This window comes from Plectropomus leopardus, chromosome 23 (genome assembly GCF_008729295.1).
Source record: "Plectropomus leopardus isolate mb chromosome 23, YSFRI_Pleo_2.0, whole genome shotgun sequence".
Classification (NCBI taxonomy): domain Eukaryota; kingdom Metazoa; phylum Chordata; class Actinopteri; order Perciformes; family Serranidae; genus Plectropomus; species Plectropomus leopardus.
In genome coordinates this window covers 21,256,920-21,329,008 of record NC_056485.1, presented here as the reverse complement: position 1 = coordinate 21,329,008, position 72,089 = coordinate 21,256,920, and the positions used below count along the sequence as shown (strand labels likewise).

At 39.7% G+C, this 72,089-nt stretch overlaps 1 protein-coding gene across 1 annotated transcript; it reads left to right on the top strand.

The window, feature by feature from the left end:
* Positions 1 to 17,322: 17,322 nt before the first annotated feature.
* On the top strand, positions 17,323 to 60,201 carry npy2rl (neuropeptide Y receptor Y2, like). Its single transcript, XM_042512580.1, has 6 exons — positions 17,323 to 17,422; positions 42,365 to 42,617; positions 43,186 to 43,318; positions 53,163 to 53,328; positions 57,513 to 57,666; positions 59,338 to 60,201. The coding sequence occupies exons 2-6, from the start codon at positions 42,423 to 42,425 to the stop codon at positions 59,929 to 59,931; spliced, it is 1,242 nt and encodes a 413-aa protein (XP_042368514.1). The 5' UTR covers positions 17,323 to 17,422; positions 42,365 to 42,422; the 3' UTR covers positions 59,932 to 60,201.
* The last annotated feature ends 11,888 nt before the right edge of the window (positions 60,202 to 72,089 follow it).

Genomic DNA, 72,089 nt, shown 5'->3' with positions numbered 1-72,089 from the left:
TCTAACACAAAAAAAGTTGCATAAAATGTGTCTTTCTCTTAACCTATTCTTTCTACTTTACTCCTTTAAAACCTGAAACAACCAAAATTAGTACAAGAAAATTACCTGGAAAAAGCAAAAAGAAAAAAATAAATAGGAAAATAAAAGGGAAAAAAGGAATGACAAAAAAACCCCAACCAAACAAAAAAAACCCAACAACATAGAAAATAGTGCATAAAAATCATTATAATTCTGTAACATTGTTTTAAATGTATAATTATGATAATTATTATTACATTTTCTGTACATTTTCTTAAAATTGAATTTTCTTAATGCACTGATTGCTTGCAATTTGCGGGACATTTCTTAACACGTTGCTCATCGCGGGTTTTTTGTATGATTTTAAAAGAAATCAAACCAGTTCGCTCAGTGTCCAAACGTTTAAATACTTGAAAAGCATTGCAGTGCAATAAAAGTGATGTCGATCCAGGTTTTTAAGGGTTAACCCTCAGAGCCTGCTTCAATATTTCACACACTCATATCACTCTGCACCAAAAATGCGCTTTTCAAAATCAAGCTTTAAAGAATATTATATATTAACATTATTTTCTATTTTCATTGATTTTTGTTGTTGTAAAAATGATAAAGTTGTAATGTCTTATGATAAAAAGCAATGTTTATCCTTACTTACAAAAGCACTGTGAGTGGTCAGAGGCAGGTGTAGATTTTGTAAAGATCAGAACCAAAATGCACATAAATTTGCTTCTGCAAAAACTTTACACACAAAGTCGTTCTGCTCACATTTCATGAATGAGACCCAACGTCCCCATACGAGGACATCTTTTTATTTTGTAGGGGAGATTGAAAATTTATACCACATGAAAGCTGTTCATCTCCTTACTGTCCTACAGCAAATCTATCAAGGGCATCGTCAGAGAGCTTCCTAATGTATGTAAATCAGTTTAAACCAGAGTCAAAGCACAACCACTGTTTCATCCATCACAGGCGGTAAGAACATGATTGGTTTTTACCGAACATAGAGGAGATGAAGATGATTAAGTTCCATTAACACCGTCATTAAACTGCTTTAATATCTGATGAAAACACCAGGGAATTTCCCCAAAAATGAGACTCTACCACTAACAGGAAACATACTTTAACTGAGTGATTAATGGCTCAAACTAATAAAAATGATCACTTATTAAAGGGAGATCTGTATGTAGTCCTTATTAGGTGACAGAATGATTTATAAGTAATCAGATTTTTTTTAATTTTAGGGGAATTAATCATTTGAAACCTGACTGATTTTTTGTGCTTTGTTCTGAGGCCTTTTACAAGCATTTAAACCTTTGAAATGTGGCTAAAATGGTTTGATTTCCTTTCAAAAACATGGGAATAAAAGGCAAACATCAAAAGGACATGTCCCACAAAAAAACCCTACCTGTACGCAATATTTTATATTTTCAGAACAAATTTGTCTTTCTGTCTATCTCCATATATACAGAACCGAGCAGGTGTCAAGAACCATAAAATACTAAATTAGATTACCAAAATAGGAAATTTAAGGGTACAAACTATTAAGAGATGTTCAAAACATTTACAAACAATAAAAAACTATCCCCTCCCCCGCCTTTGAGATTTAATTTATCCCCATATTTCCTGATTAAGTTTTGATTGGAGTGTTTTTTGTTTTCTTTTCAGCCCAACAGTTTTTCACCTCCATTTATTGTCTCATTCTGTGTTTTTGTTACGCAGCTGTTTCGTTCTGTCACTGTGATGAATGGCCAAACAAATAAAATCTGACAGACAGAATTGAGACACCAGTCCAAAGCACTCAGGGGGGAAGAAATAACTTCAACGTCTTACTGTACTTTCTGCAGAAACAAAGCTCTTCATCTAATAACTGAGTGTTGAAGTGTGAATGTAGAGCAGAGCAGGGTTCGGTTCAGTACCAGCTGCTGCGGTGTGATTCATAGTCTGGTGCAGTCTGCGGGGATCAGCCCTGCTGTTGAAGCAGAACCAGACTGATCGTATTTAACCTTGTATGAAGGTTGTAAAAGTTCGTATTTGATCCGTTCCTTATTGTGATGCACAAAGGCTCATTGACTGACTTCACAAACTCACAAGCTCAGGTTTAGTCTGCTGCAGTTTCTCCAAAAGTGGCTTTTCATATTCACATATAAGATAGAAAGATGCTGTACATTGTGATAAAGTTTTTTAGAGTGAATAGACTTAGTTTTACATTTATAATTAGGTACAATACAAAAACACATGCGTGTGTTTGAGAGATATGAGTCATTTGTTTTAGCAAAAAGTTTGTTAGTTTGTGTTTAACTAGAAATGTCAGAAATCTCAGTCATCTCAGCCCAGTCGTTAGAAGACGTTATATTTGTATGTTTCATATGTGTCATGTCGACATTCTTACACTGATGTAATACATAAGCTGATTTTGTCATCAAAAAACAACAAAAAAAAGGCATAAAAATAAAAATTAATAATCTAATAAAATTTATTTTATCAGAGACATTGCTTCTTTTCCAGCGGCGTTTTGCCATAAAAATTCATCTTCTTCATGGAGACTTTGCTACATCTCCCGCTCTAATTGTACTGCAGAAACAGTTTTTCTTCTATAGACTTTGTATTTCCAGTGGCGATTATAGCAATAAAAGTTGGTGTTTTTTATTGATACATTGCCTGCATTCAAGTAGCATTTGTGCCACAAAAAAAAAATTGAGACGTTGCATTTCCAGCCCCTGGCCATAAAGTGGGTATTTTTTCTGTTGAGACACCACTGCATTTTGAGCTACAATTGTAGTCAAGCTGATATTTTCTGTGTAGACATTGCTGCTTTTCCCAAGGCAATTACCGCAGTAAAAGTTAGTGGTTTATATGGAGTTGTAGCTGCATTTCCAGCAGCAATGGTAGCCCTAAGAGCAGGGTTTTTAGAGGAGACAGGAGAACTGCTTTTTTTCCCCTTTTTTTCTTTTTAAGGGGCGAAACATGGCAGCATTTTTCAAAACATTTCGAAACATGGCAGCATCGTTAATGTAAAAATCTATATTTTTTATGGAGACTTTATTGCATTTCTAATGACAGTTGTAGCAAACAAGAAGATAATTCTGAATGTCAACAGCTCTTTTTACTTGATAATATGCACACCAAGCGCGGTGTATCATACATCATATTAAATCAAAGTCATATTAATCTTCAGCAGAATAGAGTATAGATATAAATTCTATGTATCTATAGTCATACCTTTGAATTTTTTTGGGAAGTATTGCACTCTGCTGGGGGCAATATGGGAGAGGGGTGTTTCAGGCACACTATTGCCTCTGAAAACACAAACAGTAACCTTGCAGTGTCAGAGAAAATAAGGTTTCCATTTCACAGTTCTGTCAGTTGTGCAGATAGCTTTTATTTCTCCTCCTCTCATTTCTCAGCAGGTCAGAGTTGACATTTCACAGCCAAACTCAACTCCCTGCTGTTGCTGCTGCTGTTTTTTTGGATGATATTCTTAGACCAGCAGGGATATGACGAATACTTACACATAAAAGACTCAATTCTGCTAGAGAAAAGAAATACTCATTAACTTGAGTTAAAGATTAATATTTGTAGGAGAATTATTCTCCGCTTTTCATGATTTCATGGCTCTGAGGGGTGAGGGTAAACTGAAGGACAACCAAAGACTAAAGCCTCGCCTGAGCAACTGCAGCTGTAAAAGTCTATGCATGAGAGAAGAACAACCTGTTGGATGCATGTAAAGCATCTTTTGTACGGTGGCAATTATATGACAATATATGTTAGCATTAAGCTCTGTATGAGCCATGCATGTTAACAAGTTGGCATGTAACACTGCAGACCACTTTTTGAGATTTATAAAACCTCCACAAAAAAAAAACGGTTGTTGTTTTTAGCAACCTGTCACAGTTTTTCTAGTGTCTTTGAGAAACCTAACCCTGGCGTTTTACAATGACCCATGACTGTGTTTCTCATGGCATATTAGGCACCAAATGTGGCTGTTTTTTAGGGACCTGGCGTTGTGTTTCCAGCGGCTTCTTTGCCCCCAAAGTTGGTGTTTTTTTTGTTTTTTTTAGCAACCCTCGGCTGTTTCTTCAGAGGCTTTTTGGGCACCAAATGTGGCTTTTTTTTAGTGACCTACAGCTGTGTTTACAGCTGCTTTTTTAGCTCCAAATGTGGCTGTTTTTCAGGGATCCGTAGCTGTGTTTTAAAAGCTTTTTAGGCAAAAAAAAAGTGGCTTTTCATTTTTTTTTTTTTTTTTTAGAGATCTGTTGATCTGTTTAAGAGGCCTATTGTTGATGGGAACACTTATTAGTTTAACACTATACTAAGAATAACAACACTTCATTTCAGTCAGGACATGTGTGAAACAGTAATGTTAACATCACTAGAGTACTACAGGAATGAGCCCTAAAATATGGAAATAAATTAGCATTTCTGCAATTTGGGTGTCCTCATCTCGAAGTCAGTCCCCAGTGTTGACTCCATGGTTACAGCCTCGATAAAGTGATCATTGTGAAGCTATTGAGCGGGAAAAAAAGAATAAACAAATGACATGTCAAGTGAGAAAGTCATGAGTGCAAACTTGATAATAATCATATAAAATCGTAATTTCATTCCACTGTCCGTCAAATTTTATTTATCACATGACAGACTGACTGACAGGTTTGTTAATGAGTTTCAGAGGCTGTTGATTTTAAACTTGTATTTCATTCATCACTGGAGCCACAGAATGAAAAATTGTGATGTGTTTTTATCACTTAATGTAGTCACCTCTACCACCCTCGACACATTCCTTCACATTTGCATTACAAACCGAGTCACATCTCCTCCTTGCCGTCCTTTGTCGTTACAATCAACTCCAATCCTGCACAACCTTCAACCCACATTTCTCTACCTTCCTCAAATATGATGCACACATTCTGCATTTGTCGACTGTCTCTCTCAGTGAGAAATGGGAACTATAAAAGAAATTACCCACCTCAGCCAGGGACATTTCTTTCTGAATATGACACATAATGAGAAAAACATCAACACAGAGAATGCTGCTATAACAAACACTGTTAGAGCTCTGCATTTATATTGGTCAGCTATACTTCCCTCTGCTTGTCTTTTGTTTTTCAAAGAACTTGTGATATAAAAAATGGTCTTACCCATTTTTCAAGGCCATATCTATTAGTTAAATGTTTTACCCTATTTAACAGGAATGTCCACTTAAGATAGAGTTACATAGAGAGCAGAAAACTGCTGGAAAATGTGCAGTTTCTCTTTGGGTTAAAATCTGCTGAGGGAAAAAATCGCTCATGCTGTGGCTGAATCTTAATGAGCTGCAACATCTACTTAACAAGTTTCCAAATTTTTCAGAGACAAAACATCCCCAAATTGGGGACCTTTGACTCTGAAAAGTCAATCCATTAATGTAAGAAATACTAATCAATATTAATGCAAAGGCTGCTGGCCAAGCGGACTAAGCAGCTCCCTCCTGAATAAAAAGTGATTCATACTCTCACAGCGCTGCTGCAGAGAGGCAGTAATGTTGTTGGCAGCAACAGCAGCAGCTGTGGTTTAATTTAAAAAAAGTCTGGTTTTAAAATCAATGTCCTGCAGAGGTTATCAGGGGCAGAATGATGAGCTGAAAGAGCCTCTACTAGTACATTTATTTTGAATAGTATTAATATTAAATTGCACACGAGAAGGTGCTGAATTTGGAAACTGTAACACAAAAGTCTCTCACTTCAAAAAGCAGACAATAAGTTTTTATATAACTAGTTTTAAATGTATTCTGAATTCAAATGCAGCAACATGCTTTCCACTATGCAATTTCTTTATAACTTTATTCAAATTATACTTTATTTAATCAGGTAAAAATCTTGAGATAATATAATCTTCGCAGCATAAAAATAGTGTTACATAAACAAAACAAACAGGCACAGACAACTGCTATAAGCTATAACAGTGAACTATAAAAATATGCAGTTTAGATGCAAACAATCTGCCAGACCAGATTTTATCACTTTATTTCGACCCTGCTGTTTTCAGAAAATCAGTTTTGAGGAAAAGCTATTACACATATAAACACTTTTTTTTTGTCATTTTTGAGATGATTGAATTGAGTTGTATTAATTCCCCTGAGGTGTAGCCTAACATTAATGGTACTTGCTACATGCCTAACCCCAACCTTTATTCTAAATTCAACTTAAAACATTTCAGACAGACAACAGACATCACACAGAGATCATTGTTTGCATGATACCGGTTCGATAGATCTAACCTTCTTAAAAACACAAATAATAGAACTTCCCAAAATGTTTGGCTTTTTGGTAAAGCCTAAAATCAGGTATTTACCCTAAATTACTTGTTGAAAGTTTTCTTTCTTTTTTTTTTAGAAATGTCAGAAAATCCCAGAAACACTGTAAAATCCTAAAAACATCCTAAAATCCTAGAAATGTTCTGACATCCTGGAAATGTCCTAAAATGCTAGATATGTCCTGGAATCCCCCAAACATCTTAAAATTCTGAAAATGTCCTAAAATCCTAGAAATATCCTTAAAATCTAAGAGATGCACTTGAACCTTAGAAATGTCCCTAAATCCTAGAAATGTCCTGAAATCCTAGAAATGTATTAAAATCGCGGACTTGTCCTAAAGTCCTAAAAAAAAAAAAAGATCTTCAAATCCTAAAATCTCCCAAAATCCTTAAAACGTCCAAGAAATGTTCTAAAATGCAGAAACAAAATCTTAGAAATATCCTAAAATCCTAAAAACAATCTAAAATCATGAAATGTCCTAATATCCTAGAACCATCCAAAAATCCTTGTCATGTTACATGAACTAATAAATTCCCATCAAAACTCTGTTGACCTCCAAGCTGACTAACAGTCAGTATAACTGAAATCACCTGTTTGAGTCTTCAGAAGCATTAATCTGCTTTTTGTCCCCAGATGGGAGACGAGTCCCCACAACTCAGTGTGTTGAGAAGGTCCCCACAAAGTCTTTAAACCTGTTGGACACACTGTTAACTGTATCTCAGTTGACATTCGTAGTAAAACGTGTAAAAACAGATGATTTACTGTAATGTTGACAGACAGAGCTGCGGGGAAGGAGGCCCTATTCGCCGCCACCATCATTAGGACCGTGATTTCCTGTCACTGAACACGGCACACAACGAGAAACATGACACAATGTGCAACACACCACGGGGAGCTTTGTGGGCCTTCACCAACATCAAGCTAATCCTCCGTGTTTGTGATGTGTCGACGGCAGCAGAGAGGCGGACGAGCTCCGGCACTCACACATATGCAGCAGCTTTTGGATGTTTTGTGTGAATTTAGCTCTGATGGTGATTTTGTGGCACAGATATCGGCTTTAGAAAAGTGTGTAGGCCTTTTTTTAGTCACACATCAAAGTGTAGGCGGCTCCACATGTTTGCCTACATGCTGAGAAACAATATTAACTTTATGTATGGTTATTTTGATGCAATACATTAGGGAGGCTGTGTGTTTGTGTGTGTGTGTGTGTGTGTGTGTGTGTGTGTGTGTGTGTGTGTGTGAGCGTAAACTCACGTATCCGATGTGATCAAACACTAGAACAAGACAGCGATGCAGCTTTTCACTGATTTCAGAGAGAAATGGTTTTCGTTAAAGGCTCGCTGCTGCAGCGGAGCTCCAATGATAGCGGAAGTGATGAGTGGGATGTTTGTCCATTTTCATCAGGGACAATAAATTTGCTTTTTGGGGGGCCACTAATGCAAAAATGACAAAAATGCAGCCTTTAGGACTGCAAGAAATTAAGCAGAAAGTAAGACATTAGTAAAAAAGCATACTTTAATGTTTTAAACTATATTTTTTTAAAAAGACTAATAAATGTACCTTCTAAAAGAACTGCATTAAAATTATCAACCCCCCGAAAAAGAAATATCCTAAAATCTGAGAATCTGAGAAACATCCTGAAATTTGGGAAATGTCGTGTGATCCTAGAAATACTCTTAAACACTAGAAATGACCTAAAAACCTACAAATGTTCTAAATCATAGAAACATATGGGGCTGCTGCGACTGGCCCCCGGCCTCCTGCTTTAAGGAAAAGTGGCCCCCAAACAAAGCAGGCTGAGTCGTCCCTGTCCAATGTCTCATTACTACTGTAGTCCCTTGTGTCGGTCTCAGCAGCTGAGCGTTGTGTGTCTGCACCGTGCAGCAGGACGGACGGTGTGAAAACCGTTAACGTGAGGCGGTGGAGCATTTTTTTCTTTGTGTTTCTAGAGAACACACTCCTCTCTGCTTACAGTATGTTCAGCTTTATGGAAATGAAAGCTGCCTGTGGGCCATCTGCTTCAGACGCATCATTTTAATGGCAAATGTGCTGCTGACAAGCATAATGTTTGATACTGTACAGCTCTCACACGTCCTCCTCTGCTTCCCCTTGCAGACAGAAAAACACCCGGCACACCGAGGAGGAGCGTTCACGCTCAACAAAGCAGCTGCTGGATGAATGACACTTGTTGTGAAATGACGCTCGTTTTATCAGCCTGGAAGTAAGTGATGCAACTCAACTCACTGAAAATGTTCCCGCATAAGAAATTCAGTCTTTTGTTGAAGCAGCTCATTGGAAAATGATCCTCACAATAAAAAACATGATGGAAACAGCATTCACTGAGACAGCTGTCAGCGCGGGACGCTGGGAAATGTTTCTCTACTCCTGGTATGTGCATGAAATGGGGTTAAAATGGAGTTTGTTTACCAAAAAAAGTGCCAGTGGAGGATCCCCTGCAACCCCGACAGAGGTCCTACCTAAGAACCTAATGTCTTAAAATCCACAAAATGTCCTAAATTCCTAGAAATATCCTCAAATCTAAAAAATGTCCTAAAATCCTATGAATGTCTTTAAATCCTAAGAATTTTCTTAATTTCTAGAAATGTCTTAAAATCCTAAAAAAAAATTAAAATCTGAAAAAACATCCTAAAATCCTTGATATGTCCTTAAATCCTAGAAACGTCCTTAAATCCTAGGAACGTCCTTAAGTCTGAGAAATGTCCTTAAATCTGAGAAGGGTCCTAAAATCTGAGAAGTGTCCTAAAATCCTAGAAATATCCCAAAATCAAAGAAATGTTCTAAAGTCCTAGAAATGCCCCAAAATATGAAAAACATCCTAAAATCTTAGAAATGTCCCAAAACCCTAGACATTTCTGAAAGTGCTATAACTATCCTAAAATTTTAGGAACTTTCTTAATTTTTTGAGGTATCTTAAAATCCTGGACATTTCCTAAAAACTGAGAAATGTACTGAAATCCTAGAAATGAAATTCAAATATCATATTCCATTTCAGACCATATTCCCTCCTTTAATAAATCATTTGAAGAACAAACTTAGATTTTTTTTAAAAACCTGATACACAAACATGATGCAACTTTTTTGGTCCTAGCTTTGCAGAAAGTTTCAGGACATTACGGCGTCCTGAATCCGTCCTGCTGCAGAGCGTCCAGTCAGAAGACAGATTAGTCTTGTCAGGACCTCCAGCAGAGTGTGAACATCAGACTTCAGGCCTCATCTGTCCAACACACACTCTTTTATTATATAACAAAGGTCACACTGGGTCTTACTTCTCATCAGACTGAGAGGTTTTTGAATACTTAAACATCCATCAGTCAGGCTGAGGGAGTTTCAATTCCCACGGTTGTCATAAACCTCACACACACACACACACACACGCACACACACACACACACGCACACACGCACACACACACACACACACGCACACGCACTCTGTATCTCCGTCTGCACACACACATTTTAACAGTCACACAGAGAAAACCTCTCTGCCGGTGCTGCTGAAAACTTTGTGATGTGTTCGCGGTCTATATTTGTCACCGCGGCAGCCGATTATTTTCCTCGTCAGCGTTTGAGGCAGGGCTGTAATGAACCTGCCAGTCACACATTCTGGGATTAAAACACGGTGAAGACGCTCCACACATGATGACAGCCGCCTGAGCGCGAAGACACAGAGAGACGAGGAGACTTTTCTTTACAATGTGCAACTTAAAGCCCGCAGGCGGCGAGGTGTAAAGTCCTTCCTCCCACTCAGCCGGGAGAGCGAGGAGTCAGCCGGAGCGCTGAGAGTGAGAGCGTCCTGAGCACAAAACACAGGATATAAAGCAAAATGTGATGTCGTACACTTCTGAACTTCTGCACAGTTCGCTTCTGATACTTTAAGTCGAGTATTTCCATTTTCTACTCAGACACGAATCGATGGACTCAAATCAGGTTTCATCAAGGCATCCTCAGCCTCAGATGGACTCTGAATCTGGTGTTCAGTTACAACACAGAAAAGGGAACAAAAAACTCAGATATTCACATCTCGTCCGGTCGTTGTTGTCGTCCTTGTCGACAGCTGTGGCCAAATGGCATGTTTTCAGGACGTCAGTGTGCCATCCCATTTTCATAAACGCAATATCTCAAGATATATCTTGGATCCCCCACAACCCTTGACAGAGGTCCTAGCTGAGACCCCAATGTCCTAAAATCCTAGATACATTACAAATCCACAAAATGTACCAACATTTCTAGAAAGGTCCTGAAATCCTAAAACATCCTAAAATCCAAGAAGTGTTCTAAAATCCTTTAAATGTCCTAAAATCCTTGAGACAATCCTAGATATGCTCAAAAATACAAAATGTTTTTTAAAAATCAGGAAACAACATTAATGCACAAAATGTACCAAATTTCCTAAAAAAATTTTTTCCAAAAATCCTAGAAACATCCTTAAATCCTTGAAATGTCCTAAAATCTTAAAAATGTTCTAAATTCCCAGGAATGTATTAAAATCCCCCCAAAAACTTCTAAAATCCCAGAAACATCCTTAAATCTAAGAAATGTCCCAAATTTGATAAATGTCCTAAAATCATAGAAAAGTCCAAAATCGTAGAGGTATCCTTAAATGTGAAAAATGTCCTAAAATCTGAGAAATACTGCAAAATCATAGAGTTACCCTTATAACCGAGATTTGTCCTAAAATCCTGGAAATGTCCTAAAATCAGAGAAATGTCCAAAAATCCTACAAACCTGTGACTGGCCCTTTGCCTCCTGACGTGCTGTGGCCCCGAAGCAGAGCAGGATGAGTATCTCAGGGTTTTTTACGGTTTCGTAGGTTATCTTTATACATCTCTCCATTAACGTGCACAATTTAAAGAAGCAGTTATCTGTTAAAACCACACTGTGAATAAATTCTTTTATATACATTTACAAATGAAACCAGAGCGCAGAGACATCGTGTGCGTGAAGACAGCGGAGCAGAATAATAAGTTTCCGCTGAGCTGCAATTTAAATGCTCCATTAGATATTAGGGATTAGTGTGTGTGTGTGTGTGTGTGTGTGTGTGTGTGTGTGTGTTTGTGTGTTTGTGTGTGTGCATGTGCACATGTTGCACGGCACCATGATTAATTGAACACGGCGGCTGTTGTGTTCCACTAACCAGCGAGAGGATCGTGCTCTTTAATAGGCCTTTTAATGAGGTCGACCTACGAGCTGTTGAATAATCTATTACAGAACAAGGTACGTGACGGCGTCCTGCGCCGCCATGTTGCATGCGTGAAGGTGGCAGTACCTACTTTACTTTATTTAAGCAACTTTATTAAACAAAAGGCACTCGATTAAACTTGATTATAACTGTACTTTATTAAACTTTATTGTAATGGTACTTCATTTAACTTCAGTTTTTTTATATAACAGTACCTTCTTTAACTTCATTATAATGGTAACTGTATTTAGCTTTATTGTAACAGTGCATTATTTAACTTTATTTTAACAGTTCTTATTAGATTAACAGTAATTCATTTAATTTAATTGTAACATTACTTCATTAAATGTTATTATAACAGTACTTCTAACTTTATTGTTGCAGTACTTTCATTTTGTCAAAGTTGTATTTTCATCTGTGCCTCAGACACCTCTGAGGCATGATGGGAATCTGAGTCCACGGCGTGATTATTCTGAGCTCCTTTGGGGTTTAAATCCTCAGAGCTGTTTCTTGAAACAGGTGCTCGCACACGTCTGCGGCACGCCAACAACACGCTTTCACACTCTCAGGACGGCTTCACTGTACCGCACTCTTCACGCATCACCGAACATGTCAGCTCTGACACTCCTCATGCGTGCAACATCCTCACAACACGCAAACACATCCACGCGTGCAAACACACAACAAACACACACGTAACAGCACAGATATGAAGCAGGCTTCTTGATGACACTCACACTTGACTGCTTGATGTAAACTGTGACCCTCAGCGGCTGGTGGGACCCAGATTCTTTAAAGTGTCACTTCGACTTTCATCAGAGCGCTCTTCGGGCAATTTTATTGTGAAAGAGCAGCACAGTTCAGCTTTAATCTGCCTCATTAATATACATGACTTGGACTTTGTAGAGTTTTTCCTTTTTTTTAAACATTATGTATTCATGCTGCTTTTATTGGATTTACTTTATCTCATATTTTTTTTAATCTTACTAAATCCTAAACTGTTTTTGTTTTACTTTATTCCAATGTTACTTCTCTTTTTTGTGTTTTTCTCTTTCATTTGAAATTGATAAGGTATAAAGTTTTATTTATTAATATTTCAGCTTGACCTGTGCTTACTGGTGGATTTGTCTGAAAGCAGTTCACCCTGTGCAAAAAAAGAAGTTTAAGAAAATTACCTGAAAAATTATCACAAAATAATAATATTTAAATATATAATGAAATCAAATAATATAACTCTATAAAATGATTTCAAATATATAAATAAAATAATTATAAATGTAGAGTTTTCTGGACATTTTCTGTGAGCTGTGTTTTTTTTTTTTTTTTAATTTCTAAATCTACAATTTGACTTATTTATTTGCAGTTTGCAAGACAATCTCTTGCCAGGTTGCTCATTGCCGTCTTTTCCAATGTATTTGGGAGAAAGTGCAAACATTTGGAGCTCAAAGGTTCAAGTGCTTGTGAAAGACGTCTATAAGCAGCACGAGAATAGCGAAGGCTTCAAAGGTTAACGTTCATTTACAAATAAACATGCTGCTGATGGAAGTTTACTCAAAGTTCACACAGCTCCGAACTCTCGTCTTCACGGCAAAGTCCGGATTTTTGTTACCCACTCGCCACCCCAACCTGCCACCCTACAGACCACTCAGCATCGCTTTCTTGTTTCTTCCTGTTAGTTCAATGGTCACGTGATTGCATCCTTTAAACATATATGTGATATGTACGAATTTGGGTGCATTACTTTTTGTCAGAAAACATTGCGAACAGTTTGTGAGAACAGCCTGAACTTTGTGTGCGAATTGCAGCCTGGCGAGTGAGATGGTGATCTTTGTTTTGAGGCATCCCCAAACTCTTGGCTTCCTCCAACAAAGGTGTCCTCAATATTTCACCTGCTTTTGAAGCCGTTTTGTTCGCCTCCACATTTCACACTTGTTTTTTTTCTTTCATCAGCAAGCAAAATAACTGCATCTTCGACGCTCTGTCTCGTTACGTGAGTTTGACGTCCGTCGCCACTCTTAATATATGCGACATGCAGCAATCACCTCGTTATTTCAAAGACGCCGACACAGATACACGGATGAAAAGAAGAACGTCGTTTGGAATTATCTGAGATGCATGTCTGACACGTCTGGTGACGCGTCTGTGCTGTACATGATACTTTACACATGATGATACTTTAGCCGCAAGTACAAGACGAATGTGACCGTAAAGCCAACAGCCGAGTCTCTCACCAAACCCGAAGACTGCAGGTGTTTCCAGTGCAGCTCCCAGTCAAAGTGACTTGTTAAACATGACTGACAGCTTTTGATTTAACTTGATACTCAGCGTTTTTTGCTCAGTCTGTGATATCTTTATCCGCTGCCGTCTGTGTGAGGAATGAAAAATATTACCTTCATGCATGACTGACTTATTTTACTGCACAGAACAATTTGAGCAGTCAGGCTGAAAATGATTTATTTTGTGTCCGTGAGCTGTATTAACTGGAGTGTGCTGTACTGCACTGCTGCTGAGATACACGGGCAACTGGAGCATAAATGACATAATCATGTTTTTCTTTCTTTTATTATCGTGATTGTGACATTTTATTTGATGCACTCAAAGACACATGAAGTGAACTCTGCTATGTGGTTAGCCGCTTTGATCCAGACTGAAATATCTCGACAGCTCTCGGACGGGTTGGTTTGAACTTTGGTTCAGACCTTCGTGGTTTTTCTCTTCTTGTAGCTCCACCAACAGGTCAACTTTTCTACTTGTCCTATACTTCGGTTCATGTCAGAAAGTCCTGCAAATCAGATTTATCACCTACATCTTATGTTCTGTGGTCATCAACTACTTCATGTTGTGATCACCGTCCTCTTGTCATGATAGTCTACATCCTGTCGTGATGGCCTACATCCTGTCGTGATGGCCTACATCCTGTCGTGATGGCCTACATCCTGTCGTGATGGCCTACATCCTGTCGTGTTGGCCTACATCCTGTCGTGGCCGCCTATATCTTGTCATCATCACTGCGTCTTGTCTCGGTTGTCTAGATCTTGTCGTTATCTTCTACATCCTGTTGTGATGTCATACGTCCTGTTGTTAGTGCCTACATCTTGTCATGCTTGCTTATGCACTGTCATGATTTTCGTGCATCCTGCTATGATCACCTTTGTTCTGTTGTGACTGCCTACATCTTTACGTCATTACCTACATCCCGTAGAGATCTCCGATGTCACGTTGTCATCATCTATGTCCTGTTCTGATTTCCTACGTCCTGTCATGACCTCCTACATCTTGCCATGATCCTCTACGTCCCGCTGTGGTTGCCTTCGCCTGTCGTGATCCCCTGTGTCCTGTTCTGATCTCCTACATCCTGTCATAATCAACCACGTCATGTCCTGATTGCCTGGTTCTTGATGTGATCACCTACATCTTGTGCTGATGTTTTCATTACCTGCATCCTATTTATAATAATTATCTTAACGTGATTGCCTTTGTCCTGTCGCGATGCCCTACATCCTGTTGTGACTGCCTTTGTTTCATCATCATCACTGCATCTTCTTGTGATCTCCTACATCCTGTCGTTATCCCCTACCTCCTGTTACCATTACCTATATCTTGTCCCAAACTCCTACGTCCTGTCATGAATGCCCATGTCCTGTTGTCATCATCTATGTCCTATTGTGATGGCCTACATCCTGTCTCAATCTCCTACATCCTGTCTCAATCTCCTACATCCTGTCTTGGTCACCTAGATCTTGTCATAATCACATGCATCCTGTTGTCATTTTTCATATCTTATCATAAACACCTACGTCCTGTCGTGATTGCCTCTCTCCTGTTGTTATTACCTACATCTTTTCGTCATTACCTGTATCCTCCTACGTCCTGTTCTTATTTTCCTTCCTTATTTTCCGGTTCGACGTTCTGCCGTCATCCCCTATGTCTTTTTCTGATCTCCTATGTCCTGTCATTATCTCCTACATCCTCTGGTGATTTTATGAATCCAGTCATGATCTCTTAGGTGCTTTTGTGACCAGCTGTGTCTCGTCATCATCACTGCATCCTTTCTCGGTTGCCAACATCTTGTTGTGGTCACCTACATCCTGTCATGATCTCTTCTGTCCTGTTATGAATTCATGCGTCTTGTAACGATTACATTGTGTGATCATCTCCTACGTCTTCTCCTGACCGCTTATGTTCTGTTATGATCACCTACTTCCTGCTGTACGTGTGTTAAAAAGAGGATTTCAGTCTTTATATGCAGTCTGTCAAAATCAACACGGACATTCAGTGTGCAGTGAGAATTTGGCTCGAGGTAACATCAAGCAGTCCACTTTAACCTGATCGGTCGGGAACGCACTGCAGTTAGCGGAGCGTTTTTCGTCCGTCCATCAGTGTGTGTGGTGTTTGCGCAGCAGCAGGCTGTCAGCGGGACTCTGGATCCATGTCATGTTTGACAGAAAATTGCTCCATAATTGTTGCAGACACACCTCCTGCTTCACAGCCACAAAAAAACATTGTGACACCAACCGGAGCTCGCAGAGCAGAGTAAACATGTTTACAGATTCATCTCTCTCTCTCTTCTCACACACACACACACACACACACACACACACACACACACACACACAGGGAAGGGTTTACAGCAGCTTTACATTAAGTGGACTTTATGTTAAGAAGATATTTTTCACTCGTTCAACATCTCCCTCGTCTGCAGCTGTTATCAAATCCTCCTCCTGCTTATCTCCTCTCTGATGCCTCCTTCTCTGCCACCACACTCTTCCCTAATTTCTTTATCTCCACACTTTCCTCCTTTTCACCTCCCTCCCTTTTCTCCTCTCCTGTCACTGCCTCCCCCTCACCTTTCAACAGAAACGTAGAGCTGCCAGACCAGAAAACACCTGATCATCAGTGTCAGGTAAAAATATTATATGTTTCATGTTATAACAAGAAACTTATCTTGATATAATGTAAAAAAAAAAAAACCCATCATTTTACACACCAAAACATCTTGTACATTTCTGTATCTTTTATGTTTTCCTCATTTTTTTTTTTCTCCCTTGCTTCTTTTCCTTTCGCCTTCAGCTTCATTGCTTTGCAGCTTTGAGTCTTTTCCCTCTTGTGTCCTTCTGTCTTTTTTCCTCCCTCTTTCCATTTTTTTTTTACCTCTCCTGCATCCATCCTTCTCTCTCCTCTGTTCCCAGCCACCAAAAAAAAAAAAAAATCTCCCTCTCTAAAACCCACCACCTCCCTTCTCTCTCCCCTCGCCTCCTCCCCCCATAATGTAAACCTCTCCTCCCCTGATCCTCCACTCAGCTTTTACGCGCCGTGCGTAAAGCGCCTCACTCTCGTGTCCGTGTCCAGAGCGCACGGACTGAGAGCAGAGAGGAGAGAAGAGGAGGACACTCGCGCTCAAAACCCCGAACCAAGCGCCTCTCCTTCACTCTTCTTCTTTGGTTTTGAGGGCGGTCGGTGTGTCTGTCGGCGCCGGACAAATGGCCGAATTCACGGGCGGGTTCCGTTGATCCAAAGTGACCGGGATGTGTATGTGAGCGCAACTCCCGAGGCGGGATTGTGTGTGATTTTTTCCCTAAAATAACCGTAAAACAAACAGGAGATCTGGCATCCTGCGAGTGTGTTTAATCAGAGGGAGAGGCGCGAGGACAGAGGACCTGCTGGGACGGACGCGCGAGGATCCAGAGGATGATTGGGATTTAAACTCGGAACCTTGCAGCCACCCTCACGCACGAACTTGAGGCGCGCGTGCGTGTGTGAATTTTTAACATCTCTCTCTTTTTTTTTTTTATGGACACCGGGGAGCCGCGCGGAGGTTTGTGTCCGGGCTGCGGGGGAGCAGCCGGGATCCGCGAGCGCTGCCGGGACCAGAGCTCAGTGCTGACCGAGCCGGAGGCACGCGATTAGACAGGAGAGGTCAGTGTGTCAGTCACCCACGTGCACACACACACGCACGCACACACACACACACACACACACACACACACACACACACACACTCACTCTCTCTCTCTCTCACACACACACACGCGCACATTATAGTATGCATATTTGCACGCACGGAGGTGTGAGACAGACGCGGAGGAGAGCGCACATCAGTGCCAGCATGTCGCACGTTACATGTGCATGCATGGACGCACACGCACATGAGACGGCGGTGATGCGCAGTACTGTGGTGGGCGCGCGTGCATGTGGGGAAACCGCACGTGCACACAGAGAACGAATATACTGGATGTAAGCGCGCAGTGTTTTTACATTAGTTTTTACATTATATTTAATTAATTTTATCATGTTTTCAGATACATATGAGACAGATATACAGAAGCCACTTTACATGAATTAATCACAGTGAGAATTTTTTGTGAAGTCACACAAAGGGACCACCAGATACACAAAATAATTTAAATATTAAGTGGAAACTGAATTAACCCTTTGAAACCTCGGCAAATTACCCCAAAATTTAGCAAGAAGTGAAAATAAATCAGTAAAAAATAGTAAAAAGTAAAGTAATAATAATAATAATACATTTTTTTTTTAAAAAAAAGGGAATAATAAATAAATAACACATAAGGGTTTTCTACAGAGCCTCTCATGTGGGTTCTGGGTGGAACCTTTCACAGATGGTTTTCGGTACTGCCCCTTTTGTTTGGTTCTTGATGGATTTGTTGAAGAAGTTCCAGTTGGTACCTTCAAAGGTTCTAGAAGGAACCAAAACATAGTGAGAAACAGAGCTGTCTTCACACTATGACTGAGCCGACCACCAGGGGGCAGGATATCAGCTGCCTGTGCATGGAAAGGCAGATTTCAAACTGCTCCCAAAAAATTCAGTTTTTTAAGAAAAAAAATCTTAAATGTTACACTTGATCTACCATCACAGGACAATTTGTTTTTGTTTTTTTTTTATTAACCCTCAAGATTTATTTAGTAAGAAGTTTAAATGAATCCAAAATCTGTGTATTCGGTTTGTGTCGGACAGTCTGAAGACGTCCTGGAGCGAGTTTTTCGTCAGCTTAACAAAAAATGTGTGTTAGTTTTACAGTTTTTGATAAAAACATGAGTGATGGACTTAATTTGTACCAAAGTGAAGTGTGCAAATGTTTCTTCACAGTTCAGCAACATTTTGGTGTAAAAGCACGTATAAATGATTTGTTATGATGTTTCAAACTTTTGAAATAGACGGTCGCCGTAGCGCCACCATCAGGGCTGTTGGCTTGTGTTTTGTACCTGAGGAGGTTTGGCATTGGACTGGACCTAATGTGCAAAGTTTGGTGTATTTCTGTGTTTAGGAAGTTGGATTTTCTCGCTACCTGGACCCTAAAATCTTGTAGAAGCAGCAGTTGAGCAGCAGCTCCTGTGTTCAGTGATCTAAAATTACTGTTTTTCTCAATAGAGTCTGGCTTTGAAGAGAGAGACGTAATGGCTACATTTTTTCTGTTGGAAATGGCTGTTTGACATTAACCCTTTAGAATCTGGATTGACATGAGTTTCCTGTGCTGCATTCAGACGCTGATTTCTTTGGAAAACAAAGATAATTAGCGACTTAACAAGGACTGTCGCGCATTTCCAGCAGTAATAATCTGTCTGCTCAACTTTTCCTGAAATGATTTGTTCAACAACTGATCCTCAACTTTAAGCCTCACCGTGTGTGCATCTGTGTGTGTGTGTGTGTGTGTGTGTGTGTGTGTGTGTGTGTGTGTGTGTGTGTGTGTGTGTGTGTGGGCATCATACTGGACGACTCCCTGCAGAGTGTTTATCGAGCAGAGAGAACCTTTAAAATCTGCAGCGTTGTTTGTGTGCCTGTAATGAGGAGCAAACATCAGAGAGCAAAGAGCCTCGATTCAGTTTCAGTTTCGCAGCTCCTCCATCAGATCGGTAACGAGCTGCCGTGTTTCCTCCTGCGAGCCAACAGCTGGTGACCCACTTCTGATAACTTATCACTCGGACCAATTTTTAATATCTCTTTGAATGCCGCACTTTGTTCCCAGAAATTAAATCTGTGACTCCGAGTGTGGCGGCGATCAGCGGTCGGATGATTCCACAGTTTCTCCAGGAACTCGTCACATCTCACAGCTGTCTGCAGGCTCCAAATGAATACTTTATTTCTACTTTTCTCTCATTTAGAAGCGAGCTGCAGTGGAGGGTTTTTGTCTTGCACTGTGGTCAAAAACATTTTAAAAAGTAATTTTATGCACTGAGTTTGGTGCAAGTCATTTCTTATAAAGCTGCTCTTTAACATTTTGAAAATTGAGCAAAGTGGTGAAAGTTTGTGAACTTTGGCTGCGAGTTGTGTCTCTGTTTCCCACAGTGACGAGAGTTTTCCGCTGACTGTGTGTGTGTGTGTGTGTGTGTGTGTGTGTGTGTGTGTGTGTGTGTGTGTGTGCTTGGAGATGGAAACATGAGTTGATCGAACCTGCAGCTGTGACATGTTCAGTAAGTGGTTGCAGAGGTCAGAAAATCTATAAATGTTGTTGTGATTATGAGCATGTGTGCACTCTCCATGGGGGACCGAACCGTCATCCATGGATACAGACTCAAGCTGGTGTGATCAGTTACACGTGGTCGGATCGAGGCAGCACTGTCTACTAAGTGTGGTGTTGTTATGAACCACAGAAGAAGACGATAAAACAGTCAGGTGTTTGTACTGAACTGTACGAACGCTCTGATCGATTGCACCGAGGCCGCCGCCCATGCCTCCACCTGATCGAGCCATCGGTCTCTCTGTCAGGCGCCGAGCTGGCTGTGACCAATCCTGAACCGAGGCTTCAGTCTGTCAGCGACCTGCAGCCTCCTGATCTCCTCCTATCTCCTCCTGATCTCCTCCTGATCTCCTCCTGATCTCCTCCTGCTCTCCTCCTGCTCTCCTCCTCCTCTCCTCCTGATCTCCTCCTGATCTCCTCCTGCTCTCCTCCTCCTCTCCCCCTGCTCTCCTCCTGCTCTCCTCCTCCTCTCCTCCTCCTCCTCCTCTCCTCCTCCTCTCCCCCTGCTCTCCTCCTCCTCTCCTCCTGCTCTCCTCCTCCTCTCCTCCTGCTCTCCTCCTCCTCTCCTCTTCTCCTCCTGCTCTCCTCCTCCTCTCCTCCTGCTCTCCTCCTCCTCTCCTCTTCTCCTCCTGCTCTCCTCCAGCCCGTTTCCATTTGCCTGTTTTGTCGTTTTCACGCGAACGCCTGAATAGCTGCTAAAATGGATTTTGAGAAAAACATAATGACGCCCAAATTACATTTTTTAATAAACAGAATGAGAAAATGTTTTAAAGCCATTTTAATGAATAAATATAATTAGTTTTTACAAACCATCCACTTACAGCAGTTAAAGTATGATTAATGCTTTTATGTTTGGGGCACTCACAGCACTCAGTAAAGGTTTGGGAAAGAACCATTTGTTTTTTAACATTTAACCAAAATGTCCATCTCACTCAAACCAAAGGGCCTTTTGCCACACACATCTGTTCCTTCAAAATGAAGAATGAAAGACAAAAAAATCACCAAAGTGTTTGGTGATTTTTTTGTTGTTTCTTTTTTAATTGTCCAAATTACAAAAATAATAAGAGGTTCAACATTTTATATGACAAAATACATTGTGTGCAGATTCTCCAAACCCCTTTAAAAAAAACTATGTTTCACAATGACAAATACGTAAATTCACCTTGTACCTTGTTATACTGATTTGGCTCCAAAATGTGACCAATTAGAGGGCAGCAGAGTGTGAGCAGTGAGCGGACGCCGTGACAGCGAGCAGGACAAACCGCCGCTCTCAGCAGAGACCTAAACGCAACAAGTGTATCCGTTTACACGCATCACAAAAGCCTGCAGCTCCCCCGCTGCGCCGAGGCCTCGCCAGCAATCGCCGCTTAATGGCCCCCCACTGCGAGTGTGTGTGCTGGTATGCATCCAACACACACACACACACACACACACACATCTGCATATTGATGCAAACACACACACACACACACACACACACACACATACACACACACAGAGTCAGGCTGATCTAATGGCTGCTGGCAGCTGAGCTTCAACACGCAACTTTTCGCCTCAGGACAGAAAGCGCCCAGTTTTAGCTCCGCCCTTTGTCACGTGTCATCACCTGTCAATCATTCTGATGTCCCGCCTCCTGTCCCCAGGGGGTCAGACGCCGCCGCTGCATGTGTGAAAGAGGCAGGCGGTGACATGATATGAGGGAGAGGAGACGACAGAAGGAGGACAACAAACAGGTCCTAGCTGTGACCCAAATGTCCCAAAATCATAGAAATCCAAAAAATGCCCGAAAACTTTAGAATGTCAAAAGAACTTAGGGAATCTCCTAAATTCCAAGAAATGTCCTAAAACCATAGAAATGTCCTTAAATCCAAAAAAAAATGTCCTGAAACCCTAGTGATGTCTGAAAATAATAGAAATGTCCCGAAATCGTTGAGATGGCATGAAATCATAGAAATGTCCAAAAACCTTAGAAGCATCTTGAAGTAAGTGAAAAGTCCAGAAATGTCAAGAAACTTCTTGATGTTAAAAATCTTAATTTGTAGAAAACCATGGATGGAAAATCAATCACGAAAATTCCTAAAAGCCTCGTAGTTGAGATATTTCAGTTTGGACCAAAGTGACACGACACCAGCTGAAATCTCAGCTCATTTCTTTGACATTTATTTCTGATCTCCTCACCACATTAGCTGTTTTTTCTCTGTGCACTCTCCTTGATTTGTTCTCGGAAACCTAAAAATAGTGCGAGTTTCTGCTGAGAGTCTGACAGGCAGCTCGCTCCCCTCGTTAGTGTCGGCCGCAGGAGGACGATAGCGAGATTAAAACTTCCACCTCAGAGAGCAGCCGAGTCTGTTTACGCTGTTTTTATCTGACATTTAAACACTTTGTGTCGAGTCCTGCTTTGTCTACATTAGCAGAGAAACGAGGAGTAAATCTGATCTGAGCGCAGCTGCTTACGCTGGTAAAAGCGCTGCTCGTGTTTACAGTGAACAGATAGAGACGCTCCGGGAAGCCGTAAAGAAAAAAGCTCTCGCTCTGAAAGTTTTCACTGCTAAAGTCATTTTTTCACTGGAGAGACGTCTCTCAGGTATGTGGTGTCGTGTCATTAAGAAAAATATCTGCACTTGTGATTCCCGATCTACCATCTCTGATGGAAAAACATGGGGAGAGGGCGACGAGCAATTTCATCCCCCTAAAAAAGCAAGAAATTGGTAAAAAGGTACAAGAAAATTATGTGTAAACAAGCAAAAAAAAAAGTAAGATAAAAAAGTTCCCCCCTATTTTTTTTATCTTTTTCCATAATAATCTAATAATATCAAAAAGAAAAAAATGCAAAAACAGTGCAAAAAAATAACCTATAAAAAGGCAAAAGAGAGAGAGAAAAAAAGAAACGTAAAAGACAAAAAGAACAAAAAATCATTTCAAGAAAGATAAAAATGATAAAAAATCTTTTTGTTAGATTCTTCTCATTTTTTTATATATATATTTGCTATTTGCATTTTTGCTAATATATAAAAAAACAAATTGCTCATGAAAGAATCTGGATGATGACAAAATTTTGTAAATATGTTGTAAAAATTGTAAAATGTTGTAATTTTTTTGATATTTGCGATCATGTGTGACAGTGGACGCATTTAAGAAAAGCAAAGACCTTCTGAGTCCGGACATTTTGGAAAAGTGAGCCATTTGTGAAAAGTGGCGACATTTTTAGAGGAAGTGGGGAATTATGAGAGAAGTTTGGACGTTTGTGAGGAAACGTTTGGAAAGTGAAGCAGTGCTGGGGTAATGAGGGTGTTATTTGGGAAAAGTAAGGACAGTCGGGATAGTGAGGACATTTTAGAAAAGTCTGGACACTTTTTCCACAACAGAGGAGTTTTTTTATCAGGAAAATGTGGACATTTATGAAAACGTCTTTTCGTTAACGTCTTCTCATGAACACGTTTTTTTTGTGTTGTATGATCACTTTACGTGACAAGCGTTTTCTGTAAGGGAAATTAAAAAAATATATATATATTCATAATTGTATATTATAAATTATGCTAAAAGAAAAAAAACTTTACTTTTCCATTTTTAGCACTTTTTTGTATTTTTCTTTTTTCTAATTTTTAGGTCATTTTTTTGTATATTTTTGCAAATCTTTTTTTGACTTTTTGGGTTAGGGCTTGTTCAGTTGCCTGTTGCCTTCTCCCCGTGTTTTTGCAAAAAAAAAACCCAAACCAAATTACACAAAAAAGGGGGGAAAAGTTGAAAAAACTATATTCACGATTGACATTTATTTTTCCTATGTTAAATAATTGTTTTGTAATTTAATTAATTTAATTTATTTATTTATTTACATTTTTGTGCCATAGTCTTTTAAGTTACTCATTGCCCTCTCTCCATATTTTTGAAAAATTTATTTTGTTTTTTTTGATTTTAGTTTTTTTTAATGAATGTAATAAAACTAATTGTTCAGGTTTCAAATGGTTAACATTTCATGCTTTTATGAACCACCACTGAGACACACAGGTGTCCTCTCTGCACCTGATTACAGCTGAGCTCAGGACACAGCAGCAGCAAAGACGGACAGAGACAGCTCTGCAGCTCAGCTCGATTCAGACCCTCACTCTGACTCCCCAATTAGTTTGTCTCGGAGACGAAGACAGTGAGACAGCTGTTCGCTGTCTGGAAAGCAAACTTTCTCTTTATTGGTCACCGAGGGAGAAAATCACGAGCTGCACAACATCCAGCTCGCTGCGTCTGTGGATTCAGAAGATGAACACAAACCTCAAGGTTATGCAGGACGCGATCCATTAAAACCAAAAATAATTCTATTAAATTACATGCAAAATATACAAGCAGGTTAACCCTTAGAAACCCAAATAATTTGCCTTGATTTCTTTAAAAAAAGAGAAGGCAGTGAGCAACGAAGGGAGAAATTACCCAAAAATTAGCAAGAAATTTGTAAAAAGTACAAGAAAATAACCTTTTTTTAAAAAAATAAAAATAAATCAGCTAACGAATAAATTAAAAAATTAATTAATTAAAAAATTCTTTTCTCTAATATTTCCCCCCAGCTTTTTTTAAAAAATTTCTCAATCTTTTTTTTTTTGGAGCAATTTTTCAATGAGAAACGTGGTAATAAATATTTCAAACACTAAAACATGTATTACCCAGTTTCCCATTGACTTTTTACCCGTGATTTAAAAAGAAAGCCCAATTTGCTCAGGGGTCAAAACGTGTGAAATGCGTCAGGAAGCAGTACAAGAAGAGTGATGTTGCTCCAGGTTTCAAAGGGTTAAAAGTATCCCTTACACGCTGAAAGCAGTGTTGATCTTCTTACGACTCCTAAAATGTCAGACTGTTCCTTTAATATGTGCTTTTTTTTGTAATATTCTACAAAAAACTGGTGTAAGTGGAGCTTTTAGGTTTTGACTGCGTGTTTTTTGGTGTCTCGAGGTCGTCGTAGTACTCAGCAGCTGAACCTGAGCGCAGATTTTGGTAAAGAAGATGACTCTGCTTTTGTATATAAGTGTTTCTCTTTTCATGCATTTTGTAAAAAGCCCAAAAGTGTCTCGGTCAGTTCAGCTCAGTGTCGACTAAATCCCTCAAACGTCTGACACCCTGCGGCGTTTTCTGGCATCCTCTCGTCCACAGTCGCTCTCCTCTCTAATGCATTCTCTCATTCTCTCTCTCCATTTAGCCACGCATCGCCATGCGCTGATTTATTCATCACTCCATTTTCTCACTTCCCTGTCACTTGCAGCACCTCTATTTTTGTCCCGGTCCCAGGGAGCGCCGGCAGAACGAGGCAGAGCTGCTTCACTGAACGCTCGCTCTGTTCGGAGACACCGAGCGCCTCGTCTGCTCTCTCACTCACATCTCAAACTCCTCAGCAGAAAGTCATTTTCTCCTCAAATTACTGGAAATAATCATGACCGTCATCACCGTGTGTGCGCAGAAACCGTCTCCACAAATAAGACGATTGGTATTTTACATTCTAAACTTCATGCAGAGCGCCGTGATGAATCACCTGTTCTGCATCCATCTGCACATTTACATTAAAAAAACACCCTCTGAATACAAAATATGCTCCACACGCCCCCTCAGCGCCGCGTAACCTCACCGCAGAGTCTCCTGAGGAAGAGCAGGTGTGTGCGAAAGCTTCCCAGCATGCATCAGCGCAGATGTTTTCTGGCATACTGTAAGTCTCTTTTTCTGTGTTGGTAGTATTTTGCTTTTTTTTTTTACATTTCCATACTTGTTGATTTCAAAGTAATCAGTGTGCCTGAGTCTGTACTGTAGGATGTAAACTGTACATGAACTCTGCATACTGTTTGTTTTGAAGCTACGATTACCAAAGTCAAAAACTTTGATTTTTGGGGATGTACCTTTAGCAAAATTTTAACATTTGAGAGAATATGACTTTCACGAAATGCAACAATTTACCAGAAAACACAGTAACAACCACATTTTATAAAACACATTTCAGAAAAATTAACATTTCACAGACGTGATCGGTCACTTCGCTCATTTCGTGGGCAAAGCTATCTTGCTAACTGGCAGTTTTTGTGTTGTTTGTTGCCACAGACCTCTGGGTGATTTTTTTCAGGATGTTGGTTTAATCTACGGGGTGAAGTGTGGTTGGGCTGGACGCTCATGTCGGTTCCCAGTGATCCATCACTGTTGGATGGGATCGTTTATGGCGGCAGATATCATGTAGTCTGATCGCGCTCTCCTGTCACAGTTCGTCATCAGTCAGTTGAGTCCTGCATTTATTTTCGGCACACGTTGAAGGCCAATATAAAGAAGATTGAGCTTGAAAAGCTGCAACTGTAGATCCCTGCTGTTGATGTGGACACACTTTATACTTCAGAGAGTGAAAACAAGAGACGTTTGATAACCAGCTGTTTGAGCGATACGTGTGACTGCCTGGAGTCTTTTTGTTTCCAAACATCACGTTCATTTTTCACGAGTTTGGTTGAAATGAATTTTGTGTGAGACAGAGCAGATAAAAGAAGCTCTGGTACGCCAGACAGCAGCTTGTCTGTCCATCTGTAATCATCAGTCTTACAGTAATCCTCGGACTCTGAGGCTCAGAGGATCTCAGAAGAGTCGGAGCCGCTGGATTTTATTCTCTGGGTCTAATCACAAAGTGATATGCACCTGGATGAAAAGGTGAACCCTGTTGAACTGAAGATATCGTTCAGCCTGTTGAAGAGCTGCTGCTCCCAAATACTGTTTTTCGGTGGCAGTCTGCAGTCTGTGGGTCTAATTTCTTTCTAGTTTGTATCACTGTAGCTCAGAGAGTTTCTGCCTCTGAGCACGGCGCTCTTTAGCTGGCTGTCGCTCATTCATGAGGGATTCAAGCCCGAAATGATGAGATTGCATTTTCACCAACAATTGGAAGTCTTGCTGCCCAAGAAAACACTGTATCATCTGCAAATTATATGATCTGCAACAACTGTGCAGTTTAAAAAGTAACGTTAACATTCAAAGTGAAGTTTTTAAGGCCTCAATACTGAACCCTTTTGGACTCCAGATTTAGCCTTTCAATTTACTACTAGCAACCTGCACATATTGTCTGTTTTTGAAATAAGTACATTGTAAACTAATCCTCAAGATCCATTTGTTGTATATCAATGCGATTCATATGTTGTTGCTCATTTCTTCTTTCTCTGCTACATAATTCCTGTAAAACACATAACTTTCTTTGTGTTATTTAGGAAAGAGCTGTCAGATACTGGGGGGTTTACAGTCAGCAAATAGGAATGAATTAAGATCAGAAAAATGTTGTATCATCTGCAAACAATAAAATCTGCACCATTTTTGATGTTTAAAATGTAATGTTGAAATATATAGAGTGAATTTTTTTAGGGCCTCAATCCTGACCCCTGTGGGACTCCAGAATTAGTCCTTCAATGTACTACTAGCAACCTGTACAATTTTTTGTCTGTTATCCAATTAAATACTTTGTAAATTATCCCCTGACATTAATATGTCATGAGCTATATTATGAGTTGCAATTTTTTAGGATCAGAAACTACACCTTCCGTAATTTTATGTCTATTTCTTTCGGGATTTCTTCCATCAGTCCCATTTGTTCTTGAAGAGCTGTCAGACACCTGGGCAACAAATTAAGATCAGAAAAAAAGGTTATTTATTCATTGAGATGAAAATGTCAGAGATAATTCCTATAATTTCACCTGTGGCTGTTCAGTTTTTCTCTTGCCCCCCTGAAGCTGCATTCTGACATTTAAACAATGTTGGCATTTTAAATCACAGATTCTTAGAAAATGCTTGCAAATGTTAAAATCGGTTAATCCCAAGCCACTCCTCAGGTCATGAGACAGCAGAAAACCATAAATTAGAAAACAGAAAGTAGTAGAAACAGTAATTAATCTTTGGGCCACACAGTGATTTCTGGATTTTGCCTTTTGGTTGTGAAAGAGATTTTCTAGTTAGACGCTGTTATTCCTGCTGACAAAGTAATGAACAGTGTGAACTCTCATTCACGATCAATTCTTAATCAGCACAGTAAACTGTCACTTTTCAAAGTTTAATGGGCTGCGGGGACTTTGTTGGAAAGCTGACGGCTGCTGCTCCACTTTTTCTGCACTCTGGAAACTCGTGATTTCTTTGTCTTGTTGGTTTTCTATCCCCCTGATTCACCACCTCTTTTCTTTCTTTCCTCTTTCTCATTTCTTTTCTGTTTGTCATCTTTCTTTCTGCTGCTCTGCTCTGTTTAACTGGAGCACAAAAGTTGTGAAAGTAAATCGAACTGGAGGTGTTTGTGGTGTGACTGCACATTTTTAGTAATTGTTCGTTTGACCGTAATTTACCTTCTTTTGTCAAATCAGTGTGAATGCATTTCTCTCTTTATAAAACTTTGTGAAAAAAACACTCTAAATCCAACATTAGCCAGCAGTCTTCTTCATTTGTTAGCCTTTATAACTTATATTTATGCATCCAGAGAAACTGAACATCCTCATCTCATTTGAGTCACGTTTGTGTCAAGTATTTTCAGTCCATCCTCATTTCAAAGTTGTCAAATGCTGCCACTTTTGAATGTTTTCAGTGTAAGATCCCGACACCAACAGCCACCTTTTGATCCACTTAATACACCAGACAGACTCGTTTGCAGTCTTAAGATACTCACTGGATGCACCTGCTGCACCAGCGTGATACCTGTCTGGCCTGTTCTCACTCCAAACTCACATCCGCTGATATGTGATGACTTCATACAAATATGGCTTTTTCCAATCGCCTGAAATACCACCTCATGTGAGTTTAAAAAGCTTTTTTGTGATAAATGTGAGTGCTGTCTAAATTGACATGTTTCTATTAGGTGTAATTTATATTTGCAGTTTTATTTTGCGCAATTTGAGGGTTCATCAGAATCCGCCTTCTGACAACAAGTGTAGATACGAGGAAGTTTCTGGCCATCCACAGATCAGATTTTTGGTTTTGACAAACACAGAGCTGTTTGATTATTATTCTTTTTGGGCACACAAACTCATTTTTTGACTGACAGGAGCGATTAGAAAAATTCCTCAACTGCAGCGACCCACCTGGCCCCCGAGGATGAACTCCTTGCAGAGTAGTAAATATTTTATCTCTTTTATTCTCTCTGCTCTCTGATTTGTCTTAATAATTAAAACACTGCAGGTGAGAGAGCGGTGAAGCAGGGAAACAACATAGAAAAAAAGAGCGTTTTTAGCCTTTTTTTTCCCCATATCGATTGAACCTTCACCACCTCATCAATCAAGACAAGTGAGGGTTTAGTTAATATTTTGTTCACATCAAATTTGGAGGTTTAAGGTCAGTTTTTTCACAGAGGCCTGCATTTATTATTCCAGTAGAAATATAATTCAGAGACTCTTGGTGTGCTGCCTTCAGGGTCCCCCGCTCTCCTCTCTGATTAAATTCACAGCACCTCCGGCTCTCTGCAGTTACCCGTCTCCCCGATGCACTTTACTCCTCATGAAGGTCACGAAAGATCAGCCAAGATTGCGATTTACCAACATTTAACTTGGGGTCGATGCCGTGGAACTCGTCATTTTTAGTGTCTTGTCGCTGTGAGACAGATTTACAGCGCGGAGCGGTCAGAGGTCCGTGTCCTCAAGGAGAAGGACTGATGTGATTATGTCATCATGTCAGAGTTCGCTGCAGATTCAGTCCGAACGTCCCCGTCAACAAGCACACAATGTTCCGAGTCTCTGACAGGCTTTTTCAAGTCAACACAAATTCTCCAAATTGTTTTCTTTTTTTTTTTTAATTGTTCTGTGGGTGAAATTGGTTCTTAATGGAAGTTTTGGTTTTACAAACAGCCCCTGAAGAACCATTTCTTCAAAAAAGATTTGTATGGATAAAAAAAAAAAATGAAGGAAACCCTATGGTCTTACAAAGAACCCTTGAGGAACTTCTTTATTTTTTATTAAGGACTCTTAATGGAATCCTTATTCTTGCAAAAACCCCTGAAGAAAAATTTCTTCAAAAAAGGGCTCTCTCGCCAAAAATGATTCTTAAGGGAACCCCATGGTCTTACAAGGCATATTTGAGAAACCTTTTTTGTCAATGTAATCCTTACAAAGAACTTTTTCTGTGAAACAGAGTTCATTGAGTGAAAAGAGTTCTTAAGGGAACCCTTAATCTCACAAAGAACCCTTGAAGACCTTTTTAAAAAATGTTTCTTTGGATGAAAAAGGCTCATCATTTTTTTTAAAAGATCTTTGCAATGAAAAGGAATCTTAATGGGACCCTCAGTCTTACGAATTACCCTCGGAAAACCTTAATGGAAAAAACTTAAGCGAATCCTTTCTTCAAAAAAGGGGTCTTTAGATGGGTTCCTAAGGGTTTTTTCGTCTTACAAAAGCACCTTTTTTTTTTAGAAAGTGGTTCTTCAGAATCACATGGTTCTTGGTAGAACCTCAGCCTTTCAAGAAGAACCCTTTCGGTACCCATATTTCTCAATGTATGTACTTTAAACCCAGTGTTACTCAGTGCTCAATATTGACTTATTAGCAGTAAGAAGGAAGGTGTTAATCCTTTTTTTTAAGTATGTGGTCTTACAGAGATCAGATTTTTTTAAAAGACAGACAAGACAAAAAAAAATATAAAAAAGAAATGTTAGAGTGACTGTAATCTTCTAATAGAATCTGTAAAGGTGATGAAAGGCCTTTCAGTTCTCCGTTTCTCTGCAGTTTCTTTGACCTCTTTGAGCTCCTTCTTCTATGAACCACTTCAGTGAAGCGGTATCCACTTGAGCGCACTCGCTGACTGAAGCGGACATCTGGCCGCAGAGTGACTCCACAGCGATGCCGTCTCATTACATCCACTCTCCACGAGCAGATCTCAGAGGGCTCGAGTGCTGATTGCGGCTGCAGCAGCGATTGACTCTCAATAAAAATGAAGACGAAAAGTGAATCAGAGACACAGTTTGACTCCCCGGCTCTCACTTACTCGACCTCGGACTGGCTGCTCTGTCCATGATCCGTCCGGAGAGACGTTACGAGGTTTGACTGTGTTTCTCTGCACAAGGTCCGAGCTGCTCAGGCGTCTTTCTCTGGATATACAGAAAAACTGACCTCAAATGTGGTGTCGGCCTGGATTTTCCATTCGACCTGCGCTGTTTCATCTCCCGCTCGGCAGTGAAAGTAAATGGTGTGACTTCCTGTGTTAAAGCGCTACGGGCCGCGGGCTGACCGAGCTGTTGTCGCCTCCGTCTGACTCTTTTCTCCTTGATCCAGTTCCTGTTCCGTCAGGCTGCGGACGGATCAGGCACATTTGATGCGGCGCCGCAGGCTGACACTTCCCGCTGATGTCCAGACCTGAGAGCTCGCCGTGGCTATAAACAGCACAGCGGGGGGGGGGGCACTGTTGTTTACATGGTTGAAAAAAAAGGCCATTAACCTTAAAAAGACAACCAGGAGACATCCATTTAAGCATTATCACACTCGAGGGTGTGCTTTAACGTCATTTGTGGCACGACAGTGATGCTGTTAGGACTGAGACGCTTAATTGTCCGTAATAATGCAATTATACAACTATTACCAAGAAAATAGCAAATATTATCAACATTTACTCATGTTTTGGGGCAATTAGTTCTCAAAATAAAAAGCTTTTTGCAGATGTTATTTGCGTTTCCATGGAAATACACAAACTAATAACTGGAAAACTATCAGTCACGTCAGTTGAATCCTGTATGTAATGACATAAGTAGGTTAAACCTTAATGACCTGTGGACACGTTTTCTAGTCCCAGTCGAACCTTAGCAATGACTCACATGCACTTTCTTGTCCCTGCTGAACCTTAGTAGTAGACCTGCAGACATGATTTCTAGTCTCTCTTGAATCTTGGTAAAGACCTACAGACATGTTTTCTAGTCACAGTTGAACCTTAGCAATGACAGATTTTCTAGTCCCTATCAAATCTAACTGTTTTCTAGTCCCTGCCAAACTTTGGCAATGACCTGCAGTCACATTTTCTAGTCCCTGTCGAGCCGTAGTGAGTTGGCCGTTACTCTGCATATCAGCTGTATCTACTCCTGGAAGATTTTGAACTCTTCGATATTGAGCATCTTATTTCATTTTTACTGTTCTCAGATTACACTTGTCCCCTCTCTGAGACAGTATGATAATCATATTTAATCAAGTGCATTGGTAAAGAAAAGGTGGAGTAGAGAGCAATTGCTAATTTCACACCTACCATTATTGTAATATGACATGCATCTATTTCTATTATTGCTGTGCCCCCCCTCCCCTCTCCCCCCCTCCTCTCTCCCCCCTCCTCTCTCCCCCTCTCTCTTTCTCTTTCCTTTTTTGCCATGATTGTATTTCATTTGCTATTTACGACATCTATTGCTCGTCTGTCCGTTCTGGAAGAGGGATCCCTCACTATCCTCTACCGCTCTTCCTGAGGTTTCTTCCTCTTTTTTTTCCCCGTTACAGGGGTTCTTTTTGGGGAGTTTTTCCTCGGGTGATGTGAGGGTCTGAGGGCAGAGGGATGTCGTACACTGTAAAGCCCTCTGAGGCAAACCATGTTTTGTGATAATGGGCTCTATAAATAAAACTGACTTGACTTGACTTAATATTTTAATGATGACGAAGCCGTGCTGTCTTTCTAATTTGAGCACATTCTGAATGTCTTGTCAACCAATCAGATTGCTCGGTTGGATCTAATTTTAATCGTAACTTTTCTGAGAAACAACAGGTTACTGTAATAAGAGATCCTATAAAAAGTGGAAAGATTGCAACCCCAGTGCAACAACGAGCACTAAAAACATTTCATGCATGACCTGCTCCACGGTTGACAAGAAGGACTGTGCCCCCCCTGGAGGTTTGAGGTTTGGACCTTTGTGTCCCCAAGAGAAGGGGACTTACTGACTGCTCCACTGGAGAGCTTGTCATGCATTGAGGAAACATTGCGTGCAAAACAGAGGTATTTTTGTCTTTTTAAACTTGAAGAGCTTGTGTAGTGTTCGTGATACAATTCTGAAAAAAACAAACCCCATCGTTCTGCTGGTTTCGGTTGAAATGTCTAATAATTTGAAGTTTGATCAAACATTTGGCGAGACGCCTCCAGCCACCTCTCTGTCAGCCCTGCTTCATTTGTGCTAAATTTGTCTTATTTTGAAAGTCTTGGTGGTGCTTTTTGTGGTTGGCGTTGGAGGGTTGTTGCATGTGACTGAGTTGCTGATCAGAATGAGGAAGTCAATTCAGTAGTCTGTAAATTTTGTACGAACTCCAATATCAAATGCAAATTTTTTGCATTTGTGGCTCTCCCCCATGGCGTAATATCCCATGACTGCTTAGTGAAGCTCAGTGTATCTGCACATGTGAACCAAGTTTGGTTACAATGACTTAAGCCAATTTTGATTACAATAATATATGTAAAATTTACATTTGAGACACAGATTCGAAAATTGAAAAAGGACTGACTTATTGAAATTTCCTTGATAACTTCAGATCAGCAGAGTCCTGCTGAGATTATTTTGACAAAGTTTTTGCAGATTGGCCAAAAATTGTACATTTTTAAAAACAGATGACTGCTGGAGCAAAGATGCAGATGAAATAAGACAATAAAATGTGTGACAGAATTTGACTAAAATTTTGGCAAGCCAAGCAGTTTTTGAGAATATTGAATTGAGGGTGTATACTTGATTGTTACACCACTCTCTTGAGGTCAATAAGTGTCATATTTTGTGTCTAAGTAGTGTATGGAGTTTGCAACGCACCTGTCAGTTTTGGTGACTTTTCGTTGCATGGTTTTTGCTGCACAAACACCTTTAGAGGAGAAAAATTAGAGGAAAAAATAATGAGAACGAACACAGTTGGGTCCCAGCAGCTGCTTGGGCCCCTATAAAACATTCATTATGTATTCTACTTACTGATTGTCAACCTTGTGCAATTGCAGTAACTTCTCTCCATCTTTTTTTATTTATGACTTTTTGCTCTGTTAAAGTGCCCCCACTTTTTCAAACATGCATCAGTCCAAAGCCATTTAGGATAATTTGAAATTAATGGTGATTTATGAGTCTTAAATCCTGGTCAGTTGGGTTTAAGCTCTATTATGCCTATGAGTACATGCAGCAGCTTGAGCCAATAATCCAGTTAATTGAGCAATCAATTAAATGCTGAATTCATTAGTCACTGGACCAAGCAGCCGTCATGTTTTTTTCCAGCCGTTCAGTCACATTACACCAGAAATTTGGTTATTGTAATTTGGCTGCTGATTTCTCATCATCATGAGTCAACAGCTCCAGCAGCTGTGACTCACCAACCATGGAGCCAATTAAGGTACTTCAAACCGTTAAAACCTGACTGCAGCAGTTTCCACCCAAAGTCAAACCCCTTCAGAGAGCTACAGCTCAGTCAGAGGTGAAGACAGACACACGATGCACATATTTTTAGATTCAGCGCCTCATCAACTTCCTGAGGATGTCATTATGTCTGATGTCAATCACAAACAAACATCGTTAAATCTGCTAAGAAGTCACAGAAAAAAAGCTTCTTTTTTGTATCAAAGTAATTCATTTTAATTTTATATCATTTCTATTTTATTTTATTTTATTTGTCCCCGAGGGGCAATGAAAAGGCACATTGAGTAGCACGCTAGTTCTAATATCACAGCCAAAGCTACCGTCTGGCCACATCATAAATCGCTGGCGTATCATACTGCCGCAAAAGGTGCAGTCCAGCTGCTTTATAAACTCACGACATAAGTTGATGTATCATACTGCTGTGAAAGGTGCCACCCTGCCAGGTCACTGCGTATCATAGTGCCCAGAATGCCCCATGCGGTTGCGTTATAAACTGACGTTTTCTGCTGGCGTATCATACTGCCCCGAAAAGGTGGCTTTTGGCGTTGGCGTCTGACGGCAATATCACTGACCACGCAGCAGTGTTTGATGAGTTTCCAATGAGGACAGCAGTTTTTTGTGTTTTTTTCTTCAGCCAAAAGTCCAAGTTAGAATCATCTGTAGGATCTTTTCTCAAGAAAATATCCAGTCAGAGATGAAAGTTTTCTACTTCAGTGTGTTGAGACTTCATCTTTTACTCAGTGCCAGCAGCGCTTACATTGATTCTGAGTCTTGGGGAAAAAAACTTGTTACTTTTCAAACGAGACCATGTATGTGCATGTGCTTCAAATGTTTCAAGAGCAGCTTTCAGTTTCAGTTTCAGTCTTGGATCAGTGTTTGCAGTAATGCTGCATGAGGAAATGGCGCCAGTTTTCCAAAATATATGCAGATATACTTTGAAAGATCCTGTATCAGAGGAAGAATGAAGAAAAGCCAAGTTATCATAAAATTACACGATCATCCAGAGTTGAAAAGGATTCTTGCTCAGTCTCGACTCGTCTTGTGCGCTCCCGTCACCTCAGCGCTCGGCTCTGAAACCTCTTTGTTCCTAAACATTTAAACTGCAGAGAGCAGGATTTCGACTGCTTGACGGCCTCAAAAGAAAACACTGGGAATCACAGCGGCCGAGTCAGGAGAGCTTTATTAACCTTGTGTTCAATTTGGGTCACTCTGTTTTATGCAAACACCTCTGAGAACCATTGTGGGATTAAATTAAAGAGCACTCTGCACTCGGTTTGTTCTGGAGCGGAAACATCGTCCTGTGTGTCGGGCCCCTTGATGTTCTTTAATGAGTGTGTCTCTTTGATTTGACCCGGCTAATCAGCGGGGCCGGCTCAGAACAAATAAATAATGAACAGTCGTCCTCGGAGAGAGATCAGGCGAGATTTCAGTCGTCCGCTGAATGTCAATGAAGCCACTTGACAAAAATGATCTGGAATCAAAGTGTTCTTTGAGTCTCTGCAGCCAGAAAATAACGCCGCAAGTAGAGTTTGGGAGGTTTGCTCGGTGAGAAATAGTTGATTCTGTCTGTTTTTAGGTTTGAGAAGATAAGAGACGGTGCATTAAATTTGGATTATTAAAGCAAAGTGATTGACAGAGTGGAAGTTAGTCAGACGTGATGTAAACAACCCTGCAAGGTGGAGGCTGGAGATTAGAGAGAGAAACAAATTAAGAGGATTTGTTCAGTTTGTATCAGAACAGGCCCCAAAACAAAGAAAAGATTAATGCAAACAAGGCAATTAAGTGTTACATTTTCAACCTGGAACCACAGGCCGTTTGCTTTAATCTGCTCTGTGTCGGCAGCTTCGGGTTATAATCTCACGGCATAAAAACAACTGCATAGCTGCTCAAAACTAAAGCAGACCAGAGGCGCTTTTGGAACTTTTTCATATTTCTCAGAAACAGGACTCAGCTGAATACTTGGGAGAAAAAAAGAGTATCCTCTATGGATAATTTACTTTTTACAAGCATCATCCAAAGCTGTTCTGGAAAAAGTTTTAAGTTATAAATACAGCAACCTCTGATCAAACCACATGAATTTCAGGCTGCAGGGAAGCGATACTCAGCACAAACTGTAGTGACGTAACCACCAAGAGTTTTTTAAGGAAATAAAATCACAAAAACATTTTAAAGGAGAGAAAAATTCCCAAAAGTTTTTGAAAATGACCAAACATCTTAAAGGAAAAAAATGAACAAAAATTTTAAAAGACAAAAAAAGAAAACCTCACCAAAACAAAACAAACAAAAAAAGTGCCAAAACTTGTACTCAAAGAAAACATAGAAGGCAAAAATCACCATTTGTTTTAATTTGGGAAACATTTATAGAGAAAAAATAAATCCCAAAATATTTTAAAGGAAAACAATTGCTAAGAAGTTTTAAAGAAATAAAAATCCCCACAGTGATTAAAGCAAACAAAACAAAACAAACAAAAAAATGCTAAAAGGAAAAATAAATCATTCATTTTTTAAAAAAGAAAACATGCCTTTCAAACTGCAAGTTCGGATAATCCCATAAACCAAAAGAAAATCCCTCCCCAGTGTTTTAAGAATTAATCTGACACGCCTCCGCCTTTCTGTACCACCCCTCTCATAAAAAACAAACAGTCCCTAATAATGATAAAAAGCCCTGGATCTAACCATCTGTCCGTATACTTGACTAAATGCACTCAGTGTGATTCCTTCACTTTAAACTAAAACACATTTTTCCATCTCTGGTCAGTAAATGTGAAATGAAAGCAGCTGTAAAGTATTCTGTTTCTACTCTGCACTAATTACTAACAACTACTCATATTTTTAACATCGCAGTTTGTAATTAAAGCGTCAAAAAAGTTTTTCACGGTAAATAAGGAGAGTGAGAGTGCATAAAAAAGCATCAAATTAGAGTTTAGGTATCAAAAAAGAGAATCCCCCAAAGTCCTCAAATCCTCGAAGTGCCCCTGGAAAATGCTTAATTACAGTCAAAAATCCGAAACGATGAACGTCATGAAGGATAATCTCATTGCCACGGACTGAACTGGCCTTTTACAGTGAATTACATCCACGAGCGGGCTGTCACCGCGAGAAAGAAGCTGACATTGAGCTCGAACTTCAGCATTGAAAAAAGTCTTTGTGAAGCTGCTCTTTGGTGCAACATTAATGTCTGCAGCTGCAGAACAGACTCTCACTGGTGTTTTCGTGGTGTTTGTACGCCGACTTTAACACGTGAAGTCTGAAGAGGCCACAAATTAGCTTGGTCTAAAAACTGCTGAACCATCTCGGCTCTTAAATTAGTCCCGTTGTTTCAGCGTTTGATACAAACAGAGGATGTTTGTGGCGGCGATGAGGAGGCGTTAATTAGGCGGCGTTTCTTTAAAAAGTGGTCGATGGTTTTTATTTTTAGTGTCTTTTTTCAGCAGTGCTTGTGTGGAGCAGGTGTCAGCCTTTTACACATGCTGCAGCCTGATTGTGGAGGTAAAGATCAGCGGTTTCACAGAGAAGCTGGCAGCAGTGTGACGGCTGCCAGTTTGAAGCTAAATTTCCCCGCTTAATTATTTTGTGTTTTTACTTTGATGCTTAACTTTTCAGCCTCAGCTGGTTTTCGTTTTAAACGTGCATCGGCGCTTCAACAGCTGCCTCTGCATCTTTGCTGCAAATAAGTTTGATTTTTGTTCGTATAATTGTCAAAAAAGTCCTTTGTGATCATTTGATCCAAAGTGATTGTTGGCTAATTAATTGAATCATTCATCTCCTACGTCAGTCAAATCTGCCAGTCTTCACTCCTTTTTCAGTGCTCTTGCATCTTTCTTTTTGCACGTTTCTCTTTATTTCTGTCACTCGTTGCAGCTCCTTCAGAGGTTAATTTTTTCTTTTAAGTACGTAGAAACGTATACATTTTCTGTGTTTTACATTGAAAAACAGTGGCATTTAAATGGCATTTTGTAAAGAAAATGCTATTTAAAGGGTGGAAGATTAAAGAATATTTTTTAAATATGATCAGGACTAAAGTTACTTGAAAGATTTAACTCAAAAAAGGCAAATAATATTAATTTGCGTTACTTTTATAGCAATTTAGGAAGAGGACTTTTTGTCTTCTTGGAGGACGAGAGGGACTGTTTTTATTTTTAAAAGTCTGCACAAAAAATCAAATGCACCAAAATCAAATTTACTGTTAGTCAATGGCATATCCCAGAGTCTGATAATCCATCCCAAAAAAAATCTAATTAGCATTAAGTATGCAGAAACTCATACCTTTATTGTGTTTTTTTAACATTAAAAACCAGTGAAATTTTGTAAACAAGCTGGCATTTAAAGGGTCAAAACTCTGAAAATTTAAAACTGTTTAAGAAATTTAAAGGACATTTTTGTCCTCTGAGCAGACGAGAGGAACTATTTTTAAAAAAAACAAAATCAAATTTATTGTTTATCAAACCCCAAAATATGAAACCAGGCTTTAGTATTTGTAAAATAAAAATTCATTTATTTTGTCTTTCAGTTAACAGAGCATAAAAATTCTGAAGATTAATGGATATTTTGTTTTTATTTAAGTATGGAAGTTGGTTTAAAGAAATGGAAATATTATTATTACATTGTTATTTTTTTGTTAGATTCCAAACCACGTTTTCTTTAAAAATCACAGGTAAAATATATACAATGTCCCGCATCCTTCCCATGCGCCAAAATAACCAACTCCCAAATAAAACAAAAAACCTGTCATATTCTTCTCATTCTTATTATCCCCAACACGTTTGACTCCTGCATGAGCCTGGTGTTGGTGTTCTGAGGGTTTCTGTTTGGGATGTTTGCCGTCTCCTCCGTGTTTGTAGAGATGTAAATGTGGAAAAGATGCTTCAGACCTTCGCTGAGGTGAATCTGAACCTCCTCGCTGCATCTTGTGTTGTTTTCTCTTCTGGTGAGTCGTCACTGATCCTGTCAGCAGCGAGCCCGAGCAGGCGGGAGCTGAACGCCCTCAGGCCGCTCGCTCCGTGAATCACTTCACCGCTGTGTGTGTGTGTGTGTGTGTGTGTGTGTGTGTGTGTGTGTGTGTGTGTGTGTGTGTGTGTTTTCCGCACAGATGTCTGTTTCCCCTGAGGCGGGCAGACTGGCCGACATCAGCTGTGAAACGGAGAGGTCACAGCTGTGTGTTTGTGTGAACGCAGCTGGTGTGACATTCTCCCACCTGTGAACCTCAGAGTTTCACTCCGAGTCTCTGCGCAGCGACCTGCAGCTGGGTTTAGCTTGTTTAGAGTTTTTTTTTGTAGGGTGAACTTTTATTTTGAACTTTTCATTTTTAGGAGACAATTCTCAAACTTAAGCGCATTTCTAGGATTTTAGGACACTTTTAGGATTTCAGGATGTTTCTAGGATTTTAAGACATTTCTCTGATTTTCGGTCATTTATAGGATTTTAGGAAGTTTCTCTGGATTTTTAAGATATTTCTCAGATTTGAGAACATTTCTTGAATTTTGTTTCCAGGACTTTAGGACGGGTCAGTAAAAAACAGTTTACTGCTTGGCAGTACATTCACATTGTCAGAAGCCCAGAGTGGTTACATTGCAGCCTGTTTGCTGGCTGCAGTGTTTTCTCAGTACTGGACCAGTTTCAGCAACTGTTGTTTCCACTTGTAACTTAGACACAAAAACATGGGACAATGAACAATAAAAATGCAGTTTCCCGTTCCAAAAGACAAAGTACAGCAGCATTTTTTTGGCCGCTTTCACCCAAAACTTTGCTGGATCTCAGACTCTGACTTCGCCTACACGGTCTGAAACCATCCGAGCTCTCCAAAGCTTTTCTTTTTGCTTCTGTATGAATATTCACAGCCTGGAGGTTTGATCCCACTGGGAGCTGCCCAGTACAACCACCATCTGCTGCTGTGCATCACCCGCGCTGACGGGTTCACTGGGAGCCGTGAAACATGTCTCTTTATTTAAATCGTTCTTATACTGCTATTTTTTTTTAGATTACTGTGTTAAGTGCAAGTATAAACTGCAATTTTAAAGATTGCTATTATTATCACACAAGAACAACAACTCAGACTGAAACTTATGTTAACTGGACAAGACGGGGGCCACTCCGGCAAAGTGACAGGAGGCCAGGGGCCACAGCAGCCCCATCCCTGTTTCTAGGTTTTAAAAATGTTTATGAAACTTAAGGACATGTTGAGGATTTTAGGGCTTTTTTCAGATTGTTGGACATTTCTTCGACTTTAGGAGATTTTAAGGACGTTTCTAGAATTTAAGGAAGTTTCTAGATTCTAGGATATATTTGGGGGATTTGGGGCATTTCTCTGATTTTAAGACGTTTCTAGGATGTTAGGATGTTTCGGTGCCATTTCTATGATATTAGGAAATTTCTCGGCTTTTAGGATGTTTCTCAGGTTTTAAGTCTGATGTTTGGAAATTTCTCGGATTTTAAGTTGTTTCTAGGATGGACATTTTGTGGATTTTGGGAAATTTCTTGTATTTTCGAATATTTTTTGCATTTTAGGACATTCCTGGGACATTTCTTGAATTTTAGGACGTTTCTATGATTTTGGGACGTCTCTTGACTTTTGTTTGGTACTTAAAGGCTGCTGGAAAAGCAGTAACAGTCACTTAAAAACAAATACTTTTGTTGCTGTGGGGTCATTACACCCAAATGACAGGTGACATTTTCATTTGACAGGGCTGAGTAATATCAAGTTTAACACTAATGTAATATCTTTATCGATGCCGACTCAGTTGGTCAGTTTTTCTAAAGAGAATTAGGTACATTTTCTCAGAAGTCAGTTTTTTGAAATAACACCAATCATGTGCATTATTATATTTGATTTTATTCATCGAGAAACAAGAAGCATCTGTGATTTTTCCTTTTGAAGAGTTATTCAGTGTGTTTCCTTCAGTGTAGATTATCTGAAGATCTACTTTCAGCAGAAATCTGATCTCATTTTTGCACATAATCCGTGTTTCTGTCCAGGTTAAGGGATTAGGAATAACAGTCACATTCCTGATGAAGTGACCCAGTTCAAATCTTTTGGTACGCCGTGTTTTCGGTGAAACGGGGTGAGACATGTTGGAGGACATGTTGTGCCTGTTGCGGGGGATTATTAACAGCAGAGTCGCTCCTGATTTGTGAGTGATATGATGTTGGTGAAAGCCCAATCTGCTCTGCACGGTGCATCTTTGTTCACAGCCTGGAGGCTTAGTGACGGTGCGAACTGACCAAACGGCGCGTAAACTTTGCTCTCAGAGATAACATCGTGTCCTGCTTAAGCCCGATGACTCACGCTGATCCGCCGTTTGTGTACGAGCTCTGAAACAAGTCAAACTACACAGTTGGTAAGTGCAATCATGTCCTTTCAGGCAAAATGATTCCCTTTTAGACACAGTTAGAGACGAGCTGGAAACATAGTGGAGCATTTAGCAGCTGTGGAGACAAATATGTCTTTCAGGAGTTGGTGGACACCAAAAACAAAGCTGAAAGAGACAAAATGTTATAAGATAAATAAATAAAAATAAATAAATGGATGGATAAATAAATGAATAAAAAATAGAATTTAAAAATAAAATAATAAAATAAAATAAATAGAGAAATATTAAACCTAACCAGTAACCCTAACCCTAAACTTTGAGGCATTTTTAACTCTTATTTATTCTCTCTATTATTATTATTATTATTATTATTATTATTATTTTATTTTTTATTTTTTATCAAACTCGTGGCACTTGTTATATTTTAAGCACTTCTTATCAACTTTAAAAGGGATGTATGTATATATGTATTACTTTTATGCTATCTATTTTCCTTATAAGATTGTTACTTTTCAGGTATGAACCCTTTCATTATTAGATGTTATTTATTCATTTTTTTTCTTATAATAATTGTCCAGACTTTTTAAACCTCCATTTCTTTCAATTTATAACATTTTTAAAGTGCTGCGTTTTAACCCAAATTCACCCCAATTATAAGCTGATAACATGTCAGTTTTGTTTTTGCCCTCTAGTGGCCAAAATAGTCATCTGCAGCTTTTACGGAGACGGCCATCAGCTGGTTTTGACCCGTGTGTCCGTCTGTGTCCTTGTCGTCCAGCAGAGACAGGGTGTGCGACAGTAAAATGGCGTTTCAGGCTGGACACATATGATCAGACATGGAGGCCGTCAGCGCTGTCAACGCCACACAGGACGAGCTCCGCCTCCTGCCCCTGCCTGATGACGACCCAGGCAACCTTGGTTACCATGACTACGACCCGAATGCCAGCGGCGCCAACTCCCCAGCGTTGCCTCCGTTGGTGTTTGAGGGAGTGGATTTCCCAGAAGACCCCATTAAACTTCTGAGTGTGCAGGTAGGGGTTTGTTTTTGTTTAACTTAATTTTTTAGAAATATCTCAGAAGTGAATTTCCTCAAATTTAGCACAAACGGCCGCTTGGATATGACAGTTAATTGAAATTTGATTTTGGTGGTCAAAGGTCGGGTAACTGTGACCTTGCATGCATCTCATTCTCTTGAATGTGATATCTCTAGAGTGACTGACTTGATGGAATTTCTTCAAATTTGGCACAAACATCCTCGGAGACAAAGTGATGAACTGATTAGATTTTGGTGGTCAGTTGTCACTGTGTCTTGGCATCCGTATCCTTCTCTTGAACACAATATCCAAAGAACACATTGAGGGAATTTCTTCCGTTTTGGCACAAACAAACAGAGCTTTAAATTCCATCTTTGGATGTGCAGCGACCAAACGACTGTTTGTTTGATGAATATCAGTCAGAAAATATACAGTAAGTCTCAAATATGCAGGTATCAGCTGTCGTCTCTTGTTCCTGTGATTTCAGAATAGTTCTTTGAGCTGTTGCATCAAAACAACTCGTTCTGACAGTTGTTGTTGTTGTTGTTGTTGTTGTTTTTTGCAGGTGGTGTTGATCTTGGCCTACAGCACCATCATCGTGCTGGGGGTTCTGGGTAATTCTCTGGTCATCTACGTCATCTACCGCTTCAAGACGCTCCGAACTGTCACCAACTTCTTCATCGCCAACCTGGCTGTCGGTATGTTCACACACACACACACACACACACACACACTTACTCAGCGGCTGTGATTCGATGCTGTCAGTCTGATCAGCAACAGGAAATCCTCTCAGACATCCAGACATGACAGCCTGTTTGTTTGTGTGTGTGTGTGTGTGTGTGTGTGTGTGTGTGTGTGTGTGTGTGTGCCCTCTGCAGGTCGTCTGTGCGTTGATGACTCAAACATCTGTCAGCTGTTATATTCTGTGTGTGTGTGTGTGTGTGTGTGTGTGTGTGTGTGTGTGTGTGTGTGTGTGTGTGTGTGTGTGTGTGTGTGTGTGTGTGTGTGTGTTTGTGTGTGTGTTTGTGTGTGTGTGTGTGTGTGTGTGTGTGTGTGTGATGCCCGGGAGTCTGTCGGCTGCTGCGTGTGTGTGACAGAGAGATGAAATCAAACATCAAATTTTGTGTGTGTGACATTCACACGTCTGCCGAGGACAAACCGGCGTCATTGTTATCGTTATTGTTACATCATGAGCGTGAGGAAGAAGAGTTCGGAGTTTATACACACACACTTTTTTTTTTTTAAATCTATTTTTGATTTGATATCCAGCTTGTTACATAATTCTTTGAGAACTATTTTAATTAGAGAACGAGTGCAGAGATCAAGAGACACTTTGACTTGTGATGTTCTTTAAAGTGCTGATCTACTTTTCATAAAACATAAAGTCTTCCACATTTTCTCATCACTTAATAATTTTCTGCTCAGAACTTCCAGCTGAACACTTCATAATGTCATATATGACAAATGCTTGTCCAACCGATGAGACAACACTTGGACAAAAGCTTATCGACCAACTGACCAGGAGTTAATCAACCCTACAAAATGCTGATGTATTAAAAAAAAAATCATAATAATAATTTTATTCATATAACACCTTAAACTGACCAAAGGTTATCAGGGCTAGAAAATAACAAAAATATTAATAATAACTAACTAAATAAATAAAAACTGTAATAATAATAATAATAATAATAATAATAATAATAATAATAATAATAATAATAATAATAATAATTAATGTAATAATCCTACAATATAAAAAATACAAACAAATAGACTAAAAACAACAAAATATTAAGGCAGTAAAATGGCAAATAAAACGAAATCGAATAAATAAAACATTAATTAATTAAATAAAATAAATATCAATAAACAAATGGAAATAAAATAGATCACATAAAAGCAAGTGTATAAAATGGGTTTTAAAAAGTGATTTTAAAGAAGTCGCTGATTCTGCAATTTTAGTATCTGCTACAAAAATCCAATAACACTTTTTTATTTTTTATTACCATGGAAAGTTTTACATTTAAAATGTGGTTCTACATTTGTCAGTGTCTTAATGAGATTTTAGCATTAGTTATCGTGTGTAGTGGTAAAACCCCCTGAAAAGGTGAGATCAGCCAACACGAGCTGATAAAATCCTCTGATCCGTTTCACTGAGCAGAAACACAGCAGCTGCCAAAAACGGACACAAAGTGAAAGAAACCTCACAAAGGTCTCGTATCATGTGACTCTGAGCCCGTTTTATTTCACTGATATGATGAAAATAAAGATGTGTGTTTGTGACAGCCCGCACAGCTTCACATGGTTTTAATGAGCTGGAGAATATCTCAACTCTGACCAAACATCTGTTCAGCGCTGCAGCATAAATAATGCTCTCTCGGCGTAACGGCCTCCACACACAGCGATTGATGTCACCTCAGCTCTATTTATTTCTAATGAGACGAGTGCGAGGAGGCGACGTTCCCGAGTCCCTCCGCCTGTGAAGTGACACACCAGGCCCAAGTTTCACGTTGTGAAGTATCACGCTGGTGCATGATTAAACCGTCCTTTTACTGCCTGGATCATCTTTGTTTAGAGGCACTGGAGGCGTTCAAAAATAATCATCTCTAGGAAAGATTTTAATCCAGTTTTGAAGGGATTTTTTATGAGAGGACACAGTGAAGACAAAAAACTGAAGAAAAATAGAAATGGAAAAATAAAGCGCAGTCAGAGTGATTGACACTGGGAATTGTTTTTGTCCACTTAGCATCCATAAGGTGTCAGAGACATAAAACAGCAGCAAAATAGAGCTTGTTGATCAAAAAAGAGCCAGAGGAGGATCCCCCAAACCCCCGACAGTGGCCCTAACTAAGACCTGAATGTCCTAAAATCCGAGAAATGTCCTAAAATCTTAGACGTTCTGAAATACTAAAAATGTTCTAAAATCTTAGAAACTTCCTAAAATCTGAAAAATGTCATAAAATCCCATATATGTTTTAAAAACCTAGAAATGTCATAAATCCTCAAAATCCTAGAAACATCCTAAAATCCAAGAAATGCCCTAAAATTGTAGGAATGTCCTAAATCACAGAAACATCCTTAAGTGCTAAACTATTAGAAACGTCTTAAAATCAGAAAAATTTCATAGATATGTCCAAAAATGCTATAGATGTGCTAATATCCTAGAAATGTCCTGAAATGCTTAAAATGTCCTAAAATCTTAGAAATGGCCCCAAATCCCCAAAAAGTCCCACAATCTTAGAAATGTCCTAAAATCCTAAAACATATATGGGGCTGCTGCGACTGGCCCCTGGCCTCCTGTCATTTTACAAAAGTGGCCCTCAGCAAAGCAGGCCGAGTGTCCCTGTTTCACCCGAACTCCCCCTCACTCAGTTCAATCACAAATTGACTAATTCAAACCATTAAAAGCTGAACAACATTAATTAAAGAGTCGACATCGTACAGACACACGAGTGAACACGTTGTAATGAAGGCATGAATTAACATAAAAACAGCTTCACAAACAAACGCGTGAATACATCAGCACACGACGAGTAAATGAAAACGACGCGTAAACAATGAGAGGTAATGGAGTGTGAAGTGCGGGGCCGTGTGAGACGGGAGGGAAAGCACCTCTGCTGTCAGACGTGAACAAAAACACGTTTTGTTCAGAGACAGTCGCTGTGACAGCCGATCAAAGTCAACAGGCTGAATGACACTGGAGCAGAGAGATTTCAGCACCACGGACAGCGACAGGCTAACAGGCAGACTTCAGCACCACGGACAGCGACAGGACTGAAGCTGGTCCTGTTTGAGGACATTACTGAAGCTGTCTTAACCCTTTAAAACCTGAGCAAATTGTCTTAATTTATTACAAAACGTGACATTTCCAATAGTCAAACTTCAAAAAATCAAACTTTTTTTTTTTTTTTACAACATGTTGGGACATTTCCAGCTGTGTTTGTCGCAGTAAAACCAGGTATCTTTTAACATGTGGGGAAAGTTCCAGTTATAATTGTTTAACAAAACTGAGTAGTTTTTAACATCATCATTTTCATTTGTGCACATTGTGACAAAACCAGGTGTGTCATCGTTGCAACAAAACCAGATTTTTTGACACATTTCCAGTTATGCTAACAAATGTTTTTTTGTTTTTTTTTACAGGAGGTCTGAGCGTTTTCAGCTGTGATTATTTTAAGAAACCAAGATTTTATTTATTTATTTATTTTAATGTTGGGACATTCAAGCTATGATTGTCACATGATCTATTTTGAATCCTAACTGTACCCGCGTGCATGTGCACATAATTTAAAAAGCAAATAATTTATAGATGCCATTAATTTAACAGGAACTTGAACACAGCTCTCAGGCTTTCAAACCTAAAAGTTGTAAAAACTTGAAAGGCATAAAAAATAAGTTAATGTTTTTTTTCCAGAACACAGGAAGTCTGTGCGTGTGTGTGTGTGTGTGTGTGTGTGTGTGTATTTATTAATGACAGCCAGCGGTTAGGTTTTACTTTGCATCCAATTTTCTTTACACTTTTCAGAGCAAGTGACACTGCAGGCGATGTAATGATGTTAGCACACATCACACACTGCTAAACACACACACACACACACACACACACACACACACACACACACACACACACACACACAAAATCAAAGATGCCCCGCTGTTCACTCCATCAAATTATTTCTTTCTCCTGCTTTATGAACTGATTCATTTCTATGTGTCTTATTTTGTGACAGCTGGAGAGGGTAAATTAACATTTTAATTCCTCCCAGACGGACCGATCACCGCTCCGCTCAGTTTTATTAAACTGTGGGGCGTGCAGGTCGGTAAGTCGAGAATAAAGAGGTTTCTGTTTCTGTCTGCATGAAGGCAAACTCAGAAAACTCGAACTGTTTCGTCCCTGACAAAAACTGAAGCTTCTTCCGTTGAGCCTAACAGTTGATTGTAATATTTAAGTTTACATAAGTGGAAAGTAACTTTTCTGAATTATTTTGAGCAGAAGAGGCAGTTATTTGAGAAAATGCTGCAGCACAATCAGAAATGTCCAAAAGTGTTGTTAAAAATACACAGTTTCTCAGAACAATCGTTTCTGGAAGTGTCACAACAAACACAGCTGGAAATGTACCAACCGTTTGTAAAATAAAACACTAAAAAAAAGTTTTGTCTGAACAAACATGGCTGAAAAAAAAGGAAAAAATAATTTTTGTTGCAACAAGCACGACTGGGAATGTCCTGACCTCTTATTAAAAAAACAACAACTTTTCATTTTTTTTTTGTTTGTTTTTGTTTTTCTCGTCCCAGCAGACACAGCCAACAATTTAAAACGCCCCAAAATGTTATTAAAAATACCCAGTTTCCAGAACAGTCCTAACTGGAAATGTCCCACCACAGCATTTCCCACCACACCCCTCCAAAAATAAAAGTCCCGACGTGTCAGTAAAAAAGTAGCTAGTTTAACCAACATGGATGGAAAATATTATTAAAATAACAATAATAAACAACTAAAAATGTCCTGATAAAAAAATATCCATTTAGGTCTCAAAAAACACCGCTGAAAGTGTCCACGTTACAGACACGTACAGCAGTGATGTCAGTCTTTTCGGCCACCTCTCTGAAGTCAAGCAGCAGGTTTGGTTGGCTGAACACATGGCGCTCCCTTTGACGGCGAGCTGAAGCTCTCTGCGGAGCTTCAAGTGCGACCATTTTTGGTTTGCAGCGTCTCACAGAGAGCAGATAAGGACATCATTTATAAAGACGTGTAAATACTGCGTGGACGGACGCCACAGACTCCATTAGAAGTAGAGTTTGCTGGTGTCCTGCCAGGCGGGCGAGGGCACGGAGACACTCGTCTCTGTGAAGTCTCGTCATTGTCCTCACTTTGTTTAAAAGGTTTCGTTTTGCTGCTCTGCGTCATGCGGAGACGCCAAACACTCGTGTTTTAAAGCAAAGCGGCAGAAAGTCTCATATTCCAACACAGAAGGCCAAACTGTGAGCCAGAGAGAGAAAATGTCTCCGCATGAAATGAAGCACAAGAGACACGTCGTGTGAATCCGAGCGCCGCTGTCACTGTTTCATAGTTACATTAAAGGTTAAGAGGTTTGCGTTGGAGAACAGAGACTAACAGGAAATGAAAAGTGAAGCAGAAAATAACAACCCGCTCCTTTAGAGACAAACGCTTTGCTTTAATGTATTTATGAGCGGATGACGGAGCCGAGAGACGGAGAGCGCCGCAACATTTAAAGTGAGAGACTCAGAGAAGAAACACCGATAGTGAAATTAATTTCCCATGAAAGCTCTCTTTACATTCACAGTTTAACTTAAATTGCTCAGACGGAGGAAGTGACAAAGAAGTTTGCATTTCAGTGAAGCCCAGATCCATCAACGGGAAAACAAAAGCTCTGTGATAACTGTGATTTTTCCTGTTTATAATGTTTTAAAAATAATGTTTTATTGCTCTGGTTTCCTGATAAATACGTGAATCAGCTGTACTTTAAAACTAATATCAATACAGAGACGGGGAGGAGGTAATATTTCGAGAAAAAAAATCTGAATTTCCAAAATTAAAGTAATAAATTTGGGGGAAAACTCTGATATACTCTGACATTAAGGTAGTAAATATCAAAGAGAAAAAAAGGATGTTCCCAGAAATTAAAATGTTAAATGTACAAGAAAGAAAGTCAAAAATGCATGGTAATAAAGTTGAATATTCCCAGAAAATTTAATTTTTTAATTTAAATTTTTTGTTTTAATTTTATGGGGAAAAAAACCCACAAAGTCACGATAAAGCAATTTGGAAATTCTCTGAGATTAAAGTGGTAAATTTACAAGATATTAACTAAAAGATGTTCGATAACATTGGATGTCTCCTGAGATTCCTCCTATGGATTTTTAATCTCGAGCTATTAATAAAGGGCATGCAGCTCAAAATATGCACATATATAACATTTAACCCTTTAACACCTGGATCAACATCAGTTTTCTTCACCAAAACCTCTAAAACCTGAAAAAGAGGGTTTGATTTCTTTCAAAGGTAAAAGGTACAAAGAAACAATCTGATAGATTTAATCAAAAAATTTGGAAAAAATGTCCAGAAACTGCATTTATTATTCTTTTAATGACGTATTTAAAATGTTGATACAGAATTTATTTTTCATTCTTTTAGGTCATTTTCTTTCCTTATTTCATTTGTGTTTGTTTTTTTTTTTTTAAACTTTTTTTTCACTAATTTCTTGCCATTTTTGGGGGGGGCATTTCTTGTAATGTTACTCGTCCATGCCAATTTGCTCAGGTATTAAAGGGTTAATAGGTGTGTTGCTTGTGAACTTGAATTAAACGAGCGAGGAGAGCAGCCACGGTGAGCTGAAACACAGAAGCAGGAGAGAGAACAGAGCGGAGGACTGTGACTGATGTGATGTGAAATGTGCAGGAAGGTAGAACGGCGGCAGCCAGAGAGTTGTCGGTTCAACTCCCCCCGAAACCAAAGCGGAGCGGGCAGGAGAGCAGACAGTTTGGGTAAACAAAGAGCGAGCGCCAGGCGAGCGAGCGCTCCTCCCTCTCGCCTCCGGGCTCCTCGGCTCGCTCGCTCTTTCATTACCTCCTTCACTCTCTCTTTGCCTTTTTGTCTTAATGTGAGCAGTCGTCTCGTTATTGGACGACACGGCTGATTTGAATGTGCGAGCCGTTTAAAGAACACGACACTGAGCGAAACAATACGAGCCGGTAACACGACGACAGCGGCTCATCGCCTCGTTGTTCACGTCTGGCAGCAGCAGCAGAAGAACGAGAACACGTGTTCCTGTGAAAAGATGCTTAGAAGACCACGAAGGTGACTGCAGCCGTTTGCAACGCCGGCTTTGAACGTAATCCAGGGATTTCACCCAAAACTGGGAAAATGACTGTAAAGAGAATTCACAGACGCGGGCCGAGGCTATAAGGCACGATGCTCAACTTACGGCCCGCAGGCCAAATCTGGCCCTCCAAATGTTTTCTAACTCACATGAAAAAAAAGTGATTCTCACTGTGAATAGTTTTTGTCCTTTTAGTCTCCATCAGGTGTCAGAGACATAAAACAGCACCAAAATAGAGCTTGCAGATCAAAAAAAGAGCCAGAGGAGGATCCAACATCCCCCGACAGAGGACACAGCTGAGACACTGATGTCCTAAAATCAAAGACATGTTCCAAAATCCTAAAATCCTATGTCCTGTCATGAGAAATGTCTTAAAATATTAGTCACATCCTAAAATCTTAGAAACACCCTGAAATCCTGAAAACGTCCTAAACTGCTACAAATGTCCTATAAACGTCCTAAAATCTGAGAAATATCCTAAAATGTGAGCAACATCTTAAAATCCTATAAACATCCAAAAACTATAAAACTTCCTAAAATCCAAGAAATGTCCTAAAACTCTAAAAACATCCAAAGATCCAAGATGTCCAAAAGTCCTAGAAAAGTTTTTCCCAAAGTGTAACTTTTTTGAAAAGTTTTTCTTTTCAAGTTCTTGGAAAAAAAAAAAAAATCAGTGTTATTTTTCTTGCTTTTTTGGTTTTATTTGTTTTTTTGTTTGTTTTTTTTTTACCTTTTTTTTTTTGCTTATTTTCAGGTTGTTTTCTTGAAACCTTTTACAAACTTCTTGACTTGTTTTTTTCTTGATTTCTTGAATTTTGGGGCCATTTTTTTGTTAGCTGCTTGTCAAGCTCTTCTCGTGTTTTTGAAGGAAATTAAGACAATTTGTTTAGGTTTCAAACGGTTAATACATTATTGGTCAGGTTATTATTATTGGATGCTACAACTCTTTGCTTTCATTTTTTCTTAATTCCCAGAAAATGAGGTAGATTATTCGAATAACATGACAGACGTTTATCTCCAGATGTTGACGCTCACACGTACAGAGGTGCACTGTCGGAGCAGATGGTCTGTGTGTGTGTGTGTGTGTGTGTGTGTGTGTGTGTGTGTGTGTGTGTGTGTGTGTGTGTGGATCAGATGCTCACCAGTTGTTTTAACAGCTCTCAGATGATTCAGAGTTAGAGCTGCTTCATCATTTAACCCTTTAGAGCCCACTTTAATATCACACACGCTCGTATCGCTCTGTACACAAAATGCACTTTTCAAAATCAAACTTTGAAAAATATTATGCATTAAAATGATTCAGGCCTAATCATAAATATCAAATATTCATTATTTTCAGAATTTTAATACCTACAGTTTATTCTGCTGAAGCAGAAGAAAGTGCGAAGAAAGCTGTGGTGATTATATAAGCACATAAATCTGCTGAGATGTGTAGGTGGCGCAGAGATGCTCCTCTGACAGTTTCTATGGTTTCATGACGTATCAGCTCAAATGTCCAGATGCAGATTTGTGAAGCGCTCACCTCCTCCTCCTCCTCTTCATCACCTCCTGCTCGCCACATCACACAAACCGCTGATGCAGACTCAGCCTGATGCCTTTTCAATTATCTGCGATCCCAAAAACAATAAAGATCCCGGGGAGAGATGTCGGATTTGTTGTTCAAGAATGCAAATCCTCATTCCTCCATGTTTTTTCAACAGCCAATTTTTTGGAGTGGGTTTTGGGAGAGATAATCCCTTAAAAGCCGGCTGAATTGATTGAACGAACAGTAAGAATTAAAAGAGAAAAAAAGGCCAGTAAAAAACAAATGTACACAATAATGTTTCATAGCTTTTTCGAGTTGCACACAGATGCACTTAATGGGACGTGGAAACACCTTTGCCAAATAAATTCTGACGTAACATCTTAATGGATTTTCCCATTACATCAGCAGTTAAAAAGCCCAATATTTCTTCTTTAAAAATAGCCAAAACTTTAAAACTAATACCAAAATAAGAAAAAAAGAGAAAAAGTACAAAGTGGCATGCAAAAAACCCCAAAAAACACTCAAAGTACAAGCCCCTTAAAATTTGTACTTAAGTAAAGTACTAGAGTTAATGTAATCAGTAACATTTCACCAGTCTGCCAAATAGTCGTTTTATAGCTAAAGTATTCTTTTACGATGTTCTGCTTATGTTACTGAATTTTAAAAAATGCACTTTAATTGGATAATTGGACAATGTGAATCTAATGACTGCCATTCACTGTAAAAAGTTTTGTTTCAGAGAAAAAATGAAGGAAATTAGACTTGAGCTGCGCTCTGCTGCGGCACGAAACTTCCCTGAAGTATAATTGAACTGTTACGAGATGAAGTGATGGCTGATACAGTTCGTGTGATTGATGGAAACACAGTTTGGAGACGGCCCGGGGAAATGTTTTCTTTTGGCTGAGATAAAAAAAAAAAAAAAATGGCGTGGTAAAGAGCAAATGTGATTAAAAGTTTCTTCCTGCTCTCTCCTTTGTTCAGACGTAGCATCAGCAGTTTTCAAAGCATGACGCAGCATTCAGACTTCAAATGCAAAAAAGCTGCATTTGGAGGAAATCAGCAGCAAACACCAAAATCATCAAATCCAGAGTGTAAAAGATGCTAAAAGCACACTTTTGTTTAAATTTATCACAGTGATATTTTCAGTAAATGAACTTTCTTCTTCTCCTCCAGCCGACCTGCTGGTCAACACGCTGTGCCTCCCCTTCACCCTCGTCTACACGCTGCAGGGCGAGTGGAAGTTCGGCAGCACCCTCTGCTTCCTGCTGCCCTACGCCCAAGTGCTCGCCGTGCACGTCTCCACGGTGACGCTCAACGTCATCGCCCTTGACCGTCACAGGTGGGTGGGGCTTATAGCCGTGATCAGTGCTTTTTGTGAACCCTTTTAAATCTGAGCAAACTGGCTTGATTTCTTTCAAAAACATGCAAACTACTCAAATATTTGCAAGAAATTATTAAAAAGTTATAAAAACTTATCTGAAAATTAGGTTTATAAAGAAGGAAGAAAAGATGAAAAAAGTAAGCGGTAAAAAAGGTAAAAAGTGCTCAACATTAAATAAGAATTCTGTAATACAAGTTAATTTAGTATAGTATAATTTATAGTATAAATTATAAGTATAAGTATAATTTAGTATAATTTTCTGGACAGTTTTCGCTATTCCTTTAAATATGTTTTCTAGATGTTTTAAATCTCACAATGTGCAAGACTTTTTTTTTTAAAATTCATTTTAGGATGTTTTTAGGATTTGGGGTCATTTATTGGATTTTAGGACATTTCCAGGATTTTACGATATTTTTAGGATTTTATGTCATTTTAGGAGTTTTACATCATTTCTTGGATTTTTAGGACTTTTCCAGGATGTTAGGACATTTTTCAGACTCTTATGATATATATATATGACTCCCCTTATGATATATATAGCTGTATTTCTTTTTTGTTTTCTTTTTGGATCAACAACCTCTATTTTGATGCTCTTTTATGCACTCTGGCACCTTATGGATACTAAAAGTACAAAAACAAATCCCAGTATCAGTCACTTTATATTTATTGTGATTGTGTGGTTGGGGGGGCCACCTGGCACCCTATCAGGGGCCACATTTGGTCTGTGTAGGTTGCCTATCACTGATGTAAAGAAATCCATCAGCTTAAGCCAAAGTAGAAAAAGCACATTGGAAACAGTGTAGTCCGATCAGTCTGAAGCCTTTAGTTTCAAAGTTTTTGTCTCTTTAATGCATCTTGTAATGCAGGAAGGAAATTTGACATTGAAATGATGGAGGGAAAAGTCGAGGGTTTGATCTGTTTCTTCCCACCTGCAGGGCCCTGAAAATGTTCACTCACCTTGTGCTGACGTCCTCTAAATGACAGAAATGTAAAATACAAACATCAATCCAGCTTTAACACGGCTGCTCTCAGAGAAAAGAGCATTAGCATGAAGATTCACATGCAAATGGAGCCCACTCTGCCGGGCTCGCTGCTCCGCCGTGGTTGGCTGCGGCTCCGTCAGTTGGAGTGTAGGTGTTGAGAGCGCCGCTGAGGTGAGCTTTGAGGTGAACAATGGCTCATTTACATAATTCAAACCTGCGTGACCCCGCAGACCTGATTTTAAAGCTGCCGGACTTGAACGGCTGGTAGACAACTTTTCAGCATTCATGAAGCGAGTTGGCCTCCGAGATTAATCATTAAAACGAATTTCTGACAAACTTGAAACGCCTCTTTTGTAAACAGCTTTGGTCCTCTGGGTTGTTGGTGGAGCTCTCACCAGCGTCCACAATCTGTCCTCACTGTTTGAGTGTTTGGCGTCCACCTGTCCAGGGAGTGCAGATGGAAATCTGCTTCAAAGCGTCTCCACTCGGTGTTTGCATTTGATGTTTTTGGCAGACGGTTCGTGACAAATACATTTAGAGAAGAGGATATATTTTATGATCTGAGCATCTGAGGCCTGTGTTTCTGCTCTGTGTGGCGATGTTAACGTCCATTAGCAGCTCCAGCCAAAAAATGAAGCTAATGCAGTCTGCATACTGATACCTCCATCATCATCATCCTCATCTGATAAACGAGGCATTTTGTTTTCAGGCTGTCCATCCGTCCATATGCGTCCATCTGTCTCATTCTTGTAAACACAAAATATCAAGAACGCCTTGAGGGAATTTCTTCAAATTTAGTACAAACATCAACCTGACCTCAAGGATGAACTGAGTCGATTTTGGTGGTTGTAGGTCAAAGGTCAAGGTCACTGTGACCTTCCTCATACATGCGAGCGTGATAACTCAAGAAAGCCTTGAAGGGATTTTTACAAATAAATGGCTAAATTGTAAAACTAACTGTGGCATGTTTCTGGGCTAACTGTGACCGGTTGATGGGTTAAGTGTGGCTGATCGTTGTGAAATACACTTCTGTTTTTTTCAAGTGATCTTGTTGAACAGTGAAGTAAGTTATTTCAGATGTCCTTACTTTTTATAAACAAAGCCACGTCAGAGACACTCACCTCCACGTGTTGGGATGGTACAGGAAGTGTTTGGGGGGGCAACACATCCTTATACGTGTAGGCACTGTAATAAAGGCTGTGCAAGAAGAAAAACTCAGATTTTCTGTCAGTACTGATGAATTTATTGCTTCAGTTGGCAGCATTTACCATCAACACTAACTTGATTTCCAAAGAGCAAAGAGAAACGTTCCCTGCCCTTTGCGTCCTCTCAGCATCATAGAAGTAAATTTTGTAAAAGTATAAATGAGAGCAAACAGGATGCATCACCACAGAACATGAACTGGAGATTAATGCACTCGGACACAAATGAAAACAGAAACTTTGTCAGAGACTTGAGAGGAAAGAAACTTTTAAAGAGGTTAGATTTCGGCACAGGTTTCCTCTCAGGTTTTTGCATCAATAAAAGCTAAAAGCATCCTCTGATCCAATCTGCACAACAAACACACGGCTGCCAGAGGACCACAGAGACCCTCTTGGCTGGTTGTTCGTAAGCGGAGCACATTGTGCTGCCTCACAGCTCCGAGGCCGAGTCTAACAGTCGACTTAAATGCTTCCTGGAGGCCAGAACAAGAAACCGAGAGCTGGCCCGTGTAATGAGTTCACTTTTTCTTCTGCTTGTCGACGCTGTTGTTGTGCTGAAAAAGCTGCAGCCAAGACAGAGGAGGTCATTATTGAAGTTTGGTTCTGCTTGTAATGGAAAAAAAGTGGAACGAGTACGACCCTATTTAGAGTTTGCTATGCTCATATTATTTGCAGCGTTAGGGATTGGAAATGAAAGTAATAGTTTGCCCAGAAACAATATAAATCGTATGTAATGCTCACCTCAGGAGTGCCTGGAAAATTAAAGTATATGAGAGCAACCAGACTTTGACAGTCTAAACAAAAAACGCCAAAAAAAGGTTATAAAACATCTGAAAATATTTAAATGTACGTGTAAAATAGTGTCTGGAATACAACAAATTTCCTCTTTTTGTAACATAATTTCTTAAAGCAAAAACTAAAATCCACCAAGTCTTTTTGTCTTCTTTGTGCATCAAGCACTTTGATTGGCTGTAATTGGCTATGATGTCCCCACTAAAGTTAGAAATTGCTCTCTGTCGCAGCTTCAAGGGGAAAAGGTGTTGCACTCATCTCCCTTGATTGAAGCAAAGGGTGACCAGGATTCAAACGTTAAAAAAATACATCATAAAACGACAAAATGTCTCCATACTGCTCTGCCAAAGTAATCCAAGTGTCCTGAATTCCCGACGTGCCAAGTTGTTTTGAAAAGCGTCACTGGCGTCATGTTTCTAGACTTCTTGTAGCCTGTAGCTCCTAATGTGGGAGCCGCGTTCACGCATGTGCGCCCGCATGAGACCAATGAGAGCTCGCGGTGTTACCTGGAGGCTTCCCACACTAGTTTCTTGCATGAAATCAGTGAAATGAGTTTGTTTGTTTTTTAACCAGATATCACTTTGTTTTCTGCAGGGATAGTTGCACAAAAAGGTTTTTTTTGTTTGCTTGTTAATTTTTTTATTTTGACATTTGTTTGTCTGCTATAGGGGTATCAACACAAAAAAGTGGTTGTTTTTTTTACTGAGACATTGCTGTTTCTTGCCAAAAAAGTCCCATGAAAAGCGATGTTTCCTCCTGAGACATCACTGTGCTTCTGCTGAAATTGTTGGATGAAAAGCGAATGTTTTCTGCTGCGATAGTAAAAAATTTTATACATTTTTTTTTTTTTTTACACAGACATCGCTTTGTTTCTTAGTACTATGAAAGCGTTTTTATACAGAACCATCTCTATGTTTCTTGGCAGAATAATTTAACAAAGCGGTTCGTCTTAGTCCACTGAGGTGTGAGATCGAAGTGTAGCGTTCTGCACTTCATGTTAACATTTTATCAAAAAAATTGAGGTGGACATACTCACAGATGTGTTCTCTCACTGGTTATTGATCTAAAACAGCCGCCATCTGATCTTTGAAGCATAAACAGATGGACACTAGTGATGTGTGTGTGTGTGTGTGTGTGTGTGTGTGTGTGTGTGTGTGTGTTTCAGGTGTATCGTGTACCACCTGGAGACCAGGATGCGTAAGGACGTGTGTTTCGGGGTGATAGCTTTGACCTGGGTGCTGAGCGCAGTGCTTGCCAGCCCTATGGCCATCTTCAGAGAGTATGGCTCCTTCACCCTGGAGCCCGGACACACCATACAGGTACACACACACACACACACACACATTTTAGTACTTATGTCTTTGTGGGGACCCTGAAATTCCCAAACCCCTATATATTTAAATATTTTTACATTACGTACTTGTGTTTTATATATTATATTGAACATTTTTTATTTTAGCAATTTTAGGTTGATTTTATTTGGTCTCTGACAATCCACTTTTTTTTTTTTATGGAGCTTTTTAAGATTTCTTCAATATTTCCCTTCCTTGTGAGCCCGTACCTTCAGAGTGCTGTGTATGAACCCAAATCTAACCATCACAACTAAATGCCAAACCCATACCTGACCCCAACTGCAACCTGAAGCCTAAAACCAAGGGTTTCCAAAAATGTTCTCACTCTGCTGCAAAAATACTTTGGTCCTCACTATGTTGCATGTACAAGTCAAACACACGCACACACACCTGTGACATGACATCAGTCCACTTCTTTCCCTCCTCATCTGCCCCTTTGATCTCCACACTCGCTCCCGCCGCCTCGCTCCGTCTCCTTCATCTCTCCCTCCTTCCATCCTGTCCTCCCCTCTCTCCTTTCATCACCTCGCAGAGTCCTCTCCATAATCTCCGTCTTCCCTCCGCTCTTCAATCCACTCCGTCCTCTCTCCTCTCCTCCCTCTTTGAAGCCCTTTTCGCTCTGACTTTATTGCAGTCATCACATTTTTCCTTATTTGTTGCATTTTTCACTTTCATTTCCTCTCATTTTTTTATATTAGCCACATTATCTCGCTCTCCGCTTTCATTTTTCCATTGACATGCTGCTTAAAGTTGAAGGCGGCAGAAATCCTGCAGCTCCTCCTGCAGCTCCCGCTCTTGCTTAAGCCCCTCCCACCAGACGACCACAGACATGCACGAGTTTCTCATATATTGTTTTTTTTTTTTTTTTTAAATCTCATTGCATTGTTTTTTATTTATTTTTTTTGATTTTAAAGGGACCAATGACACGCTGATATAAACCAGGTGATATTTGGCCTCATGCAGAAACATTCTCTTAAATTTCTCTTAATTTTCTGCTAAGAAAAATATAAAAGCAGTCGACTCCAGATGCAGCAAACGCTCTGAACCACCCAAATCTGCTCTGATCAGCAGAGCTCAGTGCTGAATCCCACTGATCATAAGTCACCTGTCAGCACAGGTACCGCCCCCTAAACACCATATAAGGGCAGGTAAGGACACAAAAACGAGACTGGAGGCATGACGCCAAAAAAAGGCTAAAGGAGGGAAGAAACTGACGTTCTGTTAAATAAACTTCAGTGTGATTTCAGGGAAAAGTATTAAAAGTAAAAGTACAAAAAGTTTAAATGGATTTAATGAATCAAAAAAATTAAAACAGTTAATAGTTGATTTATTATGATGTGAATATGATGTGGTTGTAATTAGGACATGATCCGAGCACTGAAGCTTATGAAGGTTGTAATTGATAATATTTGATTTATGAAGATTTAAATCTGAATTTTCTCCTTTTCACTGATGGAGTCTCTTTTTTTATTTTTAATTTATTATCTTTATTGGTTCAAAATGAAATAAACTCAACTCATAGATCCAATATTGATTGTCTTTTTGTCCGTAGTTTTTTTTTCTTTTTTTTGCAAAATTGATTCTTTCACTTTGTTAGCTCTAATGCTAACAGCCAAGTGATGTTTTCTGGTGTCTCAGGTGTGCACGGAGAAGTGGCCCGGCAAAAACAGGGACGGCACCGTCTACAGCATCTCCATGCTGATCCTGCAGTACTTCCTGCCGCTGTCCATCATCTCCTTCGCCTACGCACGCATCTGGTCCAAGCTGCGCGGCCACGTCAGCCCGGCGGAGGCCAGCGGCGGCAACAAAGCCGGCTCCGAGCGCCACCGCCGGCGCCGCAAAACCACCAAGATGCTGGTGACCATGGTGGTGGTGTTCGCCGTCAGCTGGCTGCCGTTCCACGCCTTCCAGCTGGCCACGGACATCGACAGCACGGTGCTGGACATGCGCGACTTCCGGCTGCTCTACACCATCTTCCACGTGGTCGCCATGTGCTCCACCTTTGCCAACCCGCTGCTGTACGGCTGGATGAACCGCAACTACCGCGCCGCCTTTTTCGCCGTCTTCAAGTGTCGCGGGGGAGGAGAGCGGGGGAGGGGCGGGCGCCTGGACAGCATCCACCCGGTTGGAGGAAAAGGAGGCGGCGGCGGAGGAGGAGGAGGGAGGGCGAAGAAGATCGTTCTTGAGACTCAGGATGTGGTTTCCACCCACTTGGACGCCACGGACGTGTGAAGGCCTCAAGGTCGTCAGATCGGCGAGGGTGACGGAGGAGAGCCGACGAAAAAGAAGAAGAAAAACGGCTGTCAGGGAATCTTTTGTTCCCCAGAAGACAAAAGAAGAAGAGATTCCACACGGAGACGACGGCGAGATAAAGATGAGAGAAAATAGAAACAACGGAGCAGGAGGGAGGCGGCGAGGGGATTGAGGAGTTTTTGGAAGCCCAAAATAGACGAGGAGGCAGAGACGAGCACGGATTAGAAGAAGAAGAATGACAGGAGAGGAGACGAGGAGCCGCCGAGCGACTCGAGGTCTCCTCAGTCGAAGGACGTGACCTCGAGGTGACGGCGGATTTGTCGGAGTGACGCTGAGCTTCTGCATGAAGGATCTGTGACAAAGAGTTCGTCTGAATGAAAGACGATTTTCTGTCGACAACTTTTCCGACACGTTGGACGGAAAACTTTGTTCCTTCGACGCTGACGAAAAAAAACAACCTTTGACTTTAATCTTGTCAGAATAGGGCTTTACTCCATCTCCATCCCACGTGTGACGCTTCAGCTCGTACGTTAAACCCAGAGTGGCTTACAGCGGGGGGACGAGGACGCCGGTCTGCGGGGACTTCTTTTTAACCCTTTGAAACCTGCAGCGACATCACTTTTCTCTAAGACGCCTTTCACAAGTATTTTATCCTTTGAACCCTCAGAAATTTGATTTCTTTTCTTGAGAAAAATAGAAATGAGCGGCTTAGTAAGAAATAGTAAAAACAATATTTATAATGACCATAATTACATACCTAAAATTGTGTTTTTTAGAATTACTTTTCTTTCTTTTTTCTTTTTTTTACTATGTTTTTTGGGGGGAATTTTCATGTAGTATTTACAACAATATTAAAACCAACATTTATTATTATCATAATTACATTCTTAAAATTGTATTGCAAAAATTAAGAAATTTGAATCTTTTAAAATGTCTTTTTTATTTTTGGGGAGTGTGTTCTGGTCATTTTTTACAACTAGTATTCAGGATTTTTTGGGTACTTTTTTACTAATTTCTTGTTATTTTGAGGTCTTTTTTTCCTTTTATGGCTCATTGCCGTCTGCCCATGTTTTTAGAGAAATCAAGCCCATTTGTTGAGGTTTCAAAAGGTTAAAGTGAGCGATCCGAGCTGGTTGTCCACGCTCTTTTCTGATGCGCCAGGGGGAAAAATAATTTGTCAGGTGAAAGAAAAAGCCAAAAAAGAAAATCAAACTAAGTAAAAAAACCACAGATTTTGAGGTCCGAGAGGAGGACGAGGGTGCATGATGCAAGCTTTGTGAAATCTGAACGTCGTTTCGTAATGAAAATGTGTTTAATGTGGATTTCCTGCAGAGACGGATGTGGGAGCGTCAAAGACAAAAGACAGAGGGACGAGATATGACGAGGACGGAGAGAGAGAGCGGCCAAAAGACAAATGATTCGGATTAAAGCTCTTTTTTGTTTTGTTTTTTTAAGTCGCTGAAGGTCAGAGAGCACAGAGTGACAGATGGACAGAGGGGACAAAAGGGGACAAAGAGGGGACAAAGAGGGAACGTGGGATAATGAGGAGAAAATAAGGCGGCAGCAGGAGAGACTTCAAACCAGCAGCAATTTAGAGCGAAACAGAGACAGTCGAAATATGTACGTTTGGTCATTATTTATCAGAGGAGGGGTTGCTGTTTTTAGTTTTTTATTTTTTTACCCTTTACTGCAAATATTTTTCCTTTAGTAACTGTAAAAAATAATATATATATATATATATATATATATATATATATATATATATATATATATATATATATAATAATGATAATGATAAAATTGGCTAAGGAAGAGAACCAAAAAAAGTTGTTAAAGTAAAAAAAATCAACAAAACTTTTTCTTTTAAAAATATCAAAAAATGCCACGTTTTCGTTAAAAAACGCCCTAAATTTCTTTGAATGACAAAATGAACATTACATTACAAAACATTAAAAAAGGCTTTTTTTCTTTAAAATTAAAACAAACAAACAAAAAAAATCAAGAAAAAAATGTCCAAAAAGAAAAATGCCCTCTGAAGTTCCTTTCTTTAAAAAAAATGGCAATAAAATAAATAGAAAATATAACCGTTTAAAGTTATATGCCCCTATCCTAAAACCAAAAAAAATACATTAGTTCCTCCGTGTGCTTGAAAAAATATTTGACATGCCTCCGTCTTTTTGCCCCCCTCCTCTCATAAATAACAAACATTCCCTAAGTCATATTTTTAAGTAAAGTCTTTTTTGATAAGGTCGTTTCAGTGAATGTTTGGTCTTCAGATTTCCTGAAGAATCCTGGAAACACACACACACACACACACACACACACACACACACACACACACACACACACACACACACACGTCTTAATTTACACGCCTCAAATTGAATTCATTGTTCGAAGCGTGATCGCAAAAGTCAATTCATTATGTTCCAACTTTAATTGCCGAAGTGTAATTACGGCGCTCAGTTTCCCTCCGGTGGCGGCGGCGGCGAGATCAGCGTGTTAATTTAGTGTAAACACGGCGGCTGAGAAACGACCTGCAAACACTCAACAAACACGACAGCAACGCTGAGCTCAACAAACACGCTGATGGAGCTCCCTCCGTACTGACGCTCTGAGCCCAAAACACAAAATCCCACAGTCCCTCTGCTCGGTCTCCTCTCTGTGTCCTCACTGCTCCTTGTCCTCTCAGCTCTGTCTCCTCTCTGTGTCCTCTCAGCTCTGTCTCCTCGCTGCTCTGTCTTCCTCTGCTGTGTCTCCTCTCTGCTCTGTCTCCTTCCTGTCTCCTCTCTGTGTCCTCTCTGCTCTGTCTCCTTCCTGTCTCCTCTCTGTGTCCTCGCTGCTCTGTGTCCTCACTGCTCTGTCTCCTCTCTGTGTCCTCTCTGCTCTGTCTCCTCTCTGTCTCCTCTCTGTGTCCTCTCTGCTCTGTGTCCCCTCTGTCTCCTCTCTGTCTCCTCTCTGTGTCCTCCTCTAATCTGTCTCCTCTCTGTCTCCTCTCTGTGTCCTCTTGCTGTGTCTCTTCTCTGTGTCCTTGCTGCTCTGTGTCCTCTCTGTCTCCTCTCTGTCTTCCTCTGCTGTGTCTCCTCTCTGCTCTGTGTCCCCTCTGTCTCCTCTCTGTCTCCTCTCTGTGTCCTCTCTGCTGTGTCTCCTCTCTGTCTGCTCTCTGCTATCTGTCCCACGCCGTGAATGCATGCCTCAAAAACAAAAAAAGACGTCTTCCTCTGAGGACGGACAACAGAAAAAGGATGAACTGTTTTATTTTTAAGCTTCCTCGACGTTTTTCGGCTCCAGATTTGAATTAGAATAAATGTAAACCATAACGTGCTTTAGTTTGACGTCAGCAAACATCTGATGTTTTTAACTTTTGGACATCTTTCAGAGAGACTCAGAGACAGTTTGACGTCATCCGGTTTGCTCCGGATCCCCAAAGCTGTCCCACAATGCACTGCGTGGATACCTCGTCACCCACTTTTCAGTATTTGGGACTTATGAGGAGTATTTTTAAGACGTTGGTGAAGAGTCTCCGTCGTCCTGCTGATTCCAGGTGGATTTTCTCGAGTGTCTTGAGGATTTTTGGCGTCTTATATCTGAGCGTCTTCTTTGGCTCTTTATTTTTTTTATCTTTTATTTTTATTTTATTTGAACTCCTTGAAGCGGCTCTGGGAAAATGCTTTGTCGCTCATGATGTGTTCAAGGACCATCAGAAGTCTGAAAATCCAAAGATAATTTCTGTTTTTCAGTTTGGTGTCATTCTGGCGGTTTTCATTTTGGTGGGCTGGCAGGTTTAAGCATGTTTAATTTGAAATTTTTTTTTTTTTTAAATACCATAAATGCCAAAAATGTTTGTTTAAATCATCAAAGATAAAAACAAATCAAGGGAAAAAAAATGTTTTATTTTTTGGCATTTTTTTTCTTAAAAAATTGGCAGTAAAATAAATACAAGATACAGCTTTTTAAAGTCATGTGCCCCTCCCCTAGCCCTATATATACACACATACATATATATATATATATATATATATATATATATATATATATATGTATGTATGTATGTATTTATATGTGTGCCTGGGACCAGCTCAGAGGACCAAAAGTGAACAGGATGACGTCAGTCGTGAAGATTTAATGCTCCTCGTTTGTTTTTCAGAGAAAAAGGACGGATGGGATCTCGTTCTTCGCTGACGATGTTTTTTTGGGCGGAGGACCGTGATGCTGCTCGACTTTTATCAAACATGAATGTAAACTGCTTTGTATCACGGCTGTAATGTTGTTTATCGTGTCTGTGTAAATATCGGCTGTGTGAACGACTGTAACCGAGCACAAAGTGTTGGCCTTTTACCTGCGTCCAACAACAGGTGTACTGTTCTCAAGCACACACTCGCCTCTGGGCTCTTTATTACTGTGTGTGTGTGTGTGTGTGTGTGTGTGTGCACGCACCCTTATCTGCATATCACATACCATCAAAATAATACAAATATGACCAAAGAAGATCCAACTTAAAAACTAACAACTCCAGCTCCAGGTGTGATCAGTTCAGCAGAAATATCACAATTCATATAAAAAAATTTAAAAAATTATAAAAATCCCAGAGTTTATAATTATAGGAGAAAAGAGTTCTAATATTGTTATTTACAGCCACATTTTTAACAAGAATATTACCTGAAAATAAGCAAAAATAAGATTTTTTCCCAGTAACATAATTTTAAATAGATAATCAAGAGCATTTTACATATGCATGTTATGTTTTATTTTATTTTATTTTATTTATTTATCTATCTATTGCAGTTTCATTTGTTGCCAAGTAGCTCATTCAGTTGTATAACAACATCTGGCAACTCAGTCGCCAAAAACAACCAAACAAAAATATGCATTGTACAGTTGTCGTGTTTCTCAGTCGTCACAGATACGCAGATACGTTCAACAGTTTAACAGGTTTGGGCACAAAAACCACTTGTTTATGGTTATGAAACAATCATCGTGCATAAGCTTAAAATATTCACGTTTTCAGGAACAAAAGCTGCCAGAAAATTGGCGACTGCCCCAAAAAAACAGAACGTTTGCAGTAAAACATCCAGCTGAAAAAGCAGCAACCAAAAAAATGCATAACGTGAGGACAGAGTGAATACGTTCAGAGTTCGTCCTCACAGACATCGAGATTCAGAGTGTGTGTGTGTGTGTGTGTGTGTGTGTGTTTTTCAGGGTGTATTTGCATAGTAGCTGTTACATTTCAGATCTAATTAGTTTATTCTCCACAGATGCTAATGAGCTGTAAGTGAGAGCGTGCAGGTCTGCTGGAGCTCAGAGATCTTTGTGCATTGATATTCTTCGTGCAAACACGAGAGCTCAGGTTCGGGGAAACAGATCTGCCCGTTCGGTTTGCATCTAAAAGACAAATAAACCAGATGTTACATACCGAACGCAGAGCTCATCAGAGTTCAACTCAAATACAGAAAAACAACCCTGAAAAAGTTTCTTTGGCTTTGAAATGTTTTCCAAAACAATTACTGTGGATTTGAGGTTTTTTTTTACTACACTTTACCATGTGCCTCTTTTGTCTATTAACTTAGACAAAAAGTTAATTTAAATAACGATATTTTGAAACTGCCAAGTTAAAGAGCTCATTTAACAGACTTTAAAAAACTGCTTTATATTGAAGCAGCTCTTCTTCCTCTTCCTCTGAACAGGATGCCTGAGAGACGTGATGGTCTGGAAAGCTTTGGAAAACTAAATTTATCCTGAAACGTTAGGAAAAGTCCTGGAAATCTGTTTCACAAACCTGGATAATGATGCATAATCTATTCAAGGACCATGGGAAATTTGAAAATCCAATGAGTAATTCTGTTTCTGCAGTTTCTAACTGCGATCAACGCTGTCAGTTTTGTGATTTTTTTTTAAAGAAAAAAATGCACAAAATATTATCTTCAAAAATCACCCAAAAAATGAACAAAAACACCCAAATGTTTTATTTAAATATTGCCAAAAAATACATACATAAAACTACGAAAAACAAATAACCCAAACTTTGTTTTTAAAAATCATCCAAAAATGCTTAAATAATAAAAAACACCAAAATGTTTTTTTTAATGTCAAAAAAACATTCCCTGAATGCTGTCATTAAAAATTGTCCTTAATTTCCTTTTCTTTGTCGAGACAAAAACAAGGGCAAAATGTTTTCTTTAAAAATCATCAAAGCTATCATATTTTTTTCTTAAAAAATCATCAAAAAACAAAAAAATGCCAAAAATAAATAAAACATGAAAAAGCCCAAACCTTGTCCTTAAAAAAATGCCAAAAAGTTTTAGCGTAAAAAAATGCTTCCTTCAAAAAATGTCTTTTTTTCCTAATTTAAAAAAAAAAAAAAAAAACGCCTTAAAAATGGCAAAGATTAAATAAAAAGAAAAGCCAACAATTTTTAAAGAAAACCCTCAGGTTTGGAAGGCATCCTGATTTGGAAAAAAGGCGGTAAAATACAAACAAATACAGCCATTTCATGTGTAAAGCCCTCCCCCTAAAGCCAGAATAAAACAGTCCCTCCCTCGTGCGTTCCCCGTTTTGCAGTTTAAATGACGACGCGTTATCGAGATCTGTAGAGGTCGTTATGAAACTGCCGAGCTTGAAGAGCTAATTCAACAGCTGAGATTCAGCCGTCACGCCCGCAGATTTCTGATGAAGCAGCTTCATTCGTCACATCAGGATCTGCAGAGCGACTTGGCCGCGTACAGATTCGCTCTTCGCTGTAATAAAGGCGGGATGACTCGGTGACTCATCCACACTCAGGGTGACTCATTCGCCAAAAAACCCTTTTCTTAACGCGCCGTCACCCACGAGACTCCCGTGTGAACAACAGTGAACCCGATGAAACCTAAAGGCCTCCTCGTCCCCGCAGAGGAGCTCCGGTCTCCACGCCACACGGGATCGAATTAAGCGAGACGGCGTTCAGGCACGACACAGGAAATGAGATTGGCCCAACAACTCTGTAGGTCTGAACCGCGTCTGAGCGCCGCGTTTGTTCGTCTGACGAGACGGACGGAGAACAGGATTACCGGCTCAGCGGCTGATGTGTTTGATTTGAGAGGAGAAGGTGGGCGAGAAACAAATACAGGAAGCACCGACTTTCCAACGTCTAGGATAAAGAATGAATCCACCCGAAATCTAGCTGCTGGAAGTTAACCCTTTGAAACCAGAGCAAAGTAGCTTTATTAAAAAAAAACCTACATTAACAAGAAATCACCCCAAAATTAGAAATAAATTACCTAAAAATCAGCAAAAAAAAGAAAAAAAAGTAAAACAAAAACAAACATTAAAATGACCTGAAAAGGTGCTTAAATTTAAAAAAAAAGAAGAAAAAGAAAAAAATAATGCCAAAATGTGTTTTCGCTCAAACATAAAATCTCATTTAAAAAAATGCCAAATTGTTTTCTGTAAAAATTGCCAAAAAATATTTAAAGAAAAAAATATTGACCAAAAATATAATTTTTTTTGAAAACTGACAAAATGTTTTCTTAAAAAAACATAATAATAATAACAATAACAATAATAATAATAATAATAAAAAGACAAAATTTTTCTTTAAAAACAGTAAAAGGATTTTAAAGAAAAAATGTGGCCAACAATTTTTAAAGAAAATATGTCTGTCACATGTTTTCTTTAAAACAAAATACAGCCATTTAAAGTCCCCTAAAGCCAAAATAAAAAAAACATAGTGCATCAAACAACAATTATTGGTAAAAATGTGTACAACCCTGCCTTTGTAACTAGATTTATTTTGTTTAATTTTATTTATTTTTCGTTTTCAGGTCAGTTTAACTTCCGAACAGGAAAACAGACATGAAACAAAAGCTTCTGCAGGAGCTTTTTTTAGCAAAATGTCCAAAATCAGGAACCAAATGTCCAGCGCTGGTTGGATCATTTCACCGTTACGCATCATTTTTGACTTCAAGCAAAGCAGATTATTGACTGCAATAAAAAAAGAAAGAAAGCGAGAGAGACGGCGTTTAATGGAAGACCGAATCAAATAAAGACAAACGCAGCAGGGAGGAGGAAAATAAAGACAAGCTATTGACTGAAGACCGCGGGGAGTAAAGTGGAGACGGACGACAGCGAGAGACGAGGACGGAGCGTAGATGAGGAGAGACGGGGGACCACACCAGGGACACAGAGAGTAATAGCTTACTTCAGGCCGTGGATTCCCAGTCGTCCGGACTTGATGGGATAACGGTCGGTATTAGAGGACAGAGTCAATGGTTTTGACCCCTCCGACCCGACGCTGGATCCAATTTCACTCTGAGATGTAACGACTCAGCCGGCAGGTCGAGGAGAAGAAGAAGCGGAGGAGAAGTCGGTGCACTGAGAGAAGTGGTCATTACGCCAAATTGATGTATTTTAACGAAATCTCCTCAGTTTTGTTTTCCGTGCACGAACTACCGGATTTAATGCATTTAGACGGAGAGAGAACGAGCCGTCTGAGCGTGCTCCAACAAATACAGACGAGGCGATTATCAAACCTCAGGCTGCAGTCGATGCTTTCGTTATTTGCAACTGTCTTTGAGAGACAACATCTGCTGCAGAACAAAACGTTTTTATCCACCGAAGCTAAAATCTTTAAAGAACTCTCCTTCAAATTAAAGGTCAAACTCCACCACAAAAGTGCATCCGAACTCAATGAAAAAAAAACGGCATCCTCGACATGAGTGGTTACGTTTTACTGTGATCGCTATCGTCCAAAAGGTTACGATACCGGTTCCCTTACAGTCGTACAGATAAATATTCGATGTCCGTCTTGTAAATGACAAATTGTGAATCCTTGCACACAGACGTCCGCCAAGAAACACACTGTTACTCCCAACTCATCGAAATACGATGCTTTACGTACCCCTCCAGTGCCCAGGGGCCATTTAAAAAAATGATATAATAATTGATGTAACTTTGGTGATTTTTAGTTTGAATGGCACGTGGATTTTGAAGGCATGTTTTCTTTTAAAAAAATCACAAAAAAATTCAACAGGAAAAAAGAAAAAATGTACAAAAAACCCTTAAAAATAAAAAAGTATTGTAGAAAAAAATGTAGCAAAAACTTTTTTTAAAAAAATCGCCAAAAATTCAAAGAAAATAATTCTGACAAAAAATTCAAAGCCAAAAAACCCACAAAAAAATCACCAAAAATTACACAAATAAAAATAAAAATCACCATTTTACATTTTAAAACATTTTAAAAGAGCCTGTCACGCGTTGCCACTTTGTCAGTGTACTTTCTTGCCTACAAGTGAAACTCTAGGTATCCATCTGCGTCTGCTGACGGCGCCGGGATCTCACCCTAAAATTATTGCAAAATGTTCCAGTATTTAAGGCTGTTGGAAGAAGCTGCCTGGTCTGATGATACAGTGTGATGTTTTCTAGTCGCTGTTAAACAGAGGGACGTTTTCAAAGTCAGAGGTCAAGGAGAAACCGTCCTTCCAAACCTTCGTCCCCTTTTGTTTCTCCTCCTTCACCTCCACCTTCTCCTCAGAGACCTCCCTTCCTCCTCACCCCTCCACCCTCACTTTTTTTGTCCTCATCTTCCAGAATAAGTCTCCAATTTTCCCCTCCAACATGTCCTCGTGTCCTTGTCCTTGACTCTCCATTTTACATTTGTTAGCGGCTTCCTTCTCCTGAAAGCATCATTTGTCTCTGACAGCTTCTGTTTTATTCGCCGGCGCAGAATCCTGTTTCACAAGTTCAAATCAGAAAAGGTTGTTTAAGTGCTATATGCAAAAAAAGAGAGGACGGCGAGGACCACGTCTCTCAGGTATTGTGCCGTAGTCTTTAACGTCAGCACAAAAGTGAAAATGTTCTGTTCTTTGTCGCTGGAGTCTTTTCAGTAATAGTTTGGCCTTCGAAGAGCAAAAATCCATTTAGACGAGATGCCGCCCTCTCAGAGGTGTGTGGATGCTCCCCGGGTGCAGCGGCGGCTCCTCGCAGAGCGCCGCGCTGCTCTCGTGTTCATGTCGTGATCAGAAAGAGGAGAAACATCGGGGAATTTAATGTCATGTAAATGATCTTTACAGCTGAGAAAATGGTTTTTTGCAGCGCTCAGATTTACATCTTTGAAATATCAGCAGCATGATGATGCGTTAGAGCCACGAAAAGCAACATTAACCCTTTGAAACCTGAGCAAATTTGGCTCAGTTTCTCTTAAAAACGTGAAAAGGGCAGAAAGCAGAAGAAATGGCCCACAAATTAGCAAAAAAAAAACGAACAAGAAAAAGAAAAATAAATACCTAAAAATTAGAAGAAAAAAAGAGAAAAAAATCCAGCAAACAATGAAACTAACTGGAAAAGTGCTTAAAAATAATATTAACTTTGTAAAATATTTTTAAATATGTAATGACAATAATTATAAATATAGTTTTTATGACACTTTTCTTTGTCTTTAAGAGAAATAGTTTTGTTTTGTCCCTCTGAAATCTGCTAAATGTCAAGCCTGGTTCTCTTCTGTCCCAAACACTTTGTCCACACTGTCCATTGTCCCAGATCAGCCAGAAATCGTCCTCACTTCCCAAAAATGTACAAAGTGTCCACAAACATCCTCATTTTCTAAAATTAGGTCTTCACTTTGACATAAATGTCTTGACCTACCAAAAAAATATATTCAGTTTTACAAAATGTCTTTCAAATGCTTTCAGAGGACATCGTCTGTTTCCAAAAAAAAATCTCTTCAGTTTCCAAAACCTTCTTCACATCTGAAAACCCTCCAAAATATTTTCACAAAAATATTTCCATCCACACTTTCAAAAACGCTTTATACGTCTTCTTTCCAAAAATGTTCTTACTTTCCCAAAGTATCCCCCCCTTCAAAACATGTTGCTGTCCCGAAATTCTGAGGATTTTAGGACATTTCTCTGACTTTTAGACATTTTTAGGTTTTTAGGATATTTCTTGGTGGTTTCAAGGATTTCAGCACCTTCCTTAGATTTTAGGACATTTCTGTGATTTTAGGACATCAGTGTCTCAGCTGTGTCCTCTGTCGGGGGTGTGGGGGATCCTCCTCTGGCTCTTTTTCTGATCAACAAGCTCTGTTTTATGTCTCTGACACCTTATGGAGACTAAACCTTTATTTTAGGACGGGCGTCATTTATTATTTACAGCAAACTAGACTGAATGAAAATCATTACACTGTCAGAAAAAAAATGCAGAATTGTATTGTCACCATACCTGCTGGTGCCACCATCTCTGCCACCAGTGGTTCAAACCCCCCCCTCCACACACACACACACACACACACACACACACACACACACACACACACACGTCGTGCTGTGCGTTTCCTCTGGCGAGTGTTTTTCTGCTGGTGTGACTCGTCAGATTCGAGGCCTAACAACCGTCCCTTCAGGCTCGGCTCAACAGGAAACTTGTCAGTCAGTCCCACACCGGCTGAGAGAACATCAATAATTTGTCACAATCACACAGAAACACACACACACACACACACACACACACACACTCCCTGTGACTCATTTCAGCACACTTCATTTGCTCTCTACAAACATAAATCAATAAACACTGATCTTTGTCCATCAGGTTAGTGCTCAAGCCACCGGAGCTGTTTGTGTGTGCGTGTGTGTGTGTGTGTGTGTGTGTGTGTGGTTGGATTTAACAGTAAAACGTAAACATGCTGGGGTCCGTTTCTCATGAGCTCACGTGTTCATTTGGACACGTTTCAGTGATCTGAACAAATGTGACAGTGCTGTAAAATGTAATCTGCATGTAATCAGTGCGCGCAAATTGCTTTTGCACAAGGGGCCCCCCACACGTGGCCCCCCAGGAGCGGTCGCCGCCCACTCTACCTGCTCGAGGTCGACTCCGTCTCTAATTGATAACTTACAGTCGCTTCCACCTGGTCAAGGACGTTCTCCAGCTCTGCAGCTAACAGCCGTAGAGCTCGCTCACGGCGCTTTGTTAATACAAATATAATTGCATGTTACGGAATAATACGACACGTTTCTTGTTTTCTCCTCTTTTCATTTGGTCCGTGCGTCCCCTGGGTTTAGGAAATCCGACTTTTCTGACATTAAAGAGGCTTTTTGAACAGCGTTCGCTTCACATTAATTCTATATTCAGATTAATCGAGCTCCTCCTCGGTGTCCTCTAAGCTCCGACAC

What these genes read in the sequence shown, in the direction of transcription:
- npy2rl (XM_042512580.1), top strand. Translation starts at nt 42,423, where the DNA reads ATGGAGGCCGTCAGCGCTGTCAACGCCACACAGGACGAGCTCCGCCTC. An exon ending in ATCGCCCTTGACCGTCACAG is followed by an intron (nt 53,329 to 57,512) that starts GTGGGTGGGGCT and finishes TGTGTGTTTCAG; the next exon opens with GTGTATCGTGTACCACCTGG. An exon ending in AGCCCGGACACACCATACAG is followed by an intron (nt 57,667 to 59,337) that starts GTACACACACAC and finishes CTGGTGTCTCAG; the next exon opens with GTGTGCACGGAGAAGTGGCC.